Raw genomic sequence first — 72,089 nt, 5'->3', positions numbered from 1 at the left:
ATGTTATTGATCTTCTTCACACTGGAAACCTAAAATGCTTCCATTTTAAATAGGCGAACCCTTGACCAGCCTTATCCTTGTCAATAGCCTCCTTCCCTTCAACTGTTTATCAATAATTCTAGAACCAAAGTTGTTTTAAAATAGGCACGGTTATTTAGACCTCGTGTTCACTGCAGACTTCATTATCACATGCTGAATAGAAATTCTGAATCATGATAACCCCTATCTTTGATTATGAAATATAGAATTATTATGAAATTACTTAATAGCTCATTTTCAGATTTGTAATGTGAAAATAATACGGCCTCAGAATTACAGAGTCTTGGGCCTACTTAGTAGTTATGAAATGATTTTCTTTTCCATAAATGATGATAAGTCTACCTACTTCACTGGATAGCCATGGAAATGAAAGCAGCTGTGAATGTGTACTGTGTCTAGTGTGGCAAATGTTAAATATGATTTCCCCAACCCTCAACTTCTGAAACTTCTTCTTAGTAAATTCTGGTAGACAAGTTCACTCAAATCTGAAGGAAAGAAACAGCATGGATTCTTGACGCTGTCAATGTTGAGAACCAAAATCAACTTGCTCTAGTTTTACAGACAATACAAGGAAGAGTCAGGATTGTTTGCGCTCAACCAAAGTTGTATCGCCCTGTTTACCATATAGTCAGACCACATGTAAATTCCCTACATGGAATGGAGTTTTAAAATGCAGGTCGTGGAAATTAGAGACATGAGGTATCTTAACCGCCAGTGTTCTGATATTGGCCTCACCAGTGTTTTTGATGGAATGGAGAGAGACTGTGTTTGATTTCCATCAGTGTGAAAATAAAAACTTTGACATTCTTGGCAAAGGAACCTGTGTGGGTCTCCTAGATGACCAAGAGTGATGAAAAGTTAGAGCAAGCTGGATCCCCACTAATGATAAGGATAATTGGATTGGGGGCGCAGGGCTGTGCTCTGTCTGGGGCACACACTCACCACTGACATGAGAGCTCCCAGCTGAGAGCAGGCTTTGTATAATGTACACAGCGATTGCCTGGACTTTCTGTGTCATGAACTCAGGTTTTAGAATCCAGAATAGTTCCTAAACCACAGGGACTGACAGCTAGAGGTGTCTGTAAACAAATCCTGTTATAACTCAGAAGGGACGCTTCTATTAAATGCATCAAGGACCTCTACAAGAAAGTTTTTGCTAAAATAATAGTCTTGCTAAAAATTAGCATGATTATTGCTAAAACATTTGGTCTACTTGAACCAAATGAAGTAACTGGCAAGGAAAGATGTATTTATGAATCAAAGTGGGCAAAATTTATAGTTTCGGCCTCTATCTACTTTTACATAATCTACAAATTATACTCAGGAACATGTACATTGGTCAGTAATTCCTAGAGGTAATTTTTGCTTTTCTAAAGACTAAACTAAGCTTCCAAGGTGGCGCTGTTGATAACGAATCCACCTGCCAATGCAGGCAATGAAGGAGACGTGGATTCGATCCCTGGATCAGGAAGGTCCCCCGGAGGAGGAAATGGCAACCCACTCCAGTATTCTTGCCTGGGAAATCACATGGACAGAGGAACCCGGTGGACTACAGTCCATGAGGTCACAAAGAGTGAGCGTCTGAGTAAAGATTCAAATGGAATAGGGAATAAAGTTTGCAATGTTTGCTATTAACTGTCTTGACCTATCTATTTGAAATTTTTAATTTTTTTGTTCATTTTTTTTTTCCATTTGGGTCAAGTATTAAGAGATCATTAAGATTCTTCTAAAACTAAAAATTAAAAAAAAAAAGAAAACTAATATTTAACCCCTTCAGTAATACAGAGGCAATTTTCATAAGCTTGAGGTAAGCGAGTAAATGATCTTCTAGAAAGCCTACATGAAAATATCATTCATTAATTTAATCAGCTAATGAATTGGTTAAGAATTGCAGAAAGCACTGCTCTTAAGATCTTTATCACTGACACTTTAAACACCGATGGATCTTTTCTTCCTTTGTATTTTGCTAAGGCCCTTCCTGAGAGCTCTACTCTGATGCCTTTTTCTATCAGCCTATGAGATGTCAACACTGGTTATTTACATAAAATTTGAAACATTTTTTTTCAACAAACTTTCTCTAAATTATTTCTGAACTATTTCTTACTTGAATTTGAAATTATGAGATTTGCTTTTTCATTTAGAAGAACATGCCAAAGAATGTGTGCTCAGTTATGGCGAATCTTTGTGACCCCATGGGTTGTAGTCTGCCAGGCTCCTCTGTTCATGGGATTATCCTGGCAAGAATAGTGGGTGAGTTGCCATTTTGTCCTCCAGGGGATCTTCCTAGCCCAGGGATTGCAACTGCGGCTCCTGCAGCTCTTGCTTTGGCAGGCAGATTCTTTACCACTGAGATACCTGGAGAGCCCTTGTCAAAGAATATAAATAGTCAAAATTAATTTACTCTAAAAATCTATGACAAAGTTTGAGGATGTTTCCCTGCTTTAAATCTATTTCTCCATCTTATAGAAAGCGAAAAGTGAAAGTGTTGCTCAATTGTGTCCAACTTCTTTTAATCTCATGGACTGTAGTCTGCCAGGCTCCTCTGTCCATGGAATTCTCTAGGCAAGAATACTGGAGTGGGTTTCCATTTCCTTCTCCAGGGAATCTTCCTGACCTGGGGGCTGAACCTGGGTCTCCTGCATTGTAGGAAGATTCTTTACAATCTGAGCCATCAGGGAACCCCCTTTATAGAAAGATTTTAATATGAATTTATGTCACTAAAATTTGACTAGATTTTAATTTTTCATTGATCCTTAACTGCTTTATACACTATGAAAATCAATTTTGATATTTTATACCTCCAAATCATAATTCACATGTGGCACAGAAAGAAAGAGAGAAAAATTTGATCTCTCTTCTAAACTAGAATATAGTTTAGAATTGTTCATAGGAAGCAGCTACCTATCCAGGGGCTGTGTTTATCAGTAATGACTGAATTAAAATGTTTTATGATTAGTTCTTGACAGTGGATTTTGGATGGGAATAATGTATACCATCTCTACACCTCCCCCTACTTTCTACCTAAATGCATAGCAGTTGAATACCCTAAAGGATTCTGGGGTAACAGGATGGAAAGAATCTAGTACCCTCTATCACCACACCAAAGACTGATTGCCGAATACCCTTATGGAACTCTTTTGTAAGTGAAAAAACTTCTTCTGCTATACAGCAAGGAATCACCAAACATCACAGAACCTTAAAATCTAGAAAGTTAGTGTTAAAAGAAATGTAGAAGGCATTTAATCTACCCCTACACAAGCACCATTCAATATATTACTCCATTAGAGAGCTTATTAGGGTTTGGGGAAAAGAGAATGCAACCAAGAAATGTATCTTTGCAAAGCTGACACACCAACTCTGGTAAATTCATTGACCTTTTCTCCACTCAGCTAGCTGATTTCACAGACCCTCAAAATTTATACTTGGATCTGAACTGGAGAAAGAAATATGGAGTAAAGAGAGGGATAGATTGCGGAGCCTACTTTTCTCCTGATTGAATAGGGGCATAGGCTAATGAATGAAGAAGAATTGTATTTGTAGTCTCCTCAGTCATTCATGTGGCCTGAAGTGATTTAAGGTAACACGCTTAATTGAGGGAAAATAAATCAAGAGTGTAAGATCAAAGGAGAACAACCGATACTAATTGTACCAAAACATCTTAAAATGGAAAAATAAAAGTTGAGGGATGGCTGAGGAGAAAGTAAAGGAAATGGGCCAAATCATGTAAATAAATGGGAGCAGGGATCAAATTCTAGACCCAAATGTCTCAGTTCTATTTAATTTGTATTGGTTTTCTGTCCAATCAAGCTAATGCAGTTGAATATTCATTGTTTTAAATGCTTTCTTGGATTGTATACAACATCCATTGTGAAAATCTGAAAGTATATTTAACTGGTAAAAACTTTTCTTTTGTTTTTTTTTTGTTTGGCTTTGCCCTTTACTTATCCTTAATTGTTAAAAATCTACCAGAAACTCCAAACTGATCTGCTCTCAACTTTCACATCAATGAGACATTTGGCATATATGAAAAAATAAGCTGCACAGATGAGATTCCACATGAACAAAGACAGATGCCTTTGTCTTGTGTCAAGGCAACAATGCTTTCTCATTGAGAAAGTAACTTTGTTCTGGCTATTGAGAAAGGTGATAAGGATATTTTCTTCTTTCTAAAGACCATGTCCAGTTTTGGACAGCTCAAGGAAATGATAACTGAACACCTAAATAGAGAAAAAATTTTAGATTTTTATCAAGCCTGCCATAGTTAACATGGAGATAGCAGCATTGAGTAGGGTATTTATTCCACAGCATTACAGTGAAAATTAAAGAAGTCATGAAATGTATTTAGTGCAGCATCTGGCATAGAGCAAGAAACAGAGCAATAGCTGATTTTTTTTAATTATACTTACAACCTGAGTATATCTTAGTTTTCCCATTCTCCATAGCCCAGTCCCCTAATTTCTGTGGATCAAGAGTTTGGAGCCCTCCAGTAAATACATTTGAGGATCCTTAGCCAATGCATATATTGCTGTGATTTCTGCTCCACACCCTTATCTGTACATAGACTTCTCTTTGCATCACTGAGATGACCCCTGTCTCACTTGTCACTGCTTTTCATGTAACTGCTGCTCTCACTAATCTAATTTGCTCCAAAGCATGGGGACCACCAGCTCTCTTTTCATTTACTGGTAAACAGACCACTAGTAGTCAACAAATATTACACTTTGCTATAGGGAATCACATGAAAAACAATAGTTGTCTACAACTGTATCTACTAAAAAGGTCCTTGATATCTGAGCCTGGCTCCCTGTTGCTTGCAACCACTCCTATTAAAGAGTATCAGACTAAGAGAACTTAATTGGAGGAGAAAGTGAAAAAGTCACTCAGTCATGCCCGACTCTTTGAGACCCCATGGACTATACAGTTCATGGAATTCTCCAGGCCAGAATACTGGAGTGGTTAGCCTTTCCCAGAGAAATGTGTAAGAACTCATGATAATAGAATATGTAATAAAATCATTGGATCATATAAAAAGCAAGGGAATTCCAGAAAAACATTTACTTCTGCTTCATTAACAATACTAAAGCCTTTGACTGTGTGGATCATAACAAACTGTGGAAAATTCTTCAAGAGATGGGAATACCAGACCACCTCACCTGCCTCCTGAGAAATCTGTATGCAGATCAAGAGGCAATAGTTAAAAACAGACATGAAACAACAGACTGGTTCTAAATTGGGAAAAGAGTACATCAAGGCTGTATATTGTCACCATCTTATTTAACTTACATGCAGAGTATATCACAAGAAACGCTGGGCTGGATGAAGCACAAGCTGGAAATAAGGTTGCCAGGAGAAATATCAATAACTTCAGATATGCAGATGACACCAACCTAATGGCAGAAAGCAAAGAGGAACTAAAAGACCCTCTTGGTGAAGGTGAAAGAGGAGAGTGGAAAAACTGGCTTAAAACTCAACATTCAAAAAACTAAGATCATGGCATCCAGTCCCATCACTTCATGGCAAATAGATGGGGAAACAGTGGAAACAGTGACAGCCTTTCATTTCTTGGGCTCCATTGCTCTGTACTGTTAGCTAACACACGAGTTCAGAATGGAGATGCATACAACCATCCAACTCCACCTTGGTGGAAAGTCCTCAGGAAACTTTGCTAAGATTTAACAAGGGAAACAATGATATTACAAAGGAAATAAACTTGAGTGAATATAAAGACTTCAAGTTCAAGAGCTTCTTGCTACCAGAGAACCACTGAAACTTCAAATGACCTTAGTGACAGTAAGGGTAAGCGATGAACCAAATATTTCTAGGATGAATAGTTCCTTACCTGTCTTAGAAGCCAGCACTACAAGGTAGGAAACCCTTCTTGCTGCCACCAGTCCCAAAGATAGCCGAAACCAAGTTGATGCTCTTCCAGGAAGGCACTCAGTCAGTTACATTCAAATCACTTTCAGAGACCCTGCCCTTCCTCAACCAACAACAAACAAATAAAAACAAGCCGACAAACAAACAAACAAAAATGAACAGAAAACAGTGGACCCTATTTTTCTTGAAATCAGTTTACCCATTTTTGGTCAACTTTTCCCAGCCTGAAACTTGCTTTTCACTCAGCTCTTCATTAAATGAATATTTAAACATCAACACTTTTCTGGTGTCTGGATATATAGCAATACATAAACCAGATGAAAATCCAGCCCCAAAGGGCTTGATATAGGAAGGGAAAAGATAAAACACACGTAACAAGTGTACAACAACAGGTGTTAGTAAGCACTATTGAGAATAATCATGTAGGGAACACAGGATTAGGGGAGCAGCATTAGCTATTATTTTGTATAAATGATCAAGAAAGGACTCTGCAGGGAGATGTCACTGGAGCAGTGATCAGAAAGAAAAACCTATGTCTGGGAGATTCATGTGCTAAGCAAATAAGAAAACGGTTGCTAAGGGACAAGGCCTGGAGCATGATTGGAGTACTGACCCTTTCACATTCAAAATGTTCTTTAAGTAAGTTTTTCCCTAAATGAAAGGACTTTCTCTGCAAAATTCAGAATCTGCAGCTACTTCTGGGATGCAGGTACTTTTGCAGTCCTGTATCACACTGTTCCATCTGCTATATTATAATAATGACCAAGACCATCATCATGATCTTTATTAACCACAGGCCAAGACTAACTTCAAATTGGATCTTGTAGGAAAGTATACAAAAGGGAAGCATAAAGGGAAGGAAGCTTCATAACTTGAAATACCCATCAACCAACATTATCCTGAACCATGTCTCCTTAATTTGCCTACAGTGTACATCAGAAGGATGGTCTGTCATACTGTGCTTCTGTGACTTCAAGATATGTGATAACTTTCCAGAGGTAGACAAGTTTACATCAAACTGGCACAGCCTATATGTGCCCAGCCTGGATGGTCAAAAATATTCTATGTATAATTAGAGATATTTATAGTCTGATTGAGGAAACAAATGTGTGCTCAATAATAACATTGAGCTTATAATAACAACTTGGCCTCGCACTGTGAATAATGATCTCCTGTTGGATGGAGGGATGCAGCAGATGTATAAGGTCACATGTTCAGATATTTATTCAAATGTCAGAAGCACCAACAGGGAAAGTAAAATAGACATGACTTTGCTGGTAAGAACAGGAATTCTCTGCTTCTAGAAGATATTTATTTTAGTGTTATGAAAGTATTTAAGATTCTATGTATTTTAATACTTGTCTCATCAAAAATGAGTGCTATATATTTCTTTATATGCAGTAATATACATTTTCTTTCTTTTTTTTTTTAAGTTACTTGCTCTTCACCCTCAAATTTTTAATGTTTTAACTTTCTGGCTACTTTTGGTTGAGGATTTTTGAATGCAAAAAATAACAGTGATAAAAATATAAAGTGTTTTAACACAAAAACTAAAAGAACCTCAGACATGAAAAAACATGCAATAAAACCTCTATAACTGAAAAGAAGCCGATATGGTTCTAAGATGTTAACAAATACATAGTTGTAACCTTTGCTGCCAAAAGCAGGACGGGGCAGCAATTTTACTGAGACCAAAGAAATTAAGTGATTTGCCTAATTTCATAGAGCTTATACTTGTCAGAGTCACACCCTTAACGCAATTTTAACTTTAAACACTGGCCAAACAAATATTGCTCAGGCCTTTAATTCTAAATATCAAAATGCTGCATAGTTTGATGTTTTCTTGAGGGTACTTCCCTGGTGGCTCAGACGCTAAAGCGTCTGCCTACAATGAGGAAAACCCGTGTTCGATTCCTGGGTCAGGAGGATCCCCTGGAGAAGCAAATGGCATACCACTCCAGTACTCTTGCATGGAAAATCCCATGGATGGAGGAGCCTGGTAGGCTACAGTCCATGAGGTCACAAATGTTCGGACACGACTGAGCAAATTCACTTTCATTTTCACTTTGGGAGTGCTTACACTCTGATTAAGGTTATAAAATACATGTTCAAGAAATTAGGTACAGAGAAGAAGCTAGATGTTTCACACTGACTAAACGCTTCCAATTACATGTCTGTATTTGGTTTTTCACTACAGCCCTGTAAAGGTAATAGAGCATGCCTTACCATCTTTTTTAGGCAGGATGTAGAGCTATGCTATAGTAACAAAGAATCCTTAAACCCAGTGACTTTCCACAACCAACATTGATTTCTTGTTTGTTCTGCATGTCCTGCAAATCAATTGTGACTCTGTAGTCTCTATTTGGGGTGCTACAGTTCTCAGGAAAAGAGAAATAAGAGATGTGGTAAACCACTGCACCCTAGAAATGACACAGCTCAATTCTGCCATATTCAACTGGTCAAATTCTTGACTTCTGAGTGAGATGTATTCACCTTCCCAAGTTTGGGCACAGTGAGTCCCAAGGCCAAGCCTAATGTCAGTGTCAGCGGGAAGTAAAATTCTCCCTTAAGAATTGTATTTGAGATAGAATACAGTTGACTACACAACCCCACATTATGTGGATGAGGAAAATGGAATTCAGAGAGAGTAGGTGGTAAGTAACTGGCCAGAGTGTAGAATTCAGAGTCAGGACTCAAGGCCCAGTGTTCACTAATCTACACTGAACTGCATTGCGTAAGAAGTCAGCAGCAGAGCTGAGGATGCCCCAAGGAGGAGTCGTTCTTGCCAGTGAAGAGCCAGAGGAAACCCCTCCTATGCTCTGCATGCCACATACACTCTGCACGTCTCCACGCTTGGTGCTATGAAGTAGAGCATCTCTGAGGAGCTTGATCTCCGAGGAAATCAGGGACTCCATAAAGCAAAATAAGAAAATAAACATCTAAACTGAGTTCTAGTTTTCTGAACAGTCAAAAGCAACTGAACTGGACTCTCCCTAAATTCTTTCACATTTGCAACAATCAGTGGAAACAAGATTGATCTGACCTCATACAACATGATACATCATTTCTTGTCCTTAATGTTCTTTTGTTATAAGACACAAACGTAAAGGAAAATGTTTTTCAAAAGAGAAGAATAATACATAAACCTAGTCTGAGGTAAACATTTTCCTAATTTTTGTTGTTTGAAATGGTGGATCTTATGAAAGGAAATAATTTTTACCTTAAAGTGTTTTTTTAAATAAAAACAATATATTGAAAATAGCATTCAACTCACTCTTGACAGAATCCAGAATGTGGGGAATTCTACATTACAAGTGATTCCATTTCTTCTACAAATAAAGTACAAAGAAGCAATTTATAGATTAAAAAGTGTCTTAAATGAACGTGTAATAAGTTTCACTGTTTAAGATTTGAACAAACTAACTGTAAAAATTTTATGGGATAATAAGGGATATTTGAAAGCCTGATTGTATATTTAAAACTATAGAAATACTAACACTACTTCCAGCCTTAGAACTATACCTTTTAGTGATACAAATTGCAATATTTACAGGTGAAATATTCTGGGTAACAAATTTCAACAGAAGGCTATGGGGCTGAAAGAAGTGGATAGAAATAAAGATACAATAAGCATGTTCCTGAGTTGATAATGGGCAAAGCTGGTTGTTGGTGAAAATGTTAGGTTTGTTATATTCTTTTCTCTTCTTTTGTAGGTTTGCAACTTTCCATATTAAAATATTTATGGCAATTCGGTTCAATACTTGGATCGGGAAGATCTCCTGGAGAAGGAAATGGCAACCCTCGTCAGTATTTTTGCCTAGAGAATATCATGAACAGAGGAGCCTGGTGGGCTACAGTCCATGGGGTTACAAAGAGTCAGACACTGTCGAGCAACTGACACACACACACGGTAGGAAGACTGAAAAACACAGTACCAACTTCTTTGTTTTTTAATTCATAAAGTTTCATTCATCTGCTGATTTCTTAATTGTTTATTTGTGAGTTGAACCTGGAAGACTGAAAAGTGGGATCAGGTCCCAAGCCTCCACGCTGTGACGTTTAGATTACTGGAGACACAGACACCAGCAGAGTTGCCTTATCTTCTTAGGCTGCAGCCAGAATGGACAGAAATGAACATTTTTCTGCTTAAGAGGGTATATACTTAAGGACAGAGGGTTAACTACATTTCCATGTGTTCCCACTGACACTGAGCATAATTTGTCTGGTATCTGAAACACGTAAAAGAAACAACTTCTATTCCTTAAAAATGTAGGATTCAAACTACCATGCCAGCCATGCATGCCAAATCACTTCAGTCATGTCTGACTCTTTGCAACCCCATGGACTGTAGCCCACCAGGTTCCTAAGTCCTAGGATTCTCCAGACAAGAATACTGGAGTGGGTTACCAAGTCTCTTACTTCTCTTGCATTGGCAGGAGGATTCTTTACCACTACTGCCACCTGGGAAGCCCCTAAAACTACCAAACAACCCAGCAATCCCACGACTGGGCATATACCCTGAGAAAACCATAATTCAAAAAGACACATGTACCCCAATGTTTATTGCAGCACTATTTACAATAGCCAGGACATGGAAGCAACCTAGATGTCCATCAGCAGATGAATGGATAAAAAGCTGTGGTATATACAATGGAATATTACTCAGTCATAAAAAGCAACACATTTGAGTCAGTTCTAGTGAAATAGATGAACCTAGAGAGTATTATACACAGTGAAGTAAGTCAGAAAGAGTAAAACAAATACTGTATATTAATGAACATGCATGGACTCTAGAAAAAATGGTGGTAATGAACCTATTTGCAGGGCAGGAATGGAGATGCAGACATAGAGAACATTTTGAACACAGTGAGGGAAGGAGAGTGTGGAATGAATTGAGAAAGTAGTATTGAAACATATAATTACCATATGCAAAATAGACAGCGAGTGGGAAGCTGCTGTGTCACACAGGGAATTCAACACAGTGCTCTGTGACAGCCTGGAAGGGCACCCTGGAACGGGGGGAAGGCTTTGGAGGGAGGGGGCATATGTGTACTTGTGGTTGTTCACGTTGTCATATGGCGGAAACCAACACAATATTGTAAAGCAATTTCCAAAAAACATTAAAAATAAATTCTAAAGGAGAAAACTTCTCTAGCTTAAGTATTCCACTTTCTGTTTGCAATGATATGCACAAGGATTCAGAAGTGGAGAGGAACATCCCTATGCTTAAAAACGTCATCAATCGTAGTGCAATAAGACTCAAAAATACTATAACTCAGCCTTTTTCTTACTCTAAGAAACTCATTCATGAAACCTGTATTTGCAGCTTAGCCTTGATTTGATTTTTGACGTCAAAATGAGGTTCCTTCCATTCAGGAGTTCTTCCTGCAAATTCCATACAATGATATGTGAATTTTATGTTTAACATGGCACCTACATATCTGGGATGTCAGCTTGCCAGCAAAAACCCAATATGAAATCCTTGAGTATATTTAACTTGAATCACTCATGGCTGTCACAGTGAAGATCTCGGGTTGGTGTGTTTAATCAATGGTTATGAGTAAGATGCTGTATCATACTTCGTGGCAACTCAGTTGAATGCCAAAGAAATCCAACACAGTGCAACGAATTGTGAGTTGCTCAACAAGCTCCAGTAATATGAGAGGGCGATCTGTTTTGTGTAACACGCGGTCCTGGTGTGTGTGATATTTTATGCATGCCTGCTGTTTGTGTTGCTTATGTGCAAACCTAACCACAGGAGAGGTGCACACTGCACATGAGAAACCTTGGGACGAGAGATGTTTATTTCAGAATTTCAAGTCCCAAAATGCAACTGTCTGTAGGTTGGCATGGTGAACAACACCTAACTCAGAGGTTCTTGATTTAGATGTCCTTGGTAACTAGATCAGAACAAAGATAGATACAAATTGCTTTTACAGAATCTCCTCAAATTTCACCCATTTTTTTCCTCTCTGTATTATTTTTCCTTTTCCTTTTTGGGACCAACCCACAGCATTATCCCCTTATGATTTGGTAGAGAGAATAAATCATTCTAAGCAAAATTAAGTAGTGTAATTTTACATACTATAACAAAGCACAGTTGTTAAGACTAATTCTGGACCCAGATTGACTCGGTTTCTCATCACTTTTTTGTTGTGTGACTTAATGGAGAACAACCCTGACTGCATATTGAATCTGTCCCTTTAGTTCTAACCTTTGTGTTCTGTTTCCTGGGCTTAGTCCTGCTGGCTCTGCACCTTTTGTAAAAGAATGTTGCCTATAACCTGAAATATATATGACAGCCCACTTTCAAGGCTCTAACCTTTAAAGGTATGGAACAGGAAATGGCAACCCCTCCAGTATTCTTGCCTAGAGAATTCCGTGGACAGAGGAGCCTGGCAGTCTACAGTCCACAGGGTCGCAAAGAGTTGGACACAGCTGAGCGAGTATCCACAACTTTTAAAGATATAACACTTTTCCATTCAGATAAGAGATAAAACATTATAGAGAATGATATTTGTCCTACTGGAGATTTACAGGAAAATTGTGATAAGAAAGACCTACATGGACAGCTGCAAGAACAAAGGATTCCTGCACCAAGAAGTTTGCAACAACCAGTTCCACCCCTTCCCCTTTTAGTGTAAAAGCAGCCTGAATTCTAACTTGGGTAAGATGGTTCTTTGGGACACTAGTCCACCATCTTCTCTGATGCTGGCTTTCCAAATAAAGACACTATACCTTGCCCCAAAACCTCATCTCTCGATGTATTGGCTCATCTTGCAGCCAGCAGTGCTGTACATGACCTTGCACAAATTACTTAATTTCTCTAGGCTTCACTTTCCTCACCTGTAAAATGAAACAAAGGACAAAACTTGCTTCATCGAGCTGCTATGACGTTTAAGAGGCAGTCAATGAAAAAGTCTGACTCTGCTTCTGATGCATAGTTGAAATTTTGAAAATGTTAGCTTACTGGAAAAGGATAGGGAAGAGGGAAAGTTTTTGAGTTTGCTCAGCAAATAAATATCATGAGAGATGGGGGTTTGGAGAGTGAAAATAGGAAGGGGCAAAAATAGAGAAAAAAGGAAAAAGTACTGAGAGAAAAACCTATACCCAATGTGGAAACAATGATGCAAGAAAAGTAACAAAGAGAAACCTGTTCATAGGGGGAAACAGATGTGAATATTCTCAATTTATTCTCATCTACAAATGACTATAGTGCAATAAATGCTGAATAAGACACTACATTTGCATGAATGTTGTAATAATCACAATAATGAGATGAGATGCTACTCACCTGCAGGAGATTAGAGTCTAGTAAGGGGGAAGGTAAGAAAACCAATCTATGAGCTCCCTGTTAAGGGCAAGCATGGGGCATTTTGGAGCTCAGCAGATGGGAGACTTGGGCCAGAGAGAATCAGAGGAGGTTTTACAGAAGAGGTGGCTCTTAACTGGGGTCATAAAGAAAAACTAAGTTTTTGTCTATTAAAGTAAAATTGAAAGGTTGGTCTCAGAATACGCAAAACCAAGTAGACTTGAAGAAAGGTATTATTAAAAGTTCCAAGGACCTCATGTGGGAAGGAGCCTAACACTGAGATCAAGGAAGTGGTGAGTCAGGAGATGAGAACTAAGACAGCTTTCATTTTGGACTTTATTAAAGAAAAGTAGCTATTTGAAGATATAAAGTAAAGTGCGTGTGTGCTCAGTCACATCCGAGTCCAACTCTTTGAGGACCCTATGGACTGCAGCCCGCCAGGCCTCTCTGTCCACGGGACTCTCCAGGCAAGAATGCTGGACTGGGTTGCTGTGCCCTCCTCTAGAGGATCTTCCTGACCCACGGGTTGAACCTGCATCCCTTAAGTCTCCTACATTGGCAGGCAGATTCTTTACCAGTATGCCATCTGGGAAGTCCATAAAATAAAGGATGTAATCAAACTGACTGGTAGCAGAGGTGGCAAGGGCCAACAGGAGAAAGATAGGTAGACAGTAAAGGAGTCCCCCGAGACTTCCAGGCTTCTGGCTTGGTGATATGGAGATTTGTAGGGATATTTGTTGAAAGAAAAATTACAAAAGAAGGGTCAGAGGAGAGCAGAGGAATGATGAGTCTGGTTTTATTCGGAGTTTGAAATCCAGGTCCAGCCTCCAGATAAATGCATCCAATGTGATGAAGATCACTGGATGATGCTTGTTTGAAATAAATATATATAAGTTTTCAGTAAATAAGGATTGATTGACTATTCGTATATGCGGCCATTTTCCCCAGCATGTCTGATTCCTCCAACTAGACTTAAATTGCCCCATGTCTAAGTCAAAATCATCTTTCCTTCTTATCTCACAGTACCCTGAGCATAGTGTTGGCTATGTAGGTACATATAATAAATAGGTGCGTCAATTGAATTGTTTACACTAGGAAATAGTTCTTGAGTAGGAAAGCCCTTATTAGGCTATTAGTCAACTGAAATACTAAAAAGTAAAATAATTTATAATATAAAGATCAGTCACTAATAAACGCTGTCTTGAATTTAGGGATCTTTACTCTGAATTCTAATAGGGCCAGCTAGCTTCATTGAAAACACAGAGTAAGACCTATACTCTTTCAAAATAAACATTATTTATAATATTGTAATACTGAATTAACTACATTTTCTGTTTTTTTATTCTTGTGGATTCAAGTGTATTACACATGACAGAGGCTTCAAACCCCTCATGTTTATTGTTTGCTAACTCTTTGGACGTCCTCACAAGTTCTCAGACTCCCCAAGTCCTGATCTGAAGCCTCCTTTTAACAGATCTTCCCACCGATTTCAGCTAATGATAGCCCCTGCTATTATCCAGATTCAAAATCCCTGATGCCTTCCACTTCCCTCTTTTCTCTCCCATCATTTGCCAAGTTCTCAGAGTTTTTTCTTACCTATCAGCCCTTTACTCAACATTTTTGTTCTGGTTTTCCTTTCTTCTGCTCTTCCCAAGACACTTGACTTTTCATTGTTTCCTATTTCACCAGCCAATGTTTTACCTGTTACAAATTTACTTGTAGGAGTGGCCATATGTTTATATTAATCCTTAAAATGCATGAGCTAATTTTATCTCACAAGGAGAAATAATTGAGAGGAAGGACAATTCACAAAGGGTTGGAGATAAAGTTATTCATCACAGCTTCTTCTCACTCCAACCCCAAGCACCATAGGATAACACATCAAGAGGTCACAAAAGGCCATCCCAATTCCAGACCCTGGCTGCCATGCTGTATTTAAACTTCATCTCTTCTAAGAATTGAAAATTGTGTGGATAGAGGGTAGTCCACTGGCAATGTAACAGCTCAGTGAGCGACTAACAATCTACACTTGTTTTACACCAGCAGGTATTTTTAGAGGATTAAAATGGAAAACTGGCTGTTATACACAGCACTCGACATGAAGCCTTCTTATAGATCACAGGGGATTCCTTTTTGCTTTATAATGGGGGAAATAAAAGGAAGGACACGCCGACTCATGAACAAAGCATAACAAACAAACACTTTCTGAAATTTTTGTTGGAGAGAAGGTGTGTAGGAAAGGAGTTCTAGCCTAGAATCACAGGTTTCAGAGAGGGATGAGACCAGAGAGATCATTCTTTCCAGACTCCTCAAATTACAAATCAGGAAACAGACTAGGGAGTGTGCCCTTTCCCAAGGTCACAGTTAGTTAGCTTTTCATCAGGGACTGGAACTTGAATCTATTAAGTTCCAGTCCACTCTTCTTAAATCCTAAGAAAAGGTGGGAAACAAGTGGTATTTCCCAAAAAATCACTTATCTACTTGCCAAAGGCTTTACCTACCTGAAAAAGAAAGTCTCTGTTACCATCTATTTTAAAATATGCAGCAGTCATCCTGACAATTCTTTTTGGAGAGGTTTTTTTGGTTTTTGGTTTTTTTCAGGCAAGTTTAGTATCTTCCTGCTGGGTTTCCCAACTATCCTGAGAAACTTAGCCCAGGGCCCAGGGTTACTTTTACAGACTTTTCATACAAGAGACGAAACCAGTGGCTTCTGAATTATGATCCCTGAGCTATTTGGGGTTTGGCATGCCTAGCAGTTTAGCAGAGAAGTAAAATTTCAATTTCCAGAAGAATGAATTTGGGAAGGGGAAGGAAAAGAAGTGTTTTTAACTGAAGAGAGAAAGACAAACTGTGAATTTTACCAGGAAAGGTAGATAGTAATTTCATTGTGTGTACATATATATATATATATAGAGAGAGTGCTAAAAAGACCATAAAAGACCATAATAACAAAAACATATCGTTATGTCTGTGTTTACTAGCTGGCAAGCTGGACAGACCACTTGCTGAAATTCTCAGAGCTTTGAAAGAAGGCTGCAGGGATGAAAGAGAAACTCATCTGTATACAGAAAAAGTACAGTCTCTTTTCTGATATGACTAAGAAGTAATCATTCTCAAAGATCCTGTGGTCTTTGCCTCCAATTGTGCAGTAGAGTAAGAAATAAATAACATAATAGCACTCACCAGGGAGAAACCTTATATGTCCCTGGCAGTATATTGGAGCATACCATAGAAAATTAACACCTTCAAGTCAGATAGGTTTCTGGGTCATAGAAACTCCTGTTGAGCATTCATCATTTATGCTCAGTTTTTCAAATGGTCATATTTATAATCAGATACACACACACTACTAACAATCACACATGCATATGCAATCTATGTGTGCATACAAGCACACACTTGCTCACATGTTCACACACACACACACACATAGCTAAATTCAACACATGGCTACAATTTTCTTATTGTCCCAAATTGAATTTGAATATACAGTAAGCCAGCTGGATGATGATAGTTTTACAAGGTCTGGAGATAATTTATCAATTGAACTTCAAAGTTCTCTCAGTCTTTCTGCACTGGTCATTATTAAGTAGGAAAATACGTAATCATTTGAGAAGAAAAATATTAGATTTAAACAAAGGTCAACTAATCTTGAATCAATGTAAATTTCCAACATATCATCTATCCCCAACTCCTTGTTTTCCTAATCTGCCATTCCTTCAAACATAGTCAGCACTTCCCCAATGTCTTCAGATCTGGGATGAGAAATGCGTCTATGAGAGAATAAGAATTAATAAACTTTAACAGGATGTCCCTTTTCTTGCATCCCTGGAATAAATCCTGCTTGATCTTGATACATGATTCTTGTAATGTATTGGATTAGGTTTGCTGATATTTTCTTGAGGCATTTTGTATCTATGCTCATCAGTGATATTGGACTATAATTTCTTTCTTTTCTTTTTTTTTGCCGTACCTTTGGTTTTGCTGTCAGATGATACTGGTCTCATTGAATGAGTTTGGAAGCCACACTTCTTCTGCACTATTTTGGAATAGTTTGAGATGGATAAGTGTTAACTTTTCTCTAAATTTTTGGTAGCATTCACCTGTGAAGCTATGCGGTCCTAGACTTTTGTTTGTTGGAAGTTGTTGTTTTCCTTACTGATTCAATTTCATCACTGATAATTGGTGCGTTTAATCTTCTGTTTCTTACTGGTTAGTCTTAGGAGATTATACAGCTATATGTAAATGAAATTAGAACATTTTCTCACATTCTATACAAAAATAAACTCAAAATGGATTAAAGACCTAAATTTAAAAATGGAAGCCATAAAACTCTTAGAAGAAAAAACAGGCAGAACACTTTTTGACATAAATCTTAGGAATGTATTTTTCAGATCTGCCCCTAAGGCAAAGGAAACAAAGCAAACATAAACAAATGAAGCCTAATTAAACCTAAAAGCTTTTTTTACAGAAGAGGGAACCCCGTATTTGTGCTCAGTCATTTCCAACTCTTTGTAGCCCCACGGACTGTAGCCCACCATCCTCTTCTGTCCACGAGATTTCCCAGGCAAGAATACAGGAGTGGGTTGCCATTTCCTTCTCCAGGGGATCTTTCTGACTCAGGGATGGAACTTGCATCTCTTATGTCTTCTGCATTGGCAGGTCGGTTCTTTACCACTAATACTATGAAGGGAACCATGGACAAAACGAAAAAAAAAGTTCTGAATGGCAGAAAATATCTGCAAATTAATTGACTGATAACAGTTAACATGCAAAATATATAAGCACTTCATGAAACTCAATATCAAAAAATCAAACAACCCAACTGAAAAATGGGTAGAAGATCTGAAGAGGCATTTTTCAAAAAAGACATACAGATGGCCAACAGACATATGAAAAGATACTCATTTGCTAGTTATCCAAAAAACACAAAAACTACAGCAAGGTATTACCTTAACCTGTCAGAATAGTTATCATCAGAAAGACCACAACCCTAATGAATGTTGGTGAGGATGTGGAGCAAAGGTGATCTTTGTACACTACTGAATTAAAAACAACTGAAAAAAAAATTACAGGCAAAAATTTGAAATAAATAAAAGATGTCCCTGTTCTTAGATACACATTGTAGAAAAGGCTTGATAGCTTGGAAATCTGTTATCTGCTCAGATTCCAAGGCAAAATATACCTAAAATTAAGAAATGGGAAGGGTTGAAAAAAATAGATAAGGCAGAGACGAATTAAAGTATTTACCTAACCCTCAACAGCCTTGGAAATCTTTCCATTCCCAGTCTACTCATGAGAAAAATTGATCTTAGGGTGATTAATTAACTTCAGTTAGCACCCAGGGAAGCAGGCATGGAGGAACAGGTTGGTTTGACCCCTAAATTTCACTAGCATACCATGAGTGAGAAACAATGGGAGGGAGCTGATCTTTTCAAAGCAACAGCTATATTTGGCAGGTACTTCATTTTTAGGTTGTTAGACTAAAGTACAAACAGAAAAGAACACAGGTGTGTGCCAGGGTAGGCAACACTCCAGAACTGGTCATATTTTTGTTAACAATCTAGAGTTAAGTTGATCTCTGGTTGGGAGATACTTAATTAACACCTGTATTTCCAAGGACTATTTCTTCAGTTATGAGAAATGCAAGAAATTAGAAAAAATAAATAAGACAAAATATTTGCCCTCATCATCATTATTAATAATTTTATAGCAAACATAAGACAGGTAACAAAATAATTTCAAAATAAGCTAGGTAAACTCTAATGGTAGCATTAAAAAAAATCATCCTAGGAAAGATGAGACTTTAGTTGAGAATTTAAAAATGGACATAAGTTGAGAGGCTAATATGGGAATGAGATTTCCTTGGTAGGACAAATGTTAACAGCAAATACCAGGGCTTGAAAGCTTGGGCTCAATTCAGAGGTCATCTGGTACATCACCCCAACTAGATGGCAGAGTTGAATAGTACGAAGGAGTAGTAGAGAAGAATAGGACTGGGTCCTTGTTGTAGCAAAATTTACATTTGCCAGAATTTCCGTTTGTTTGTTTTCTTTGTTTGTTTGTTTTCTAAGTTGGTTGTTTATAATAGCATTGTGTTGGAGTGTTACAAATCACCATGCTAACAATTGCTAGTGCTGGAAATCTTCAAGAAAATATTCTGTTTATGAATTTAATTTTGATACCTATAGTGACTCCTAATTATTCAAATACCCCCAAAGAACATCTATGTTAAAAATTTATTTTGGCATTGTATGCAAATAAGGGTGGAGTACTTGAGATTATTTCTTCTATAAACACTTGTGTGTACTGTGCTGTGTTGTGCTAAATTGCTTCAGTTGTGTCCGACTGTTTGCAATCCTATGTTCTGCAGCCTTCCAGGCTTCTCTGTCCATAGCATTCTCCAGACAAGAATAATACAGTAGGTTGCTGTGCCTTCCTCCAGTCGTAAACACTTATTATTACATAATTACCTGATGTTTTTCCCACGGTTGATTGAGAAGATTTCAGGCAATAACCAGTTGGGATAATCACTGCAAAAATCTCTCCAAAACAACTCAAAAGAGTTTGCTTTCTGTTTCCATTTGGCTGTACAAATGCAACCAGATAACACTAAAAACAATTTTTAAAAAATATCAAAAAAGCAAAGACATCACTTTGCCTACAAATATCCATAGAGTCAAAGCTATGCTTTTTCCAGTAGTCGTGTACGGATATGAGAGTTGACCCATAGAGAAGACTGAGCACCAAAAAATTGATGCCTTTGAATTGTAGTTCTGGAGAAGACTCTTGAGAGTCCCTTGAACTGCGAGGAGATGAAACTAGTCAATCCTAAAGGAAATCAGTCCTGAATATTCACTGGAAGGGCTGATGCTGAACTTGAAACTCCAATACTTTCGACACATTATGTGAAGAACTGACTCATTGGAAAAGACTCTGATGCTGGGAAAGATTGAAGGCAAAAGGAGAAGAGGGCAGCAGAGGATGAAGTGATTGGGTGGCATCATTGACTCAATGGACATGAGTTTGAGCAAACTCAGGGAGATAGTGAAGGGCCTGGAAGCCTGGCATGCTGCAGTCCATGAGGTCACAAAGAGTCGGACACAACTCAGAGACTGAACAACAACAACACTAAATTATCTGCAGTATCTTAAGGAGCACAGACATACTGAAGTTTCAAAATCTTGCAAATCTCATTCAAGCTTTGTTGTGTTGTTGTTTTAATGCAGTGTGCTTAGAATTAGAAAAATGAAAAGAGGGATATGTAATTTGTCCTTGGTGTCACCATGAAATTGATTTTCATCTTTACTCTCACAAGTATTACATTTATAAAGTTCTTTACAATTCCTGGCTATATCTCTGTTCCCCTGTGGCATATAGTTTAAATTTAATCACCAGGAAAATCAAGATATTGAAATAACAAGCTGTCTCCAATGTTGAAAGCAGGGGATTCTAGTACCCAAAAAATGTTGGAAATAAATAAGACTGGAAAAGCTAAAATAAAAATTACAGTTTTTAAGAGAGGTAGATTGAAAGCCTCCAGAAAGTGTAGTAGTTCGTGGCCCAAAGAGTAAAATACAGCAGATCCCACAAATTAGTGGTTTGAGCCTAAAACAAAATTTTTGAAGCAAATACCTGATTTAAATCTCAGTTCTTGGCTTGTTTTAGCATGTGACTAAACTCGATATGAGTAAAATCAACACAGACAGCTTCACACAGACAAACTTGAAAAAAGTAGCTTCACCTCCTTTTCCTCCAGTATTTCAGACAAACTCATGGGAAGACTCTTTTCTTTTAAATAGCATCTCTAATATTTTTATTAAACTTAATCATAAATATAATTTTCCATAGGAATCTCCTTCATTGCAAGCTTTTTTTAAAATGTTTTTGTGATTGGCGATGGTACTTAGTTAAACTGCTGAAGAGTGGAGGTTTCAATCTGTATTCAGTTGAAATCTGACTGCCATGTGACCTAAATCCCCAATACTTCACATAATAATCTCTAAATTTCCTTCTATATTTAAACCCTCTATTTTTCCTTCTGATACATGCATTTTACCTTGTATCAGTTTAACAAATATCATTGCCCATTATGATTGATCAAATGTTTTTCTCATACCCAGAAAGATAAATGTTTTTATATCACTCATTATTAATTAGTTCTAAATTTCTAATTCGGTGAGTGAATTTGAAAATCTCCCATAAGCTATGCCCTTCTTACCAAGCGAGTTTGCTATATACCAACAAAGCATTTCCATCTCTCTCTCCTCATCCCACACCTCTTCCTTGAATATGCATTCCCACTTCTACTACTTTATCTTTGTATATTTTGTCTTTACTTCTATAAAATCCACAGTTATGATCCTGTAAATCTGATAGGTCCCTCAAGGTCCAGCTTAAATTCCCTTTGTTCCAGCCGATGATGCACAGTAACTCTGGTGAATGGACATTGCATCTGATGATGGTGTGATAAAATTGAACTTGCTTAAAGCTAGCACAGTTTATGCTTCTCTTGTTTCGTTAAAAGAAGCTATCACAGTTTTGTGAACCCAGTAAGTCCTTTATAAATATTGTTTGATTGATGCTTCCATCGCTAATTTCTCCTTGGCACCTCTGTAGGGATAGAGAGAATATTTTTAAGAAATCATGATGTATTATATCCGTGTACAACTGTGAATAAGTCCCCTGGTGTTTGTGTTCTGTTGGTTCACAGTCTCCTTATGTTATGTTATACTATTAGCTATCATGATGTTTTGAAAAAGGTCATAGTTTCACATTAAAAGTGACTCACCATTGCAAAATACAGCATAATTAGAGGCATCATGGGTGATAGTGTCCGTGTGGATCAAGATCCCTCTAATGTGGTCTCTTAAAAACTGAAACACAAGCCAAATAGAGTCAATTATTATAAATAAAACAGAATTCCAGTGACACATAAGCTCTTTGGAAGCATTGTTGGTGCACATTCAGTGTTCTGTGTAGCTGAAGGGTGAACGGCAAAATAACAGCATTCACAGGGGATGCACTTTATTGGATGCCTGGTGAATGACTGCCTCCATATTTTATGGGTTTTTTTCTCTTTTTTTAAAGGAATAAAAACCTGATCACCTCATAGAGATAAAGAGGGCAGTTTTTGTTGTTGTTCTTTTGTCTGCTTTTATTTTTTTTATTTGGCTGCATTGGTCTCAGTTGTGGCACTCAGTATCTTTTTTCATTGCCACGCATGGACTCTCCAGTTGCAGCGTGGGCTTAGTTGCTCTGGGATATGTGGGATTTTAGTTCCCCGACCTGGGATCGAACCCTTGTCTGCTGCACTGCAAGGTGGATTCTTAACCACTGGACTACCAGGAAAGTCCCTGCCTCCATATTTTAGAGCAAACATATCACAGACAGGATGTTCCCTTTATGTGATAGACTTACTCCTGGAAAGGTGTGGGGATTTGTATGTTTGTATCTTTTTGTGTGGATTAAATCCTGCTTTTCCCTCATTGACTTACACTAGGTTTGTATTTCAGATTTTTTTTATTCTTTTTTATTTTTCTCTCAGTAAACTCTAAGTCCAAATTTAAAATTTTTCTGCTCTGCCTTCAACATTATTTTTTAACTCATGATCAAATGATTAAATGCATTCCAGAAACTTTATTTTTAAAAGTCTGGTAGTAAATATTTCCGGAGAAGGCAATGGCACCCCACTCCAGTACTCTTGCCTGGAAAATCCCATGGACAGAGGAGCCTGGTAGGCTACAGTCCATGGGGTCACTAAGAGTCGGACACAACTGAGCGACTTCACTTTCACTTTTCCCTTTCATGCAATGGAGAAGGAAATGGCAACCCACTCCCAGTGTTCTTGCCTGGAAAATCCCAGGGAGGGCGGAGCCTGGTAAGCTGCCGTCTACGGGGTCGCACAGAGTCGGACAGGACTGAAGTGACTTAGCAGCAGCAGCAGCAGTAAATATTTCACAACAGTTGCTTTACTGATTTACCTGCTTGCTGCTGATTTATCTGCATTTTCTTAAAGCACAGATGTACTGACAAAACCTTTAGTCAAGCTTTTATTTTTTTTTTCTGGATTCAGTTTTCACCACCTCTTTCCCTCTCTCAATGATTTCTTGTTTGTCAGAAAAGTTAGGAAAGTCAAGAAGAACAGTAAATTAGCTCAAATCCTTCAAGAATTTATAAAGTTTAGATCCCCTTTTATGACCAGCAGGAAGAGAAAAAAAAAAAAAACAGCAGTTGTACAATTTACCATATTTTTTACAATGCCCACTTAATTTTCAATGAACATTATTATTTTAATAGCACTATCTCCAGAGACAAACAGAGAAGGAATTTTTGCAAAGTAACAGGTAAGACATTCCTGAGAGCATGTGACTATCAGTAAGAACTTGTCATATCAGGTGAAACTCTGATAAAATGGCAGTTATCAACATGTAGCCATTTATTTTCACTATGATTGAAGTAAAGCCCTGAATATTTGCCAAAAATCATTTTCAGCCGTGTCTCCGCAGCACATGGGTTTTCTGAGTATGAAAGTAAACTGAGGCCTTTCCCACACCTGCATGGCATCATTGTGTGGACAAAAGCTTTAAGCAAGATTGAGATCAAACAAGAAAAGTCAATATTAAGTCCTCTTGGAGGAGAATCATGTGGACACTGAAGCAGAGAGAATTTCTCTTTGTTCTCTGGAATTGCAGATACAGGGATGCTACAAGCTTCAGATGCCGTTTCTGCAACCAACCAAAAGGAACTAGATCAAAGAAAAGGGAGGAGAGAAACCAATAGACCAAACCTGATGAGCTTATTTGAACATTTAGATTGAGACAAGCCTAAAATCAGCCACACCTCCTTGGACTTCCTAACTTCGAGAGGCAATCAATTTACTTCTATTGTTTAAATTTAGGTGAACCAGCTTTGTATCACAAGACATTCTCATTTTCTTCTCAAAGCAGAGTGATTATATACTCATGGGTTGGGCTTGGCTCATCCAGGTCTGCCGGCCTACTGGCTCTCTTCCAGATGCTGATAGACATGCCATACAGACATGGTGTTGAAATTACAAAATCTTTGAACAGAATGGCTTCAAAGAATCCATGCTGCCATTTTTTTTTTCCCCTCAAAGCTGGGTGCGTGCTCTCTACCTAGGAAATGAAAGAAGAGCAACTTTTGTCTCTCCATGTCAGTTACAGATTCCATTGAGAATCCACATCGGAATGACTCGCCATTATAATCAAGATGAGTCAGATTGTCAGGAAGCCCAAAACATTCTTGGTGTTTTTTTTTCCAGTCTCAGTTGTTTCCTTGGTGAGCCCCTTGGATAACTTCCCTGCCCCAGTCAAGTCATATTCTAGAAGGGACTTGCTCTTAGCTGACTAGCAAACCAACCCATATTAAATGTTGAAGAATCTCTTTCATAATGACACTATGGCAGGCTGTGCAAGCAAGAATCTGGGTGGGGTGGGGTGGGTGGGGCATGGGGCAGTGTTGTGGAATATTCTTTGTATTACATCCTCTGGAGAGTCACCTATTCTGGCCTTCTCTCTTCTGCTCATGTTAGAGAAAGGAGAATTCTCCCTAGAAACAAGACCCAGCAAAGGAGTGAAAGCCTGGGTTTTCCCAGTTTATGTTATAAGCACCTTCTTAACATCTAAGAGTAATATTTTGTTCTGACCATCAGTTTCAAAAATCTGCTGAAGTGTTTACTTCCTGGGGAAAAAGGAAAAAAAAAAAGAAAAGATATCTGATGTTTGGCCTTGTATGGCTTTTTATTTGGTGATATTGACTTGCAAAACATCACTTAACTAGAAGTAAAATTGAAAGTCCAAATTCATTTGGTTGACAACAGGAAACACTTCTCTCCTACACGTTTTCCTTTGATTTCAGTAACTGGTATTATTTTAACTTTAAGAAAAGATCTAAATCCGAGGAATGAAAGGCCAGATCATTGAATGTTTTATGCTTTCTAAATAAGCCAAAAACCTCTTCAAACTCATTTACACAAATACACACACACACACAACCATATTTCTCTAAACCCTAAACAAATAACTAGGGATAAAAACCTATGGAGGAAATGGAAAAGGACCTCTCATGGCTTAAGCTGTTTTGAGAATATGCCTGTTAAATATATTTTACATGTGATCTGATGTGCAAGCCAAGGAACGTACATATGGTGAAACTTTAGCAAATACTTACTAGGGGAGTAACCCACAAAGGAATTAGGGATCCTAGCCACATATTTAATTTTTTCAACCGAACTGTTAAAAGTTATGTCATTTTTCACTGGAGAATGTAGGTTGGCTAATGGATTTAACACTACCATTTGGTCTAATTTCCTGATGTCTGCTCCAATTATTGTATAAGCCTCTTTATAGAGGGAAAAAAAAATCTCAGAGCTTTATCTCCTTGTTTTCTACATTCTCACGCAGACATTCTGTTACTTTTTACTCACTGAAAGCTGGGGTTGATTGAAAAAGAAACCATTCAAGAGAGAGATGAGTTTTAATATTATACCTATCCCTGAAACCAAAATAAGTCAGATGAAAACATTTTCCAACATAAACCATACTTTGTAGGTCAGGATGGAAAACCTGGAAGCAAGAAAAAGTGCTTTATTCTATTTAAATGAAATGTTTTCCGAGTTTAATAATTTTCATCCTTTCCTATCTAAATCTAGTTATACCTTCTAAATTTTATGCTGTTCTTTCTAACAAAATTTCTATGTTGATGATCATTCTAGCAATAGCAATTATTCTCTGCTTGGTTTGGATTGTCCCTTTGTACATTGATTTTCCCAGATAAAAGAACCTCATATTTGAAGTAGATTTATTTGTTGAGAAAAGAATTTAAAATGAGGCTTTGAGATTCATTTTAGTACACCCATGGCTGATTCATGTCAATGTATGGCAAAACCACTACAATATTGTAAAGTAAGTAGCCTCCAATTAAAATAAATAAATTTTAAAAAAAAAAGAAGATTTGAATCCTGATTTTACAAACTTACCAATTTTATGAGAATGTTTCATAGCATTCATTAATAATTCAAATAGTTATTGAAGATAAATGAAAGTTTAAAGAAGGTAAATCAAAGCCTAGAGAAGGACCTGGGTTTCAATCACAGCCCCATTATTTATGAGCATTGTGACCATAGATTATTTCCATAACTATTCCAAGTTGACTTCTTTATCTAAAATAGAGACAGAAAATGTTTATGCATCACAAGAGAGTAAGAGAAATCAGTAACACGATGCACATTTTCAGTAGAATGTTCAATAAACAAGTGCTCAAAATAGACTCATGATGCCGTTATTGCTATTGTGACTGCACTATTCAAAGTGTCATTCGATGGTCATCATCACCTCACAACACTGAGACTTTAAATGCAGAAAAATGCATGGTTTCAGAGGCTACAGCAAGAAGTTCACTCTTCTCCATAAACTCTAAATGCTTCTTCAGACAGCTTCCCAGGGGCTTTCCTGGTAGCTCAGCTGGTCAGGAATCTGCCTGCAATTCAGGAGACGTTGGTTTGATTCCTCGGTCAAGAAGATCCCCAGGAGAGGAGATAGGCTACCTACTCTAGTATTCTTGGGCTTCCCTGTGGTCTTAGAGGGTAAAGAATCGATCTGCAATGCAAGAGACCTGGGTTTGACCCCTGTGCCTAGAGGAGGGCATGGCCACCCGCTCCAGTATTCTTGCCTGGAGAAACCCCAATGACAGAAGAGCCTGCTGGGCTGCAGTCCATGGGGTCACAAAGAGTCAGACATTACAGAGACAGTAAGCACAGCACAGCATACATTCACAAGAAAAGGCAAGGATCTATTTAGGAGTTCCGATCCTTAATTCAGTGTTGACCATCTGGTGATGGCCATGTGTAGAGTCTTCTCTTGTGTTGTTGGAAGAGGGTGTTTACTATGACCGGTGCATTCTCTTGGCAAAACTCTATTAGTCTTTGCCCTGCTTTATTCTGTACTCCGAGGACAAATTTGCCTGTAACTCCAGGCATTTCTTGATTTCCTGCTTTTGCATTCCAGTCCCCTATAATGAAAAGGACATCATTTCTGGGTGTTAGTTCTAGAAGGTCATGTAGGTCTTCATAGAACCATTCAACTTCAGCATCTTCAGTATTACTGGTCGAGGCATAGACTTGGATTACTGTGATATTGAATGGTTTGCTTTGGAAACAAACTGAGATCATTTTGTCATTTTTGAGATTGCATCCAAGTACTGCATTTTGGACTCTTCTGTTGACTATGATGGCTACTCCATTTCTTCGAAGGGGTTCCTGCCCACGGTAGTAGATATAATGGTCATCTGAGTAAAATTCACACATTCCAGTCCATTTTAGTTCACGGATTCCTAAAATATCAATGGTTCACTCTTGCCATCTCCTGTTTGACCACTTTCAATTTGCCTTGATTCATGGACTTAATGTTCCATGTTGCTATGCAATACTGCTTTTTACAGCATCATATTTTGCTTCTATCACCAGTCACATCCACAAATGGGTGTTGTTTTTGCTTTGGCAAATAGATTCAAGGGATGAAATCTGACAGACAGAGTGCCTGATAAACTATGGATGGAGGTTCATAACATTGTACAGGAAACAAGGATAGAGACCATTCCAAAGAAAAAGAAATGCAACAAAGCAAAATGGCTATCTGAGGAGGCCTTACGAATAGGTGTAAAAAGAAGAGAAGTGAAAAGCAAAGGAGAAAAGGAAAGATATACCCATCTGAATGCAGAGTTCCAAAGAATAGCAAGGAGAGATCGGAAAGCCTTCCTCAGTGATCAACGCAATGAAATAGAGGAAAACAATAGAATGGGAAAGACTAGAGGTCTCTTCAAGAAAATTAGAGACACCAAGGGAACATTTCATGTGAAGATGGGCTCAATAAAGGACAGAAATGGTATGGACCTTACAGAAGCAGAAGATATTAAGAAGAGGTGGCAAGAATACACAGAAGAACTGTACAAAAAAGATATTCATGACCCAGATAATCACGATGGTGTGATCACTCACCTAGAGCCAAACATCTGGAATGGAAAGTCAAGTGGGCCTTAGGAAGCATCACTATGAATAAAGCCAGTGGAGGTGATGGAATTCCAATTGAGCGATTTCAAATCCTAAGAGATGATGCTGTGAAAGTGCTGCACTCGATATGCCAGCAAATTTGGAAAACTCAGCAGTGGCCACAGGACTAGGAAAGGTCAGTTTTCATTCCAATCCCAAAGAAAGGCAATGCCAAAGAATGCTCAGACTACCGCACAATTGCACTCATCTCACATGCTAGTAAAGTAATGCTTAAAATTCTCCAAGCCAGGCTTCAGCAATACATGAACTGTGAACTTCCAGATGTTCAAGTTGGTTTTAGAAAAGGCAGAGGAACCAGAGATCAAATTGCCAACATTTCACTGGATTATTGCAAAAGCAAGAGAGTTCCAGAAAAACCTCTATTTCTGCTTTATTGACTACGCCAAAGCCTTTGACTGTGAGGATCACAAAAAGTGGAAAATTCTGAAAGAGATGGGAATACCAGACTACCTGACCTGCCTCCTGAGAAATCTGTATGCAGGTCAGGAAGCAACAGTTAGAACTCGACATGGAACAACAGACTGGTTCCAAATAGCAAAAGGAGTATGTCAAGGCTGTATATTGTCACCCTGCTTCTTTAACTTATGTGCAGAGCACATCATGAGAAACGCTGGACTGGATTAAGCACAAGCTGTAATCAAGATTGCCAGGAGAAATATCAATAACCTCAGATATGCAGATGACACTACCCTTATGGCAGAAAGTGAAGAAAAACTAAAGAGCCTCTTGAAAGTGAAAGAGGAGAGTGACAAAGTTGACCTAAAGCTCAACATTCAGAAAACTAAGATCATAGCATCTGGTCCTATCACTTCATGGCCAATAGATGGGGAAACAGGGGAAACAGTGACAGACTTTATTTTCTTGGGCTCCAAAATCACTGCAGATGGTGACTGCAGCCATGATATTAAAAGACGCTTGCTCCTTGGAACAAAAGTTATGACCAACCTAGACAGCATATTAAAAAGCAGAGACATAACTTTGCCGACAAAGGTCCATTTAGCCAAAGCTATGGTTTTTCCAGTAGTCATGTATGGATGTGAGAGTTGGACCATAAAGAAAGCTGAGCGCTGAAGAATTGATGCTTTTGAACTGTGGTGTTAGAGCAAACTCTCGAGAGTCCCTTAGACTGCAAGGAGATCCAGTCCGTCTATCTTAAAGGAGATAATCCTGGGTGTTCATTGGAAGGACTGATGTTGAAGCTGAAACTCCAGTACTTTGGCCACCTGATGAAAAGAACTGACTCATTGGAAAAGACCCGGATGCTGCTAAAGATTGAAGGCAGGAGGAGAAGGGGACGACAGAGGATAAGCTGTTTGGATGGCATCACTGACTCAATGGACATGAGTTTGAGCAAGCTCTGGGAGTTGGTGATGGAGAGGGAGGCTTGGCGTGCTGTGGTTCATGGGGTTGCAAAAAGTCGGACAGGACTGAGCGACTGAACTGAACTGAACTGATCCTTAATTTTTTGGTGTTATCTTAGTCCACATAACTTCTACCCTCCTAAATGCACACTGCCTAGCACAAGTTCTCTTCTTATTTGCAATATGTAACTACTTAGAGAAGAAATGCTAGAGTTTATACATCTTCCAAGAAAGCCAGTTTTACCAAAGCCTAAAGAAGTAAATATGACTTTATTAGTAGTGTATTTATTTGCTTGTTTTTTAATTTATAATTTATTCTCCAATATGCAGGAGACCAGGGTTTGACACCTGGGTCAAGAAGATACCCTGGATAAGGGAGTAGCTACTCACTCTTATATACTTTCCTATAGAATACCATGGACAGAGGAGCCTGAAGGGCTACCGTCCTTAGGGTCACAAAGTGTTGGACATGACTGAGCATCTAACGCTCACTCACTGATGCTCCAAAAGAACACATTTGATAAATAGTAAAAAATAATGCATAATAAACAAAGAACAAGGCCATTATCATATTGCAATCTAAGGGCAGTGTCGTTTATTTCACTTGGAGTCTCTTATAAATGGAAGGAAAGAACAATCAAGAGGAGTCTTGAAGCTACAATTGTTATTCAGTCACTAAGTCATATTGGACTCCTTGTGACCCCATGGACTGCGAGAGGCTAGACCTCCCTGTCCTTCACCATCTACCGGAATTTGCTCAAACTCAAGTCCATTGTGGAGAAGGCACTGGCACCCCATTCCAGTACTGTTTCCTGGAAAATCCCATGGATGGAGGAGCCTGGTGGGCTGCAGTCTGTGGGGTCACAAAGAGTTGGACATGACTGAGAGACTTCACTTTCACTTTTTACTTTCATGCATTGGAGAAGGAAATGGCAACCCACTCCAGTGTTCTTGCCTGGAGAATCCTAGGGACGACAGAGCCTGGTGGGCTGCCATCTATGGGGTTGCACAGAATTGGACACAACTGAAGCGACTTAGTAGCAGCAGTAGCAGCAAGTCCATTGAATTGGTGATGTCATCCCACCATCTCATCCTCTGTTGCCCCCTTCTCCTCCTGCCTTCCATCTTTCCCCAGCATCAGCATCTTTTCCAATGAGTCAGCTCTTCACATCAGGTGGTCAAAGTAAATGGGTGTGAAATAAGCTTAAGTAAAAGAAACGACATTTATGAAAATATACCAGGTGCTCCAAACTGTGCTAGATATCATAGTCACACAATCAATATGTCAATTCTCACAGCAGCTTTGTAAGGTGGATATTATTGTGCCCATTTTAGAAATATTTAATTGGTAGTAATAGCCACACACATTCAGAAAACTAAGATCATGGCATCTGGTCCCATCACTTCATAGCAAATAGATGGGGAAACAGGAGAAACAGTGACAGACTTTATTTTCTTGGGCTCCAAAATCACTGCAGATGGTAACTGTAGCCATGAAATTAAAAGACGCTTGATCCTTGGAAGAAAAGTTATGATCAACCTAGACAGCATATTAAAAAGCAGAGACATTACTTTGCCAACAAAGGTCCATTTAGTCAAAGCTATGGTTTTTCCAGTGGTCATGTATGGATGTGAGAGTTAGACTATAAAGAAAGCTGAGCACTGAAGAATTGATGCCTTTGAACTGTGGTGTTGGAGAAGACTCTTGAGAGTCCCTTGGACTGCAAGAAGATCCAACCAGTCAATCCTAAAGGAAATCAGTCCTGAATATTCACTGGAAGGGCTGATACTGAAGCTGAAACTCAAATTCTTTGGCCACTTGATGCAAAGACCTGACTCATTTGAAAAGACCCTGATGCTGGGAAAGATTGAAGGTGGGAGGAGAAGGGGATGACAGGGGATGAGATGGTTGGATGGCATCTCTGACTCAATGGACATGAGTTTGAGTAAACTCCGGGAGTTGGTGATGGACAGGGAGGCCTGGCGTGCTTCAGTCCATGGGGTTGCAAATAGTCGGTCACAACTGAGCGACTGAACTGAATGAGTATACTCAGAATCCAACCACTTCTCACTGTCTGCAGCTGCTACCCTAGTTCATTGACTATTTTTTTTTTATTAAATAAATTTATTTATTTTAGTTGGGGGCTAATTACTTTACAATATTGTAGTAGTTTTTGCCATACATTGACATGAATCAGCCATGGGTTTACATGTGTTCCCCTTCCTGGACCCCCTTCCCACATCCCTCCCCATCCCATCCCTCTGGGTCATCCCATTGCCCCGGCCCTGAGCATTTGTCTCATGCATCGAACATGGAATGATGTTCTGTTTCACATTTGATAATATACATGTTTCAATGCTATTCTCCCAGAACGTCCCACCCTCCCCTTCTCCCTCAGAGTCCATAAGACTGTTCTATGCATTGACTATTTTAAAACACCACTCTCTAGACTCCTAGTGGAAATCTTCATCAAAATCCTTATCGTTACCTACAGAGGCATGGATATCCTAATCTCCACTCTTTATCTCCAACGCTATCTTCTATCACTTTCCTTCTAACTCTACCATCCTCATCTCTAGCTGTTTCTTGAATATCTCAAATGTTGCTGCTTCCTCTTTTCCCAGATATCAATACAGTAAGTCCCCTACATAAGAACCTTCAAGTTCCAAACTTACAAAGAGAATGTGCCCCTGTATGCCAACTGTTGTACTATACGACTGCATCTTTCAAGGTACTGTACTGTAAGATTTAAAATGTTGTCTTTATTTTTGTGTTTGTTTTTATGTATTGCTTGTGAAAAAAGTATTATAAACCTATTACAGTACAGTACTGTATGGCTGATTGTGTTAGTTGGGTATGTAGGGTAACATTTCTGGACTTAAAAAACAAATTGGACTTAACAAATGCCCTCTTGAAATGGAACTTGTTTGGATGTAGGGAACTTACTGCAAAATTCACATTATTAATTCAGATCTCAGCCCACATATTAGAGATATTAGGTGTCCTTAGAGACACCTCACATAATAAACTTGTCTAAAACCATCCTATAAATTTCTAACATGTGCCATCTTTACTTCTTTATTATCAGGCAGTCCCTACTGAAGTGTGAAGTTCATTTAAAATGTGTTTTTCTCTTTGCTGTGTCACCAGAGTTTTAAAAAGTGCCTGGCATATAGATGTTCAACAAATATTAATGAATCATAAGTTTGCATGACCAAAGTACTTTGATTGAATTAAATTGAATCCAAAACAAAGGAACACTGAGAACCACTATCTCTAGCTTATATTTTATTTCCAGTTTATATAACTCAAATTAAGCAGTATAGTATTCATGAATCCTTTTATTTTTACTTTATTTTTTACTAGGTGGGGGTGGGGAAGTCTTTATTTCTCATGTATTTTTGATTAAAGACCATCTTAAAAATTCAGGAAAAATATCCTAACCCCATTTCCAAGACAGTTTATATTTCCTATCTTTGTGCTTAAATTTCTGTATTATTCAAATCTACATGCAAACAAATTTGTGACAACTAGTAAAAAAACAAAAAGCAAATCTACATGCAAAGTATACATGATGGTTAATTTTATTTGTCAACTTGGTTAGTCAATGATGCCCAGTTGTTTGCTCTAACACTTGTTTAAACATTACTGTAAAGATGTGTTTTGCACATGACCTATCAGTAGAATTTAAATAAAGAAAATAACCTTCCAGAATGGTCAAGAGGGGTTCATTGAATTGGTTGAAGGCCTTAAGACAAAGACAGGTTTCCCAAGTAAAAAGCAATTCTGCCTTAAGACCACAGCATAGGAATCCTACTTGAGTTTTCAGCCTGTAGATTTCAAACTCAGGACTGCAATGTCAACTCATATATAAATTTCCAGACTGCCAACCTTCTCTATATATTTTGAACTTGCCAGATCCCACAATTGTAGAAGCTATTTCTATAAAATGGATCTTTCTAAATATACATATATCCTCTTGGTTATGTTTCTCAGGAGACTCCTAACAAATGCAGCATATGAGTACCAAATAGCTCAGTGATACTAACCATGGGTGGGGCTTCCTAGGTGGCTCAGAGGTTAAGAATCAGCCTGCTAATACAGGAGACACAGGAGGATGTGGTTCCATCCATGGGTCGGAAAGATCCTCTGGAAGAGGAAATGGCAACCCACTCCAATATTCTTGCCTGAAGAATCCCTTGGACAGAGGAGCCTGGCAGGCACAGTCCATAGGGGGACAAAGAGACGAATGCAAATCAGCATGCATGCATTAACCATGCATGCATGGTTAGATTTCATAACAGCCATCTCAGAGCTTAAGCTCTGCAGACAGCAACTAGTATCTCCTTACAGCAACATCACAGGAGGGAGCCACGTGTAATCCATAGCATCTTGAATCGTGAATGTATGACACTAGCAGGGAGCAATAAAGCTTTCTAAACTCCTTCATTGAATTAATATGGAAATGAAATCTTAACTATTATAGAAAGGTGGCTTTCCTCCTCAGTTTTCAAAATTTGCAGAGAGACACTTGAGCTGATTTAGTATCCACTGTCACTGAGGTCTTAGTAGGAAACTTGGAATTGGGCAATCCGCAGGGCTGTTTTCAGAGTAGATCTGGGTCCTTACTGTTTGGTGGCCACTCAGTCTCTTAGGCTTCCTGTCATCATTCTCTCCAGGGCACTATGAAGTCTAAGAACAGGATAAAAATTTTAGTTGTAACCTCACCTTTATCACAGCGCAGTCATCGCAAGCTCTGCATATATAACTCCACAGAAGAGTTCTGTGTAGATTTCCTGGGGACAATTTCCCTGTAGAATATGTGAGAAAGAGCATGTGTGACTCTTTTTAAGCTGAAAGTACTGAGATAGTAACAGCAGAAAAGAACTCTTACATTCTTCACCAAGACATGATCTCACATTTAAAAAGAAAAAAGCCCTCAAATCTATTAAAAAAAAAAAGAAACCACTTTTAGCAGATTTGGAGAAGACCCTTGAGAGTCCCTTGGACTGCAAGGAGATCCAACCAGTCCATCCTAAAAGAGATCAATCCTGGGTGTTCATTGGAAGGACTGATACTGAAGTTGAAACTCTAATACTTTGGCCACCTGATGCGAAGAGCTGACTCATTTGAAAAGACACTGATGCTGGGAAAGATTGAAGGCAGGAGGAGAAGGGGACGACAGAGGATGAGACGGTTGGATGGCATCACCAACTCCATGGACATGGGTTTGAGCAAGCTCCAAGAGTTGGTGATGGACAGGGAAGCCTGGCGTGCTGCAGTCCATGGAGTCGCAAAGAGTTGGACACAACTGAGCGACTGAACTGAACTGACTGAGGCACACAGTAAGTGATCAGTTCATATAACTATGTCTGGTAAATTTCTGGTGATATAAACATATATGCTGAATTGTAGCAAAGAATATAATAAAGTAATGAGAAAAAATGAATAAGTGTTTTACTCACTAGGAAGAATCTGGTTTAAAATAAATGAGAGATTGATGTGTGTTTGAATAGTGAGAAATGTACTCACTGTAGAGCCTTTTCTCTGAAAATGGTAGGCTTTGGAGTGGTAGATAAGGAATATGAAGAATTATTAGGTGAGATGAGTCACATAGTCAAAGACAGAATGGGATGACCAGAGCATACGTCAGCATTATCCACCCTAAAAAATGTCAACACACCTTGGAAATATGGATAAACCAACAGGAAGTTTAAGTAGAGGCCAATTATCACCAATTACTTTTCCAACATAAAATTACAAACTTTCTCCTTAGTAATATTTAAAATTCAAAAGTATACTTATTAATTTTATGTCTCGATACTTTTTTAAATATTCAAAATGATAATTTGAAAATTTCAAACTGAAATCAACCTATTTTTCTCACTCACTTATTGATTTATTGTTTGCAGTTCTAATAAGGAAAAAGAAATTCTGCATGCCACATCCCATTTTAAAGACAGAAAATCCAATAATACTATGTGAAGTAATCATGAGATTTATTAAAGTCTAGAGATTACTTTGACCAAATGTTGACAGTCTAAAGTATTGGATTTGAATTATTTAATAGCTTTGCCAAATGTATCTTAGACTTTAATTAATGTAAATGTTGAAAAAAATTTTGAGAGCAAATTATGTCTTAATTTTCAACCTTATTTTAGTATTTACCAAACCTGGAATAATGAATTCTCTGGGATTTATTCATTCATAAGTAAATAACAGACAAAATATTTCTGGCTCATCAAGCTGAAGCAACATTTCCTCATTAAAAAAATGTGGGATGGGCAGCAGGTGTCAAAGGAGAATTTCATCAGACACTAGCATGACCTACAGGCCTCCTCTGATCCTTTCTACACCCACAAAATATATTGGAAAAATTAATCTTATACAAGACTGCAAGACCCAACAAAGACCTTAGCTGAGCTTCATGACTTTTCAAAACACAAACAGTGCCATCATCATGTAAAGAGTGTGCTGGGTCAAAATACCATTTCATTCTCTCAACGACTGAGAAGGAGGAATTGCCATTTTGTTAGATACGTTCCCTATATAAACACACTCTATATCAAAATATGCTTTATTTTATTATTTTCTTAAAATGTTAGCTAGTTCATTGTGTCTAATCAGAAAGACAATATTCACCCTGGAAGAAGGTTTGGTAAAGAAATACAGGAATCTACTCTCTCTAATTAGCTGCTCAAGTGTTGAAAACAATTTTAATAGTGTTATCAAAATGTATCTGACATTAATGACTACTTTGCAAGGATGGGTTCAAAGGTTCAGATTCTGGTACCAATTTTTGAGGCAACAGATAATAGGACTAATGTTTCAGTCGTTAGTTGATCAAAAGCTGGGGTTAGCAGAATTGAAAGTAGGTAAGCTGAGTGTAAGGAAAACACAAAAAAGCATTCCGTGACACCACATCATGAATATTTTTAATCTGGGGGTAAAGAGATACTAAGGCAGATTTGAATTAAGTTGATTGCTAAAGTATTTCAACACTGATAGAAATCTGACAGTAAACAGGTTACTCGAACTGAGTTTGCCTTCCGTGTCAGAGCAGAATCCCAGTTGTATCAACGTGGAATTGATCCGAATACACCAAGTGCAGTCATGGCAGAACATTTTACAGCTGAACCTCAGAAAGTGACCTTCCTCCCCTCCCCTGCATCACTAAGGCAATGCCCGCCCGGGTGGCTCAATGGTAAAGCATCTGCCTGACAATGCAGGAGAGGCAGGAGACGTGGGTTCTATCCCTGGGTGGGGAAGATCCCCTGGAGAAGGAAATGACAACCCACTCCAGTATTCTTACTGGGAGAATCCCAAGGCCAGAGGAGTTTGGCAGGCTATAGTCCATGGGGTCGGAGAAGGCAATGGCACCCCACTCCAGTACTCTTGCCTGGAAAATCCCATGGACAGAGGAGCCTGGTAGGCTACAGTCCATGGGGTCGCTAAGAGTCGGACATGACGGAGCAACTTCACTTTCACTTTTCCCTTTCATGCACTGGAGAAGGAAATGGCAACCCACTCCAGTGTTCTTACTGGGAGAATCCCAAGGCCAGAGGAGTTTGGCAGGCTATAGTCCATGGGGTCACAAAGAGTTGGACGTGACTGAGCATGGATGCACAACTAGCTTCAGTATTTGGGAAGTTCCTTCATTTAGATTAGACTTGAAATCATTTTTAAACAGGGGCAAACCTGATTTTTCCCACCCCATTCTCCTCCCAGTTGGATAGTGTTGAAGATACTGCAAATGCAACTTTCTGAACACTTTATATATTCTTAGTCATTGGATTGACAATGGCAAAAACTGGAACATGAGGAGGGCAATCATTCTCCTTTCCTCCTTTGGACTTCTGGAAATGAGAATAAGAGGAAGTCATCCTGTTAACCAACCTGGAAACGAAGAAAGTATCCCCAAAGTTAGAGCACTGCCATGAAGAAAACTTCTCACGAAGCATCACAACAACCAGTCACAAAGGGAAACAGCATTTGCAGGATGCCTTGAAACTTAACTCCAATTTCCTTGACCCATTGACACCTAGATGAGATGACACCTATTTTTAAGGATCAAACCATTTCTCTGTTTCTTTAGGGAAAGGCTTAGATTCCTTAGGCTAGGTTCATTCTTCTTTTATTTTTTTTTCTAGGTTTATTCTTGATTTGGTTATTTTTGCTTATGCAAAATAGTTTTGTTTTGTTTTTTAGTAACCTGTATTAGCAGAAAGACTCTCTGTGTTAGTTAGAGTTGCCAGATAAAATACAGTGTGCCTTGCTAAATTTGAACTTCTGGTCAAAAAGGAATTATTTTTATTTAAGCATTTTATTTGCTAAATCTCATAACTCTAACTATAGTATGCCAACTATTTACAAAATAAAAACGTAAAATATCTTCATGAAGAATCATGCTGTATCTCTGCTAACTATTATTATTGACGGAAAAATGAGCTGCCAATTAGGAACCAGAGATGAATGGACACGTTTCATTTTCCTTACCCTTGTTCTGTTTCAAAGAAGACTGAGAAGGATGGGCAGATGTGGGGTAGGAAAGGCAGACTCAGAGGCACCTCCACTGATGGAAGATAGGGTGGTCCTACAACATCTTGGCTGGAAGGCCAGGACATAAGAAGACAGATGGCTAGTTAGGGTCACTTCAGGGATGTCATGTCCTTTAGGCATGGAAACTGGGACAAATGACAACCAGGCTGGATTTATGAATCGTATAAATATTATTCTGCATCACCCAAAAATCCATGAGGAGGAGACAAAAACCTGCGAAAAAACTGACAAAGGACTAAAAATCTTGTGGTCGAGCAAGGTGGAGTTTAGATTAGTACCTAAAGGGTCATTTTAGAAAGAGGTGGCAGCCCTGATGATTAGAACACTAACGTATGGGTTTAGTTCAACACCCTATGGATTTAGATGCACTACCCCACCTCAGACTGTGTGTGAGAGGAGTACTCACAAGTGTGCTGCATTGACACAGACTCTGGCTTACATGTAGACATAAACTGAAACACATTTCTTATTTTCAAAAGCTGAAACATATTTAAAACATCCCGCTGTTTGTCTAGGTAGGGTTCAGAAAGGTTATTTCCTTAAATACCATTGGGTCTAACTTGGGTCCTGATGTATAATGTCTATAAGTGGAACACAATCTCCCAAAACCTAACATTACAAAGACAATAGGAACATTGCTTCTAACCTAAAGCAATATTTATAGATATACTTACATACCTCACTATAAATACACTTATATCAAAAACAAATGAAAATGACCAAAATTAATTCCCCCAAACCCTAGAAATATTTATTTAAATAAAGTAATGAATTTCCAAATTATTTTTCCAGTATTAGCTTAATTTATTTTATTAATAAGTGATTTCAAAATACAACAATAAGACATCCACACTATGAGCTATCTTTTAATGTTTTCAGGTGATTTTTAATAGTTCTCCTTAAAAGATGCTTGTGCGGATTTGTCTTACGTATCAATTTATAATTATGCAATGTTACCAAGGAAAAAGTGCTTATATAAGTATCTACTCAGAATATTTTGTGAAATATTTAATTAAGCATAGAGGAGTGCTATTACTATCTTTTAACATCTTAGGATTTTCTTTTTTCTTTAGCTGTGCTTAAAAGAGTGAATGAATGAATGGATTACATAGATAGATAAATGATAAATAAGTAGACAGATAGATAGATAAATAGATAAATTTTAAAGGCCCATTTTAAGCCAGTGTAAGTAAGCTAAGGAGAGTTCTAGAAGATCAATAACATCTTTAAAGAATTGTTTTCCAGATGACTATCAATAAGTTTTTTAAAAAAGAAATTATCTTAAGAATGAGTAGATAAACAATAGTTACACAGGCATTCTTTGTGGAAAAGCCCCGAACCTCCTATAAAGGCTGTTCTACTACATTTTCTTAAATGTACAAAGATCAAATTATTTGCTTTGATTACTTCTTCCCATATTTTCCTAAAAGCATTTCATGCCAGAGAATGCTTTTAGTTCAGAGAAAATGATAGAAGTCACTCCATATCTTTATGTGCCTCCATAAGTTCAAGAGGTAAAGAGAAAGCGGCGGTAAGAAATATGAGACCTGTAATGAAATTTTTCCACACACATGAAATTTCCAACCCGTATTCCATAAAGCTGGGTCATCTGCATGGGTCAAAATGTTGTGATCTTCAGTTAATGTAGCCTCTCCCAGCTGGTCTTTTTTAAGCTAACAGCCAGGAGAATAAATCCATAAAGTGCAATAACCACAAAGCATAAAGTTCGATGGTAAAGCTATTGCTTAGCTTAAGGTTTAACAATACTATTTAAAGCTATTTTACCTCAATATTGACAAAACAAATCTACTTTCATAAGGTTAGAGAACAAGAGTTATTGATGTGATATCAAATGCTTCTGAACTGCTTTTGAACTGTTTGGAATAGGTGTCAAGATTTGTTTGACTAGATTCTAATACAGTCTTTCTAGAATATTTTGGAACATGCCCTACATGGTCAAAATAAGAAACATAAGAACCACAGTTTATACCCTAAACCAGCACACATAGAACATACACGTAAACACAAAAGATATATAAAACACTTACCACTTATAAAGATCTTGACATTTTAAATTCATTTCTTAAAAATTTAATTGATGAATCATGATCCACAATTTAAAAAAAAAAAGTGGTCTAAGAGGCAGGACTTTGTCCTCCTTAAGAGCAGGAAAACTGTCTTAAATCTCTATATTCCAAGGAACTAGTCCAGTGTCTAAGGATGTATGAAATGTTGGTAAACTTTTAGTGAATAAAAACAAGTGACTGATTTGAAAATACATAAATGTATGTTGTGCATATGCATCATATTAAATATAAGAGACCAATACTTTTGAGAGTGGTTATTATACTTCCCCTTACATTGCATCCCTAGCAAAAGAGGTAGGTTTTATAGAAGGTAAATGAATGGGCAGACAGATAGATCAGATTAGTGCAGGTTTTCCCAATCACTCAAACAGGATTTACAATCCTTTCCATCTCTCTCTGTATTAACAGTTCTCAACTAATAGGGTGCTATTGTATTATTGTATCATGGTTAAGACCATGAATTTGGAAGCCAGACTGGCTGGATTCAAATCCTAGCTCTGTCAGTATCTTCTGAACATTTACCTTGTACTAGCTGTTTAACCACTAAGTGTCTCAGTTGAGTTCAGTCGCTCAGTTGTGTCTGATTCTTTGCGACCCCATGGACTGCAGCATGCCAAGCTTTCCTGCCCATCACCAACTCATGGAGCTTGTTCAAACTCATGACCATTGAGTCAGTGATGCCATCCAACCATCTCATCCTCTGTTGTCCAATTCTCTCACCTTCAATCTTTCCCAGCATCAGGGTCTTTTCCAATGAGTCTGTTATTCGCATCAGGTGGCCAAAGTATTGGCGTTTCAGCATCAGCATCAGTCCTTCCAATGAACACTCAGGACTGATTTCCTTTAGGACGGACTGGTTGGATCTCCTTGCAGTCCAAGGGACTCTCGAGAGTCTTCTCCAACACCACAGTTCAAAAGGATCAATTCTTCGATGCTCAGATTTCTTTATGGTCCAGCTCTCACATCCATACATGACTACTGGATTAAGTGTCTCAGTTACCTGTAAAATGCAAATGGTACTAGACCATGCATCATAAACTTGTGAGGATTACATTATTATAAATATTATTATTTATATGAATTTATACTATTTATATATTAATAATATAAATGTTTATAAATATTTTATTATTTTATATAAATATTTATATAAATTTTATTGTTATTATATATAAAGACAATTAAATAAGTGAACTACTTTGGTCAATTCAGGGATAAAGGCATCTTTTTCCTCCAGTACATACTCAAAACCTAAGACACAGAGATAAAAATTTGTCAACACTGGAAACATGTGACTTGGACAGATTGTGGTAAATTTCCCATGACCAAGAATATTCAAACCCACTCTGGATATTCACAAGCATTATGTGGATGTTGTACATGTTTATAGAAGACATTGTGTCTTTCCTCATTAAATAGCAACTGTGTTAATGGAGCAGGATTAACTTCAGCCCCAACTCAAACTCAAACGTTGGACCTGAGAAACACAAGTAAATATGCATATTTCCATGTGCTACCCATTGTATCAATACCATTGGTTAATTCAATCATGAACTTTTATTCTCACCTTGAGTCTATGCAGATGACACCACCCTTATGGCAGAAAGCAAGGAAGAACTAAAGAGCCTATTGATGAAAGTGAAAGATGGTAACAATAACCCTATACGTGAGACAGAATAAGAGACACAGATGCATAGAACAGTCTTATGAACTCTGAGGGAGAAGGTGAGGGTGGGACATTCTGGGAGAATAGCATTGAAACATGTATATTATCATATGTGAAACAGAACACCATTCCATGTTCGATGCATGAGACAAATGCTCAGGGCTGGGGCAATGGGATGGCCCAGAGGGATGGGATGGGGAGGGATGTGGGAGGGGGGTCCAGGATGGGGAACACATGTAAACCCATGGCTGATTCATGTCAATGTATGGCAAAAACCACCACAATATTGTAAAATAATTAGCCCCCAACTAAAATAAATAAATTTATTTAAAAAAAAGAGAAAGTAAAAGAGGAGAGTGAAAAAGTTAGCTTAAAACTCAACATTCAGAAAATTAAGATCATGGAAGCTCGTACAATAACTTCATGGCAAATAGATGGGGAAACAATGGAAACCATGAAAGGCTGTATTTTCTGGGCTCCAAAGTCACTGCAGATAGTGACTGCAGCCATGACCTTAAAAGATGCTTACTCCTTGGAAGGAAAGTTATGACCAACCTAAACAGCATATTTAAAAGCAGAGACATTACTTTGCCAACAAAGGTCTGTCCAGTCAAAGCTTTGGTTTTTTTCCAGTAGTCATGTATGGATGTGAGAGTTGGACTATAAAGAAAGCTGAGTGCCAAAGAATTGATGCTTTTGAACAGTGGTGTTGGAGAAGACTCTTGAGAGTCCCTTGGACTGCAAGGAAATCCAACCAGTCCATCCTAAAGGAAATCAGTCCTGAGTAGTCACTGGAAGGACTGATGCTGAAGCTGAAACTCCAATACTTTGGCCACCTCATGCAAAGAATGGACTCATTGGAAAAGACCCTGATGCTGAGAAAGATTGAAGGTGGGCGGAGAAGAGGACAACAGAGGATGAGATGGTTGGATGGCATCACCGACTGGATGGACATGGGTTTGAGCAAGCTCCGAAAGTGAGTGATGGACATGGAGGCCTGGCGTGCTGCAGTCCATGGGGTCACAGAGTTGGACACGACTGAGTGACTGAACTGAACTGCACTGAGTCTATCAGGATATGCCATTACTTTGTCCACAAGGGATGGACATGTGATCTCTGGTGGTACCATCTGAGGAAAGGAGAAACTATTTGTTTCATATTTGAGTGGCAGAAGGTCTCTATTTTAGTTAATTGAAAGGTTAGGACTGGCTGCACCCATTTAGTTACCTTGAATGAGGTAAGGCTAAGATGAAACCAACATGAGTTGGGTGGGTTTTAGAGAATCCTTAGAAATGGAGTTGATCACGCACTTGGGACCTGCTTACCTCTGGATGTGTAAGTTATGTGAATCGATAAGTTATCTGTACTGCATAACTCAGTTTGAGCACAATTATCTGCTGAATTCCTTTTCAGCATCTGACAAGGGGTTCATCTCAATGACTTAACAATGTCTCATCTAAACTCCAAACAATTTGGGACCCTTCTCTCTGCCTTCAAAAGTAGAGAAAAGAGTTTTAACATGTTAGTTTTATTTAAACATTTATCAAATTAAATATATACATGTATATATCAGGAATTACAAAAAATAAATCAAGTGCTTACAGTGTGTCAACAACAGTGTTAAAAAATTTGCTGATATTATTTTATTTAATCTCATAGAAACCCCTTAAGTTAAAATTGTAACTATCCCCTATTTTGGATGAAGAAAATCAGACTACTAGAAATGAATATACTTATATTTAAGCTATATAATTAGTAAAAGAGGAAGTGGAATTCCAGCATTTTTCTAGGTCTTAAGAAGTTATCTGTGCTGCTTTAAACCAATTATGTTATCAAGTTCTGTGTTAAAAAGATACTGGAGCCACAATTCCACATAGTCCAAATAGTCCAACAAAATTTTTTCAGAGTACGTTATGTACCAAGTGATATATACAATTAGAGAATTTGTCAGATGGACTTGAAAAGGCACAATCAGGAGATATTCATTTCCTCACTAATGTGTTCAACTGCAGTCTGAAATATATTTCCACTCTGTTACTGGGTTACAGTAAGGAAGACTACGGTAAATGTCAGGTATAAGAACAGTATAGCTTCAGGTATTAAAAAGTCTAGACCATCTAAACCCACAGAACATACAACACCAAGAAAAAACTGTAAAATACCTTTGAATATGGGCAGATTTTGGTATGTCAAGATTTGTTCTTGACATAAACATATATATATATATATATATATATATATATATATATATATATATATAACATAAATAAATATACCACTCTTGTAGGGGAAGTTGATGATGGAGAAGGCCATGTATTTTTTGGAGCATGACTAGGGCATTTCTGTACATCTCTCTCAATTTTGCTGCAAACCTAAAACTGCCCTAAAAATAAAATTCTTAAATTAAAAAAAGAAAAAGATTTAGCTATGGCTTGCAGCTTGAAGGATCTTAGCGCCCCAACCAGGGATTGAACCTGGTCCATGACAGTGAAAGTGCTGAGACCTAATCACTGAACTGCCAGGGAATCCCCACAATTTTTTTTTTTAATTTGAAAGTCTAGACCAAGGATTTCTGTTCTCAGTCATGTTGGAGTAATCATTTATAAATTTGTCTCCCAACCTTAAATTACTAGAGGTGTTTTTCAGACACTGAAGAAAAACCTATGCAGGACATGATGCTTCATAAAAGGGGGAAAATGAGGTGAACCTATAATAGTCCTGGTGTTTTGACTGGAATCAATTATTAGCAGAAAGAAGGAGTGCAAACAGATTCCTGTAGCTCTGCTGAGTTCAGGAGACCAAGGTCAAAGTTTAAGGATGCTAAAGCAGGTAAAATTCTTGCATCAGAGTTCCATAAAAAGAGGAAGCTACACAGGAAATGAGCTCAAGAAATTTGCAAAGAGATCCCATTTAGTATGAATACATACTATACCATTGATCTTATTTAGATCAGGATGAATCTAGAGAAGCAGAATCAGTAGAAAGAGATTATAAATGTATTTATTATGTATAAATATATGCATAATTATTATAAAGAATTGGCTTATAAAAATTTCAGAGAGCTGATAAAGTTAACCCTGAAGTAAGACAACCAGCTAGGAAGGGAAGATCATGGATAGACTGGAATCCTATGAGCTGAAGTTGAAGCTTGGCTCCACAGGCAGGTAGTTAGAGAGGGAGACCCAGAGGAAAGGGGCAGCCATGTCTGTCTTGCTGCTGCTTAGTCTGGTCCTCAGGGAGCACCTAAGCTCCCTTTTAAGGAGAGAGCCTGATTAAAATCAAGCCCACTCAGGATTACTACTTTGATTAGTTCAAAGTTAAATGACTATGACTTTAACTCCATTAGAAAATGTCCCTCACAGCAAAACCCAGATGAATACTTGATTGATAAACTGGGAGATGTGTGCACTACAAAATGGCTGCTGTCTCCCTTGTAGCTCATTCTAACTTGAAACATTCTGAGGAATCTTGTTTAGTCTAGAAAACTTGGCATATCACAAAATGATCACAGATGTGAAAAGTAATACTTCAAAAGGCAAGCAAAGAAGGAGCAGAAAGTCATTAGCTGAGAAATTCCCTGAACTCACATCAGAAGAGAAAATATTTTAGTTCCTTCAAGCCAGAGTAGAAAAACGAAAAAGGTCTCTCTCTGGATAAAAAGCTCTTCTAGTCGGACCCTAGCAGAGTTTCAAAACAGGATTGAAGAGATCAAACTCATCTGCTAGTAACACAGCTGTGCACCAAAACAAAATTTAGCGATCTTTAAAGAAAGAAAACAAAATCCAGTCTCTCAGCAACATAATGTCAAAATGTCTAACAAGTACCCCAAAATTAGTAGACATTCAAAAAGAAAGGAAAATGCTACCTATGCCCAGGAAAAATATGTCAGGACTCTTTTTAAGTGTTTCTTTTTATTTGGGAATGACTCTAGCTAACTTTTATTAATGTGGAACTTGACTGATTAATGTTAAAAATCAAAGTGTAGAATAAACCTGATAGCCATAATCAACATTGTACTCTGTCAGTTTCCAAGGCAAACCATTCAATATCACGGTAATCCAAGCCTATGCGCCAACCAGTAACGCTGAAGAAGCTGAAGTTGAATGGTTCTATGAAGACCTACAAGACCTTTTAGGACTAACACCCAAAAAAGATGTCCTTTTCATTATAGGGACTAGAATGCAAAAGTAGGAAGTCAAGAAACACCTGGAGTAACAGGCAAATTTGTGCTTGGAGTACAGAATGAAGCAGGGCAAAAAAAAAAGCAAGAGAGTTCCAGAAAAAACATTTATTTCTGCTTTACTGTCTATGCCAAAGTCATTGACTGTGTGGATCACAGTAAACTGGAAAATTCTGAAAGAGATGGCAATACCAGACCATCTGACCTGCCTCTTGGGAAACCTGTATGCAGGTCAGGAAGCAACAGTTAGAACTTGACATGGAACAATAGACTGGTTCCAAACAGGAAAAGGAGTACATCAAGGCTGTATATTGTCACCCTGCTTATTTAACTTATATGCAGAGTGCATCATCAGAAACGCTGGGCTGGAGGAAGCACAAGCTGGAATCAAGAATCTCTTAATGAAAGTGAAAGAGGAGAGTGAAAAAGTTGGCTTAAAGTTCAACATTCAGAAAACTAAGAACATGGCATCTGGTCCCATCACTTCATGAGAAATAGATGGGGAAACAGTGGAAAGAGTGTCAGACTTTATTTTTTGGGGCTCCAAAATCACTGCAGATAGTGATTGCAGTCATGAAATTAAAAGATGTTTACTCCTTGGAAGGAAAGTTATGACCAACCTAGACAGCATATTAAAAAGCAGAGACATTACTTTGCCAACAAAGTCCATGTAGTCAAGGCTATGGTTTTTCCAGTAGTCATGTATGGATGTGAGAGTTGGATGGTGAAGAAAGCTGAGCGCCAAAGAACTGATGCTTTTGAACTGTGGTGTTGGAGAAGACTCTTGAGAGTCTCTTGGACTGCAAGGAGATCCAACCAGTCCATCCTAAAGGAGATCAGTCCTGGGTGTTCATTGGAAGGACTGATGTTGAAGCTGAAACTCCAATACTTTGGCCATCTCGTGCGAAGAGTTGACTCATTGGAAAAGACCCTGATGCTGGGAAGGATTGGGGGCAGGAGGAGAAGGGGACGACAGAGGATCAGATGGTTGGATGGCATCACCAATTCGACGGACATGAGTTTGGGTAGACTCCGGGAGTTGGTGATGGACAGGGAGGCCTGGCGTGCTGCGATTCATGGGGTCGCAGAGAGTTGGACACGACTGAGCGACTGAACTGAACTGAACTGAATTTGATGTTAGTTACTTTTTTTTTTTTAGAATTTCTTTCCCTGAAACACCCACAGCAAAGGTAGTCATTTTGTTTGCCTATTACATGTCTAGATTTATCGTTGTTATTTAGTCGCTAAGTTGTGTCCAACTCTTTAGTGATCTCATGGACTGTAGCCCGCCAGGCTCCTCTGTCCATGAAATTTCCCAGGCAAGAATACTAGAGTGGGTTGCCATTTCCTTTCCCAGGGGACCTTTCAAACCCACAGCTTCTGCATTTGCAGGCAGATTCTTACAGCTGATCATCACCATGAAAATTTGTGGTAACATAGAGATGAGACAGATGAGACAATTAGCCAACAAGAATGTGAAAACAGCTATTTTAACTGTATTTGAGTATTAAAAGCAAAATATGAACATATAAAGATAGAAGTAGAAAATACAAAAAAATAATCAGGCAGAACTTCTAGCCATGGGAAGCAAACAATTTGAGATGAAAATTTCACTGAATGAGATTACCTGCAGATTAGATACTGCAGAAAATTTCACTGATATTAAAGATATAGCAATAGAATTGATTAATAATGAGGCACAGTAAGGAAAATAAGCAAAGAAAATTTATGGAGCCTAAAAGACCAGTGGAAAAATATAGTCTAAAATATGTATATTTGAGTTTCAAAGAACAAAAGAAAAGATAAAGGGCAAAATCAACCACAATAGTGGCAATAACAAACAAATAACAGCAAAATATCCCAATAAAGCTAAAGAAATAAAAAGCATTTTTCAACACAGACACACACACACACACACACATACACACACATGTCAAAGCTCAAAGAACCCAAAGCAGGATATGTACAGACACAAATAAACACATTCCAAAGTACATCAAAATCAAATTACAGAAAATATATAATGAACTAAAAAAGCATTAGGCAATAAGGAGAAATGATAACTCATATAGAAAGAGATAAGAATAATAAAATTTCTCATCAGAAACAATGTAAACTAGAATAAATATGATGAAAAATTTAAAGTGATGAAGCATGGAATACTATGAAACTGAAATTACTAAGTGAAAATATTCACAAAGACAAACATGATAATTTTTCAGAGAAGCAAAGACAGAGAGAATTTATCACCAACAGACTGACAGTATGAAAAATGTGAAAGAAATTTTGTGGGTGACTGATAAACGTCACAAGGTGGAATTTGTACACATAATGGGATGAAGAAGAGTAGAATGGCAAGCATGTGGTAAAACTGAAAAGTTTTCTCTTATTTTAAAGTTATTCTCAAAGACAATTTATGGTGTAAAGCAAAAATAATAACAATAATGTATTTAGAGATTACCACATATGCATAAAAGTATAGTTATGACAATGAAAGAAGAGAGAATGAGAGGGAATATTACAGTATTCTGCTTGACATTTTTGTTATATGAAATTGTGATATAAGATAAAATGGACTGCAATAAAGTAAATTATAATATTATAAACTTGAGACCAACAATGAGAAAATACAGAGATATTGCTGAGAAGTAAAATGTGGAAATAACTGAATGGCAAATATACATTTATGAATGGCAAAATATACTTAACTGAATGACAAAATATACTGATTGACAAAATATACTTAACTATTCCAAAGCAAGACAGGAAAATGGAAAAAGAAATTTAAAGATGGATAGAGCAAAAGGAAAACAACTAGCAACATGATACATTTAAATAAAAACTTATCAATAAATATATTAAATATAAATGTCCTACATTCTCAAAATACAAAGATTGGCATAGTATATAATGCACAACCCAACTGTATGTTGCCTATGAGAAATCCACTTTAAATATAAGGACACACAAAGATTAAAATAAAAGGACAGAAAAAATAATTCATACAAACTTTAATCATATGAGAACTGTAATCTTATAACAATATTGGACTAAATTTCAGAACAAAGTACAAGAATACCCTGGAGATATTGTGGATTTGGTTCCAGATTACTGTAATAAAGCAAATATCAAAATAAAGAAAGTCACATGAATTTTTTTGGTTTCCCAGTACATGTAAAAACATTATGTTTACACTATAATTCAATCTATTAAGTGTACACCAGTATTATATCTAAAAAAAAAAAAAACCCTCACTTGGAGAGAGAGGGCCAATATAATCATCAGTTTGTCCATTTATTACTGTTGGAAACTCCACTGGACGGCTCCAGACTCCTTTGGTAGTTGCCTTCGGCATTGCTTAGAATTTATGAGACATTGTTACTGCATTAAACAAATCAGTATATTTCAAGGGCAATCTGGCACCCTTGGCAATATGGCAGTCCACTTGGGTGCTAGAGTGGCCACCCTTTTTATGTTCTCAGTCTGCCTTATCTTCTAAGAGTCAGTTGCTGGGGCTCATACCTGGGTTTAGGGGTCAGCTTCCTGATTGCCAGGGAGTACAGCATGGTACCCTCCTAGGACCGTGACCAAGGTGACTAAGATGGTGGCAATGCTGGGTCAGCCACACGGAAGGGAGGCACTACCTTGCTTTATTCTTGGTATTCCACACTCATTCACCATGAGCAAATCTACAGCATTAAAGGGACCTTTCCGACCACAATCTTTTGCCCTTTGTAACCACTGATGTCAGAGGGGCCAAAATACTTCTAAGAGAGACAATGTACTCGAGTACATTTGACTCCAGTATTAACAAAAGCTGTCACCTTTTGCTTATGTTTGAGAGAGCAGTGAATAATGAGCTCAATAGAAGGCCTCAGATTGCCTCCAAACTGGTCCCCATCTGGGCGCAGTCTTGACCTGCATCCTATCCCCAGGGTATGGGAGATATCCACCTACAACAGCACTACCCTGAGGCCTCTGCTGGAACAGAGACACCAGGGATGGTAGGGGCAGGTGGTTACTAGTCTGAACTGTGGTTTAGGCTTAAGGCTTTTAGTAAGTGACCAACACACCACTGGCTGTCAATCTATCTTTTCAGGTGGGGCTGTCAGCAACAAAGAGGTTAAGCCAGTTTTGTCTCTGTATTACATTTATTGGACCCTTTACAGCCAGTAAGGATAGTCTTCTGGCCTTGGGGGGTTCCTCTCTCTCTCAGGTCTCTGGCATGGCCTATACCAGTCCAGGGATGAGTCAGTTTCCCACAGATCAAGACTGGATTACACAACATCACAACATCATAAATGTCTTGTCCCATGGCTGGATTCAGCATAGATGTCAGTGTCCCTTACCTGGTGGTGAATGTGGACTGGAGTACCGTGGTCTTCATTCCTACAGTGAATGTAGCTAAATTAGGGCCTTCAAACGCAGAGGTGTTGATGGCTGTCTCATTCCCAACTCCCTAAGAATTTGTAACATCTCCTTTACAGATTTCCAGGGCCGCATGTCCCCTGGGAGATTCCCCACCCTCATTGAGCCAAGCCTCTCTACAGGTTACATAATCCCACCCATCAAAAGTGAGTACTCTGATTTTCCCAAGTGTCATACAGGCACTTCCTACGGGGGTGATATGTGTTGGTGTTGCTGATTTTCTCTGCCTCCTGCCTCATCACAGAAATGAAATCACCCTCTGTATCCCTGGCCACACTAATAATGCCTGGATACTCTCCTTGACCTTCCGCAGCAACTTGACAGCTATATCAATAAACTCCAGTACTGGATAACTCTCTTGTCCATTCTCTGAAATTGTCAATTCTCTAAAACATTTAACAAAGAGAAAATTTCCATTCTTACACCAATTCTTTTATGAAATCTCCTAATTGCCAGTAGTGAAATGCCTGGCTTTATAAAGTACAAGCTGGAATCAAGACTGCCAGGAGAAATATCAATAACCTCACATATGCAGATGACACCACCCTTAAGGCAGAAAGCGAAGAACTAAAGAGCCTCTTGATGAAAGTGAAAGAGGAGAGTGAAAATGTTGGCTTCAGTTTAGTTCAGTCACTCAGTCGTGTCCAGCTCTTTGTGACCCCTAGACTGTGTAGCCCACTAGGCTCCTCTGTGCTGGAATTCTCTAGGTGAGAATCCTGGAGTGGGTTGCCGTGCCTTTCTCCAGAGAATCTTTCTAACCTGGGGATCGAACCTGGGTCTCCCAAATTACAGGTGGATTCTTTACCATCTGATATACCAGGGAAGTTGTGCCCAACTGAATAACAAGATAACTCAAGGCAAAATTTGAACATTTCCCCAAAGAAAATTCATTAATGGCAACAAAAACATTAAAAATGCTCAAAATCACATCAAAACCATCACGCCTACATGAAAAATAAGCCTACATGAAATGTCGCTATTCGTTTACTAAATTAGCTAATTTTACAAACACAACACCAAGTAAGCAGAACCCTCAGACATTTGCTGATGGTTTTGCAAAATGGTGCAGCTTGGCAACAGAGGATGAGATGGATGGAGGACATCGCCGACTCAATGGACATGAGTTTGAACTAACTCTGGGAGATGGTGAAGGACAGGGAAGCCTGGAGCACTGCAGCCCATGGGCCACCAAGAGTCGGACACAACTTAGAAACTAAACATCAACAACAACAACTTGGAAAATAGTTCCACAAACTTCTTAAAAGTTAAATACATATATGTAGCATATAATTGCTCTCCTAGTTATTAACTCAGGAAAAGGAAACTGAAGTTTACACACAGGTTTTACTGTTCATAACAGCTGTACTCACAGTAGCCCAAAACTGGAAAAAAAATAAAAAACAACCCTCAAATGTTCAGCAGTAGATGAATGGACAAATCATGGCATACCCATGTCATAGAATACCACTCAGAATTAAATGGGAAAAAAGTATCAATTCATCAACAAGTGTGTATAGATTTCAAAAAATGCTAAATGAATTAATGAAGAAAGATACAAAATCACATACTCTATCATCCTTATTTATTTGAAATTTGCGGAAAAAATAAAAGACTATAGTGAGAGCGTATTATATATGAGTGGATGCCTAGGGCCAGGAATGAAACTAGGAATCAATAACCTGTGAAAAGGTGAGAGGGATTTTCTCCTCGAGGTGACCATAAGGCTCTGTGTTTTGCTTGCACACTTGTAACACCCATGTATATGAGTGCTCAATTGCTCAGTCGTGTCTGACTCTTTGTGCCCCTATGGACTGCAGCTCACCAGGCTTCTCTGTCCATGGGATTCTCCAGGCAAGAATAATAGAGTGGATTGCCATTTCCTCCTCCTGGGGGCCTTCCCAACCCAGGGAATGAACCCACATCTTCCGCACTGTTATACTTTTGTCAAAAGTCATCAGAATGTTCATTTACAGCTAGGTGCTCTTTAGTAAAATGTTCAGCACTGTCTAGTTTTTCCATTGCTTTTCCCCCACTCATGGGTTTTGTCTTCCAATGCCAGGGATCTCCTACGTTAGGAGTCCTTAAAAGCAAAGGAGTGAACTCCTGGATGCAATGTCAGGTACTGGTACCTCTGCTATGTTAGTATCAGAATAATGACCCTCGAGCATGGGTCCATGTGGGTGATTTTTTCAAGGCACTTCTGACTCCACCTCCCCTCCAATGACAGAATTGTACTTTTTCCTGACAAAGGGATGAACCCTGGTTGATGTTGCATCACCCGCTCAGTTCCTGACCCAGACAGTACACCTAGAGTATCTATCTGCTATGGTCAATTTGACCCACTGGGGCCTCGGAGACCAATTTCCTTCCTGAAGCAAATTGGTCTCCAGTAACTAGCTCTTCTTGCCCTGATAAATAATACAAATAATTACTCTCCCTAGTGCAGGTCTATCCTCTTGTCCAGCTCTAAATTTTACCACCAGAAATTCTCCATCTTTCTGACTTTTCCAGGTAAAATGGAAGCACAAGTCTTTTCACAGATACATATCAGATACTCATGAGAACACTCTCATACTCTGCCAGCTGCAGTGACAGCAAAGGATCAGACTGTCGTTTAGTCACTCAGCTGTGTCTGACTCTTTGCAACTCCATGGACTGCAGCATGCCAAGCTTCCCTGTCCCTCACTATCTCCCGGAGTTTGTTCACACTTATGTCCATTGAGTAGGTGATGCCACCCAATCACCTTATCTTCTGTCTCCCTCTTCTCCTCCTGCCCTCAATCTTTCCCAACATCTGTGTCTTTTTCAATGAGTCAGCTCTTCGCATCAGGTGAGCAAACTATTGGAGCTTCATATCCAGCATCAGTCTTTCCAATGAATATTCAGGATTCATTTCCTTTAGGATTGACTGGTTTGATCTCCCTGCAGTCCAAAGGACTCTCAAGAGTCTTCTCCAGCACCACAATTTGAAAGCATCAATTCTTTGATGTTCAGCCTTCCTTATGTTCCAACTCTCATATCCGTACATGACCACTGGAAAAACCATAGCATTGACTATTCGGGCCTTTGTCGATGAAGTGATGTCTCTGCTTTTTGGTGGCTCAAATGGTAAAGGGATCAGCCTTTACATCTCAGCAAAAGTCTACATGGGAAAGAAAAGTCCAGTCACCATTTTGGAAAAAAAATACCAAGTGTTTACAAGCGATTCTTCTGGTTTCCCCTTTATTGAGCATGGGGGTGAGGAAAAGGGGAAAGGGAAATATTTGCTCACCTTTAGATGACAGAAAGCAGCAATAGCACTTTCTTCTCTGTATTTTCATTTTTTGATTTTTTTTTTTTAATTTTCAGTTTCTAGCCTTTTCTTCTACATATGGGAGCCAGTTTCCCCAACTCGTATTAAATCTCATGGGGTCATGTAAAGCAGCCTTCATTATAACACAGGATTTCTTCTCACCAATTATTTTTTATCTTTAGGTCATTAGACAAATTAAGTCATGAAGAAAATTTCCACTTGAAATTCTGTGACAGGTTAGATTTGAGATAATAAACTGGGTTAAAGAAAGACATATTCTACATCCTCCAGGAGATCATAGGCAAGTGCAGAATGCAGCTAGGTAAACAAATTATTTCAACACAATGTAGTTAAAATGAAGTCACATAGAGATTCATCTCCTAAGGAATCCAGTCTGATGGAAAATAAATTAAGAATCTGAATGGTTAGAGCACAGGAGGTAAGGTGCTATATGAGAAAAAAATGACAGGTCACAATGACTCCTGAGAGGACTGCCCCTGACTTCTCACTTATTATAATCATCTGTACTACCTTTAATATTTGTTTTGTACAATGTTCAGTAGTTGCTTTATTAAATTCAATGCCTTTGTAACTGTTTAGTCTCATTTTTCTGATTTTTAGGCAAGCACCATTTGATGTCTACTAGAAATTAGATATATATATAGTTTTTGAAAAGCCCTTATGTTTCTCAACGGGCTGTCAAATTTTACCTGGGGCATGACTGGCTTAAGTAAAACCTGGAATGCCAGTTATATATGCAGAAGAATAAATCTATACATTTATGCTTATATTCATATTTATGTAGCTATACATAAAGAATATAATTTGCCAGTATGATTGCCAACTCTAAGCATATCTAATTGCCCATAAGTAATTGTAAAAGTTAGAAGTTCATACTTCTATTTTTATCCAAATTAAAGAGTATAATTAACAGGTTAAATGTACTTAAACTTCTGTGACTTTAGTATAAAGCTCTGTATGGAACAGGAATGAGCTCTATCCAATGACACTGAATTTCTAGGAAATTTATAACGTCTCTGTGTTCCTACCTCCCTTTTTTTTTGTTTTCTTGCCTCCGCATCTCTTCCCAGCAGTGATGTGATGCAAACATTAAGTAACTGAAATAATTTTCAAGGAAAAAAGTACAAAGTAGATGCATTGGTGAGGATTTAACCGAGTATCACTCACTGCCATTCAGTAACATTGGATTTTTCAAAATCAACACTAAATGAGGTTCTTAAAGAAAAGAAGATGGAAAATCAAAACACTAGGCTCAGGCTCATCTAGGGTAGTTCTCACATGAGCCAATCATGGATTAACAGGTATGTGCTTTGATCAACGAACAGCTAGATTTATCCACATACCTTTGGCATGTAGTATTAAATCAAATTACTTTCCAACTCACACACGCTTAATATTTTTAAAAGATAAACAATGTATAAATTTGCTACTTTTTTAAAGTGCTAATAGACCAAACAAAAGGGCAAAGTAAGAACATGGCATGAGAAAAAATACTTGTCATCATATCTGTTATATACCATGTACTATTCTAAATGTCACATTTTAAAATAACATTATTTCATAAACACTTTTCTAGTGCTTACTATGCACAAGATGTAGTTTTAAGCCACTTTATACACTTCAGTTCAGTCACTCAGTCGTGTCCAACTCTTTGCGACCCCATGGACTGCAGCATGCCAGGCTTCCCTGTCCTTCACCAACTCCCAGAGCTTACTCAACTCATGTCCATCAAGTTTGTGATGCCATCCAACCATCTCATCCTCTGTTGTCCCCTTCTCTTCCTGCCTTCAATCTTTCCCAGCATCGGTATTTTCAAATGAGTCCATTCTTTGCATTAGGTGGCCAAAGTATTGGAATTTCAACTTCAGCATCAGTCCTTCCAATGAATTTTCAGGACTGATTTCCTTTAGGATGGACTTGTTGGATCTCCTTGCAGTCCAAGGGACTCTCAAGAGTCTTCTCCTACACCACAGTTCAAAAGCATCTATTCTTCAGTGCTCAGCTTTCTTCACAGTCCAACTCTCACATCTGTACATGACCACTGGAAAAACCATAGCTTCAGCTAGACAGACCTTTGTCAGCAAAGTAATGTCTCTGCTTTTTAATATGCTGTCTAGGTTGGTCATAGCTTTTCTTCCAAGGAGCAAGTGTCTTATAATTTCATGGCTGCAGTCACCATCTGCAGTGATTTTGGAGCCCCCCAAAAATAATCTTTCAATGTTTCCACTGTTTCCACATCTATTTGCCATTAAGTGATTGGACTGGATGCCATGATCTTAGTTTTATGAATGTTGAGTTTTAAGTCAATTTTTATAAACATTAGTTTAGTTAATTCTCATAACCACCCTAAAAGTTGTATAATATTAGTCCCACTTTACCAACAGGGACAACTGAGGAACTGCTGAAACGTGGTGAGGTTGGGATTTTAATCCCCAGGTCTTCTGGCTTCATCGAGTTACTTTCATCATGAAAGAAAAACAAGTTTCATTTCATTCATACATATATTTATCCAATGCAAGATTTGCACTTAGTTCTCTTTGCTATTAAAGTTCATTATCCTATTGTACAAAAGTAAATGCAAAAGTTCAGATCAAATCAATTAAGTTGGACAAAAAGAGCATGCCCTCAGTTTGAATTTAGGAAAAAAAAATAGCATATATCAAGCTCCAACTCCCTGTGTTCTACGTTTGAGGAGTACAGAAAAGGAAATGACAGATTTCCCATTTTTTTTCAGCAGCAAACATGATTGTTTACATTTGATAGATATATTAATTTATGTTTCCTACATAATCAAGTAAATAATTGAAAAATTACCTCTCTAAGGGCACTGAATTTGAGGGATGAGGGCTTAATGAAGACAGTGAGGATCTAATATGTCCTGGGCAAGGGTGGGGACAGAGGGTGCTGTAAGGGGGAGTAAGAATCAATCTGAGATTCAATGAAACAAAAATATGGCAAAAAAAGCAAGAACTAGATGACCATTCTAGAGTATAGAGTAGTGTGCTTCCATTGCTGAATCATGCTTTGTTCAGCAAACTGTTCAGTTTAGTTCAGTTCAGTCTCTCAGTTGTGTCCAACTCTTTGCAATCCTATGAACCACAGCACACCAGGCCTCCCTGTCCATCACCAACTCCCTGAGTCTACCCAAACCCATGTCCATCGAGTTGGTGATGCCATCCAACCATCTCATCCTCTATCGTCCCCTTCTCCTCCTGCCCCCAATCCTTCCCCAGCATTAGGGTCTTTTCCAATGAGTCAGCTCTTCTCATGAGGTGGCCACAAGTAATGGAGTTTCAGCTTCAACATCAGTCTTTCCAATGAACACCCAGGACTGATCTCCTTTAGGATAGACTGGTTGGATCTCCTTGCTGTCCTAGGGACTCTCAAGAGTCTTCTCCAACACCATGGTTCAAGAGCATCAATTCTTTGGCACTCAGTTTTCTTCACAGCCAACTCTCACATCCATACATGACCACTGGAAAAACCATAGCCTTGACTAGACAGACCTTTGTTGACAAAGTAATGTCTCCTCTTTTTAATATTCTGTCTAGGTCAGTAATCTATTACTGCTAACAAACAGTCCTCAAATGAATGGCTTAAAACAACAATTTATTACTAGCTCTCATAGTTCTGGGGATGGACAAGTGAGCTGGGAAATTTTTCTTTTGTTATAAGTGTTGTCACCTTGGTATTCAGCAGGTGTCAGGCTGGTCCAAACCATCTCTGGCACCTTGGCAGGGATGAGCCAAATTTTGGACTCAGCTCAGATATTGATCAAGAGCCTACAGGATGATGGGCTTGGTTTGGGTGGGAGGTTGTCAAATTTCTTACATGGCAGTTCAGGGCTAACAGAGTAAACATTCCATGAGACCTGGCAGGAAACTACTAGGCTTCTTACAACTTAAACTTAGATTGTCCAGCTGCCACTTCCTTCATATCTTATTATTTGAGTAAGTAACTTAGACCTACCTAAGGGGAGTAGAAATAGACTGCATCCCTTAAAGAACTTGCAGCTGTCTTTAATCTACTCGTAGCCCATTGAGCTTTAAATCACAATAGGTTTCAAATCACAAACCAGCAAAAGCTCTCGGTGCTAAAGTTCTTAATACAGTTGAAGAAAATACCATTCTGACAAACACCCATGCAAATCCAAGCACAACCTCAAGCATGCATGCAACATTTCAACTCTTCACTGTGACGGATAAAGGCAATCGCTATGTTGTCATTAGCATAGCGGCAAAGACAGTTAAAATAAAGAGATATGTGATAAACACTGTTTCCCAGCTATTGAGGATAAAGCACTCTCTGGATTCAGCCCTTACCGCGCTAAAGCCCAGAGCAGAGATGGGAATTTGATATGTGTCAGAAAGATTGCTAGATTGGTGTTTTTCTCCTGTTGGTAGAAGCATGCTATTCCGTTTACATGAGAAAAAGTGTTCTGAAACTTCCCCTCCTTTTTTATCCCTCCATCTCTTCCCACCACCTCAAAATCAACCCCACTAAATTAAAGCCATATTTGTGGGTCCTAAAAGGAAATTTCTCTTAGTAGCCAATAAATAGTAGTAGGTTTTGCTTCTTATACATGTGCTGTGTGCCCTGCTGAGCGGTTCACTTCATTTGGCGTTGCTGGGAGACTGGTAATGAATTTCCCTGACAGATACATCCCTGCTCAGATCAGATCAGGGAAACAAGCTCTTTGGGGCACAGGTTTGTATGAAATTATAACAGTATGTGTTCACTGACCCCAAGTTGAAAGAATGCTTCATTCCAATACTCTGAAATGGAAACTGATAGTCTCTATTGTTTTCATTGCTTAACCTTCACATTATTATGAGAGACTTTATTTTAAATTACCTTGAGTGGTTGCATAGATTTCCATGAAAAAAATTAAATCAAATGCCCCATATTTTGTTAGCTGCTCATTGGTTACCTGAAAACAATTTCTTCTCTACAAACAAGGAAATAAAATCTTGACTTTAAGATTTACTAAGAGTAATATCCTTCTCTCTCTATCTCTCTGAGGCACACACACACACACACACATACACACTTTCACTCTACTGTTCCTCTATGTACTTAAATAAAAGTAATAAATTCTATCACATGTCTCTCTGGTCTAACACCTTTAGAATAAGACTGTGAAATCTTAGTTTGGAATAAACTTGAGTTAACTGTCAAAGATTTCTGTCTGAAGTTCGGTTTTCTTTGAATTTTAATTTCTCTTGGACACAGTACTTGCAATCAAAATAGTCTCCAAAATCAAAGCCAAAGAATTGGCCAGCCTATGTCTGACCTTTCCGGCAGATGTCTGTACGTGGAACGAATTGCTTTTCCCAACCCAAACTGCGTAATCTTTGGTTAGGGTTGTTTTCCATACAAATACTTAGACAGGCTGCGGTTTGTGCCACTGGGTGTTAGTAATAAGATACCCACAGAGCCTAGGTCACTGACTAAACATAGCTGGATCAAGAATGATCATTTTTAATCTTGGGGTGAAAGCTTGATACATCAGGGAAATTAGTTGATCTGGTCAGCAAGATTTTTCTTTTCTTGCTAAAGCCCGAATTATGATCTGGGCAAGCATTTGGCATGCTCAGCAAAAGAAACACAGAGAAATAATTCAACTCTTTGATTTGCCCAAAATGCCAAATGGCCAGCACAACTCCAAATATGTTTCGTTGAGTAATGTCAGTGATGTGCGCCCACGTCTGTTTATTCACAAGGGATGGCCTGCCATCAGGTAGGAAGCGAGCACGGGAATATTCACCCCGGAAAGCGCTATTTGCCCCAGCAATTTCGTGTAAGTGAGAAACTTGAGGAAACAGGATCTTATAGCGCTGTGGGAACCACCGTTCAGGGACTAAGAGCCGTCGGCTTATTTTAAGAAAAATGTATCATGTTTCAGGGCTCATGAAGAGTGCATTGGCTGGTCCTCCACAAGGGGAAAATGAGAACTAATTTTATGAGTGAACATACAGAACTGATGACTTATAGATAATCCCTTGATAGAACTTCTTGGAGCTGTGAAGTCCCACATCACACTGGTGTTCCTCTTGAGAGGTGAAGGGACCCAATAACTAAGGAGTCTTACAGACAACTGAGGTTTCTTAACGGAGCAGAAAGCTTAGCAGATCAGCTGACTTGAGTTCGACTTCGATTTCTACAACTTCCGGCTGTGTGGCCTTGAACAAGTCAGCTAATCTCCCGTGCCTACCATGCATACTTTCAGTTTTATAGGAAGGCTAAGTGAAAATGTGGGTAAAGCACCTGACATTGGACTTGGTGCTTGGGAGTGCTTTATAAACAGTAATCACCAAATCACTCAGGTTTTATGTTAGCGAATGCAACTACCAGGTCTGAACGCCAGTTGCACCCACTCGTAGATGTATGATGAAAAGTGACAGTCACTCAATTGCTTCTGACTCTTTGCATCCCACGAACTATAGTCTGCCAGACTCCTGTGTCCATGGAATTCTCCAGGCAAGAATACTGGAGTGGGCAGCCAATCCCTTCTCCAGGGTATCTTCTGACTCAGGAATTAAGTCCGAGTCTTCTGCATTGCAGGCAGATTCTTTACCCTCTGAGCCATCCAGATGTATAAATTAAAATAAATGTCTTTCCTTCACTGAACTTTAATTTCTTTATCTTTATAATGAGGGGGGCAACAATTACATTGTAGAGATCATTTGGTCATTAAACTCATGTTATAATAAAGTGCCTATGAGTGTCTCCAGCATCTAACAGGGTCCATTTATTATGTCATTACTGTCCCACATTTTCCCCAGATTAGGACAAAGATGAGCAAGGAGATTTGTCAAGAATCTTGGTTAACTCTCCAAGGAAGACAGACCCAGACTTGAGTTCCACATGAAGATAGAACCACAGCAGAAGAACATGTGACAAAAACCCAAAACTCAAGGGAGATTTGTTACAATTTGGAATGATAGAGCTCATCCATGGGCAAGAAGCACACAGGGAAATCAAGATTAGATGTCCGTATTCACCAAAAGCAAGGTATCTGACTCAAACAGTGGGATTTCTTATAACTGGCAAAAGATACAAGGGGTTGGGAGGAGCATAGAGATCTGGACATGTGGCTGATGGCAAAAGTTCAGGGGCTTCCACTATGATGATAAGCAACTACAGACACAAAACTCTTTACATGCTTCTCAGCTAAGTTTTAAATGATTTACTCTCAAAATTTTGTTTGAAGTATTTTGTCCTATTTTCTCTCTCTGGAGCACTCCAAGACTTTTTGCCAATTACTCTTAAAAAGTATAAAGCATGTCAGGAGGGACAGGGAATAAAAGGACTGATATTTATGTTGTGGTACTTAAACTTATTCCCCCTAAACTCATGCCCAAGAACTTGTCTACAGGCCAATTTGCATTTTGGCCACATTTTAAGGGCTTGGCTACAAGAGCCACTGTGCAAACTTGCACCACATGTGGTACTAATTGGCGCTGTTGGCAGTTTAAGAAGAAAGGCTGGGGGTTGAGTGGGCATGGAAGCCTAACAATGCCTTCACACAATGGCTCTCCACAGGAGTTAGACACCAGAACTGTGCCGAGAAGGATGGGCTTGTGCACCAACGAGCTGAATCTCTCAACACTTTGCAAAAGCAACCAAAAAAAAAAAAAAAAAAGGCAGGAAAAAGATTTGAACTAGATACTCTCTGTTGTTGTTGTATGTGTGGTGTGTTCAGTTATGTTCAACTTTTTGTGACCCCATAGACTGTAGCCTGCCAGGCTCCTCTGTCCATGGAGTTTCTCATGCAAGAAAACTGGAGTGGGTTGCCATTTTCTACTCCAGGGGATCTTCCCAACCCAGAGATTGAACCCACGTCTCTTGCATCTCCTGTATTGGCAAGCTTTCATGCGAAGTCACTTCAGTTGTGTCTGACTCTTTGTGACCCTATGAACTGTAGCCCACCAGACTCCTCCGTCCATGGGATTCTCCAGGCAAGAATACTGGAATGGGTTTCCATGCCCTCCTCCAGGGGATCTTCCCCACCCAGGGATCAAACCCACCTTTCTTATGTCTTGTACATTGGCAGGCGGGTTCTTTACCGCTGTGCCACCTGGGAAACCTATAAACTAGATACTGTATTTGGTATCGAATATTTGAAATAGGCTAAGGAAAGCTTATGCTTTCCTGTTGGCTATGCGGGAAAGAATCCACCTGCAATGTAGGAGCCCCAGGAAATGCAAGCTCAATCCCTGGGTTGGGAAGATCCCCTAGAGGAGGGCATGGAAACCCACTCCAGTATTCTTGCCTGAAGCATTCCATGCACAGAGGAGCCCGGAAAGCTATAGTCTATGGTGTTGCAAAGAGTGGGATGCAACTGAAGCAACTTCCCATGCATGGATACAAGGAAAGCTTGTTCCGTTAAAATGTACGGTCAAGGAAAATGAACATGCAGATGGAGAAAGGAAGCAGGGTCAGACAGGTGCCTTGGACTATATGGAGTCTCCGCCACTGCTTGGGGCCAGTAAAACTGCTTCTGGGTCGATTTCTCCATCTGCAAATAGTCATGGGCTGGGCTTTCATAGTATTCGCCTCCAATCAGCCCGAGGGAACAGGGAGCCAATTTATAGGTTGTTAAAATGCTTTGATTTTGCAAACTTCAAACCCAAACACAGGGATCTCTCATAACATGCTAGTGATGGGTCTCTGGAGGCGTGTGGAGAGCAGCACTGAGGCTGGGGATAATTATTGCCCTAGACAGCTGTGTTAGTCCAGCTCTTCTAGACTATAAGAAACAGAATTTGCAAGAAACTGAATGGAGCCCCAGGGAGTCGGGGTTAATTGTAACGGATACACTGGGGAGGACTGGAAACAGAGCCACCTCAGTGGCCACGTCCAAAGGCTCACGGAACTGGACAGTGTTGTTTCTGTAAATCAAGATACAGCAGCAGCCTTGGTTTCCCAGTAGCAATTATAAGCACCTTCACAGTCAGCCACTGTCTCTCTTCTTTCACTGTTCCTATGCATGCTTCCTTCCAATCAGAGCACAATAAAGCCAAAGAAACTCCCTGATCTGGCCCTACCATGCTCTTTACAGAAACTTCAGCTACCTTCTCCCTGAGAAATAGGAATGCAGTTACAAAGACCTGAAATGACAAGTGAGCCTTTGCATTTTTCTCCCTCCCACATATGCCCTCTTCCCGCCCCTCCCCTCCATAAGGCTCACCCTTAAATTTGCCAGGCCTGAGACAAGGGTACCACTAGACAACTCTCAACTTCACCTTTTCCCTCCCCACCTCCAAGTCTGTTCTTCAGCCTGAAGGATGTCCTATATGTGTGAGAACACTCATCCTCCAAAACCCATGTTCCGTCTACCTGCTCCTCCCAGAGGTTACAAAGGAATACCTCTGGGCCTTCAAGAGGTCTGTGCAGGATTAGAACTGGGTTTAGGGACATTGGGTCAGGCAACCTCAGGGTTTCAAATAATTAGATATGAGCTAGAAGAGGCCCTTGCACCCACGCACTTCTTACCCTGGGGGACAGAGCTAAAGGGTGTCAGAGTCCACGGACATCTAAAGCATGGGACTTTGGAGGGTCTTACAATGTCTGGGTCTAAGGCCACCTATTTTGCATCCTTTTCCCTTCTATGCTTCTGCTGCTGCTAAGTCACTTCAGTTGTGTCCGACTCTGTGCAACCCCATAGATCCCAGCCCACCAGGCTCCCCCGTCCCTGGGATTCTCCAGGCAAGAACACTGGAGTGGGTTTCCATTTCCTTCTCCAATGCATGAAAGCAAAAAGTGAAAGCGAAGTTGCTCAGTCGCGTCCAACTCTTCAAGACCCCATGGACTGCAGCCTACCAGGCTCCTCCGTCCATGGGATTTTCCAGGCAAGAGGACTGGAGTGGGTTGCCATTGCCTTCTCCATTTCCCTTCTATAACTGTCTTAAAATAACTGCAACTGCAAATACAACTGCTATACCACTATATGTGAATAGGAAATGATATTTAATACAAGGAATCTCCTTGGGAAAAAATAAATAGAAAAAGATAGTCTCTTCATGTAGCACTGGAGGCTGGGAAGTCCAAGATCAAGATAGCAGCAGGTTTGAGTCTGGTGAGAGCATGTTTCCTGGTTTGCAGACGGATTCTTTCTTGCTGTATCCTCACTTGATGGAGAGAGAGAAAGAGAAAGCAAACTCTTTCAAGGCTCTTCTTACAAGGGCATTAATTCCATTTAATTTATGGTCAGATTACTGCCTGAACACCCCACCTCCAAATACCATCCCACTGGAGATTAGGTTTCAACATATGAGTTGTAAAGAAATGTTTTTTGTTTTCGTTTTTTGTTTTAATTTTTCTTACCTTTTGGCCGTGCCTCACAGCATGTGGGGTCTCAGTTGCCTGACCAAGGGTTGAACCCAGGCCCCCTGTAGTAGAGGTGTGGAGTCTTAACCACTGGACTGCCAGGGGAGTCCCCAGGAAACAAATTTTTAATCCTAGCATGGGCCAAACTATTCTGATCATTAGAAACAGGAAGTGCAAAAGGCAGTGGTCATCAGTACTTACAGGAGCAGGTGTGAATGTGAACAACATGAAGAAGAGATGCAAATGCAAGTACCAAACGCATTCCCACAAAAATCAATGAAAGAGCCATCTCCAAGATTGGCTGTAGATTATTCAAACCAGAGTTAGATACCGTGAGTCCGTTTCATAACTTGGTTTCCTGACGTCTAAGCCTTTGCACTCAGTTAAACATTCATTTTGAAGTTGGTCCTGGGCTGTGATGCACAGGAAACACAGCAGCTGAAAACTGCAGGGATGTAATAAACTAGAACGGTCACTATGCCTTGCCATTCACCCTTGTAATCAGTTTTCCCACATCACCCAGAAAGGAGGGTTTACCTTGTTTTTCAGAGTTAGAAATCAGTTTTAAGGAAGTTTGGTAAGTTAATTGGGTCATGGAGTTGAGAATGGTAAAGTTGTGATCTAAATCCATGTTTTAGACTCTCAAAGCCACAAAGATTTACTCAGAAAAATATCACAATTGTCTCTAAATTAACAAGCAAATAAGAGCATAAACTCAGGAAAAGACAGAGGTAGATTTGGATCAAGTTTTCTTGCCCCCTTACACAGTTTCTTCTCATTTTTAAATATTTTTTGGAACAAATAGAATCCTTTGTATTAGGTAAAATGCACATGCCAAGGATAGAAAGCATCACTTTCAAACCAAAACTTTAAAATATCTTATTAGCTCCTCATACTCTCTTTTTTCTTGTCCTTAAAGCCATCAAGATTTATAGGAAGTGACTGGGCTACTGCAACATAATGTATCCCACAAATTAATTATTATACTAAAAGTTGACCAGCCCCCAGGTAGTGTAGGGTGACTGTGTGAGCTCGTTCAGGCCAGTGAGACCTAGGCAAGAGTCTACTTGGTTGGAGTTGGGGTAGTGGTAATTCTGGGAGCCCTATGGATTCCCTAAAGAAGGCATATAAGATGTGGCTGGCATAGATCTTTAAGCTTTCTTCCTTAAGTTTCTTCCATTTTTTTACTTTGAACTGAAATATAACCATAAAATGACATGCATATGGAAAAAATTCATTCCATTACAAATGCAGAAGAGAATAAAAATAAAATAGGGAAGCCCTGTAGCAACATTAAACTATCCCTAGCAACCTAGTAATCGCTTATCCCTAAACTTATTCTTATGCATGAAAGAATGGATTAGTTTGACTCACTTGGAGTCTCTTAGTATATGCTTTTCATTGCATCCCCAACTATATCCATCTCAGGTTCAACCCAACCATGTGGATCAAGCTGAGTCTCTCAATGTCCCCCAGTAATAGCTTGTTCATCCCTTTGCCTTTGCTCCAGCTAGTTCTCCAGTGTGAGATGTCTGCCCCTTTTTTTTATGACTTATCAGAATCCATATTGTGTAAACACAGTCCATGCCCAGCCTCCCCAAAGGAGATAAGCAGTAGTTAAATACTCTGGTTTCACTGTCAGAAGTCATAGGCTCAAATCCAGAAAATGCATATGCCAAGCTGTATAACTATGATCAATGCAATTTAGGTATATAGACTCATCTTTAGAACGGGGATAATTATTTAAATCTCTTGAGATTCCTGTGCACAGTAAATGCAATTACTTAAACAACCTATCAAAAGCCATGTTTCAAGTGTACAAAATGATTTTATAAGGTTAAGTAAGTAACATCGCTCAGCCATGTCTGACTCTTTGCGACCCCCTGGACTGCAGCCCACCAGGCTCCTCTGTCCAAGGGATTTTCCAGGCAAGAATACTGGAGTGGGTTGCCATTTCCTTCTCCAGGGGATCTTCCCAACCCAGGTATCGAACCCAGGTCTCCTACATTGCAGGCAGACACTTTACGGTCTGAGACATCTTTTTGCCAGAGTCCGTTCATCTTTCTTGTCATTACTATCCTGCTAGATTACTCGTTGGTTAGGGTAATGTCACTAAATTCTGGATGCTTTATCTAATTTTGATTTCAAATGGGTTATCCTTCTTTTATCAAAATATTTTGTCTTATGATCCAACATTTTTTAAAAAATTTTCTATTGGAATATTTACATGGAATTTGCAGTTCTAAACCCATGGCATATGGTCATCATCAATATTTCAGAAAGTATTCTAAATGATTTACGTGTATCACCTCTTTAATACCCACAATCCAATGAGGGAGATATGATTATTATCTTGCCCTTGCGATGGAGTCGTGCATTCTGGGGGATCTCATCATTTGTCCAAGATCACAGATATAGGGAGATAGGGAATGAGGGCAAAGTTGCAATTCACACTCAGTCTACGTAACTCTGGAGCCCATCACTTTCAATGTTCTGCTCTCTCGTCTATATAATAATAACTCACGCATGGTCATCCAAATACTGAAGGGCCACCAACCAACACCTGTCTACTGAACGTTATGATCCGCTGGTAAGTGAGTCATTCTTTCTCATTTCTACATTGAGGCAAAAAGTAGATTAAAGCAGTGGGTCTTATAAAGTCATTATTCTCCCTTCATTCTGCTCCGATTGGAATGCACTACTTTCCTTATTAGTCTGTGAGTATCAGGTATATCACATTTATCTGTGGATACCCTGGACATAACACCATTCCTGAAACATAAAATATCTCAAGCAACTGTCGAGTAAAATAATATTGGAGATAGAAGTTTTGTTTTAAAAAGAGCACAAAGACTAGATTATATCAATTTACTTCCTGAAACAAAATTGGTATTAATATTTCAAATATGTAGCCTAGATAGAAAAGTATTAAATTTCCATTTCTCATAGTAATTTGACATAAATTCAACTTTTTATTTTCTAAGTTATATATTTGATTAGAAATTTTTTACTCATTTAAAAAAAAATTAAGTTGCAATAACTACCCTCTCATTTCCATAGTCTATAAGGTATCAAGCTACTCATTAATTCAGACAAAAGTCGTTGTATTGTACTTTGCCTTGGAACAAAAACTAGGAAATACAATTTTTTGTAGAAATGTCATCTTTTGTCACAACAAGATCAATGATAAAAATTAACACAAAAATGTAAGGTTAGCTTCAAATAAGGGAAAATTATATTAAGACACAGGCACAATCATTAATTAAAAGGAGGAGTTTTCCAAACTAAACTCCCTAAAGTTGGTGCCAAATCTCAGAAATTTCAGTTAAGAAACCACAAGCTGAAAGACGATGGGCAACTCCTTTCTCCAAGTGACAAGTTTTGCCGCCACCACTGCACAGGCCACCCGCAGGCAGTTGGACCTGTTAAGAACAGGAAACAGTGGGAAACTGGTGCTTTTTTCCTCTACTACAAAATTCAAGCCAAAAAATAAATGAATCTGGATGCATAGGAATGCTTTTCTTTTCAATCGCCCAAGGTGACCTTCAGCAGAAACAAAAACAAAAATGTTTCTCTCCTCCTAAAGGACGTCATGTCTTCTTGAAATAACATATATGGAAGCACTTTAAAATTCAAGTATTCTTTGTATTAAGACGTGCCACTCTTGATAGTGACACAGTGGTTTTTATTTGCAGTGAGAAATGTCTGAAAGGGCCATACATTTAGAGAATAATATAAATCCAGGAAATTTTTAAAGTAAAATATTCTCTCACTCACCCCCTGCCTCCTGCCACCAACAGACTCTAAGAAGCAAGTGTCCTGCCGTCCCAGAACATGACTAAGCTGATTGTCTAAAAGACGGTCTCCCAAAATGCAATTCACCAACAATGGAACTGATCACTTATTCATCTACCGGATAAAAGTATAAACCTGCAAACTAAAAATTTATTTGAATAGTAATAATCCAGTTTTAGGACTTTCCAGGTGGTGCTAGTGGTAAAGAACCTGACTGCCAGTGCAGGAGACATAAGAGACGTGGGTTTGATCCCTGGATCAGGAAGATGTCCTGGAGGAGGGCATGGCAACCGACTTCAGTATTCTTGCCTGGAGAATCCCATGGACAGAGGAGCTTGGTGGGATACAGTCTATAAGGTTGCAAAGAGATGGACATGACTGAAGCAACTTAGCCCACACGCATGGATGCGATCTTTAGTTTTAAAAATTATAAAGAACTTCCAGTGCTCAATACAGTTTTAAAAAATTTCTATATGCCAGAGAAATCCTGACATCAAATATTTATAACAAATTAAATTTAAAATTGGTCAATAACACATTCTCTATCCCCTCAAATAGAACCCCTTCTTTCCTATCTTTCTTTATCTGAATTACCACAGTCCCTACACATGTAAAAGGGAGATTTTTGTTACACTCCTTTAAATTAGCATTGTCTCATCCACTTTTTCGAAAAAACTTGATAGCATGAATTTTCTGTTACTCTCTGTGAATTATTCTCAGTGACCAATAATGGAGCATTAACAAAAAATCCTGTTACATATCAAAACACTTAATTATATTTCTGAATGTCAGAGACTACTATCTATCCTGCAGGGTCAGCATTTTCTATGCTAAACCAACAAGAATTTCTCTATTCTACCGAAATGAATCCCTAGCACTTTTTTATCGTGTGATATTCTTCTATTACAATAAATCATTGCCAACAAGACTGGACATTTAAGAAGGAACTGAGGTGCAATGAACAAGAGAGGAAGAAATAAGAAGCTCTATTTATGGGAAGCAAAATACAAATGTAAATTTGATTATCTGAATGGCTGTATTATTATAATTCGCTTCAAGTATATATTAAACTTTAGTATAATGGAAAAAATAGAAGCATTTTATCTAACACACACAGGCAAAGGCTTAGAAAGAGTCTAATTCGTGTTAGCAAATTATATATTGTCATCACTAACAAACACATCTGGCTTTTTATCATTATCCACAACTATAGGTGGTATATCCGCCTGGTCCCCAAACATCCAAATAAAAGGAAATTCAAATCAGTCAACCATCCAGACTGTTAGTTCATTCAACACTAAACATCTGTATATTTGAAATTCTCCAAATCATTCATTTTTTTTTTTTTTTTAGTTCTTATCCAGATGGTAGTGCATTTTATACTTGACAAACAAAGGAATTGCTCAGTCTAGTGAGTTTACAAAGGAAAATAACAGAGGTTTAGAGAATGAGGATGTGAGATTTATATAAATGATATATTGAGTAGACAAATTTAAAACACCATCTAGAGTTTCGGATTATCAGAAATTCTAAATCTAGAATTTCATCAGGATTCTTCATTCCTTTTTGCCCAGATAGCATATCTAATGGGCTTCCCAGGTGGTGCAGTGGTAAAGAACCCATCTGCCAATGCGGAAGATGTAAGAGATACAGGTCTCTTGGGTTAGGAAGTTCCCCTGAAGTAGGAAATGGCCACCCATTCCAGTATTCTTGCCTGAACAATCCCATTGACAGGAGAGCCTGGTGGGCTACAGACCAAGGAGTGGCAAAGAAAATGGCAACCCTCTCCATTATCATTTCCTGAAAAATCCCATGAACAGAAGAGTTTGGCAGGCTACATCCCACGGGGTTGCAAAGAGTCTGAAATGACTAAGCAACTGAACACACACTCACAGCAGATCTAACGCCTGGAATCCCTGTCTGTGATCAAGAAACATTTTTAACCTCCTGTACCATCGTGTATCAGTTTCCTATGCTGTGTAACTATTACTGCAAATTTAACAGCTTAAAAATGCATATCTATTATTTCATAGGTTCTGTAACTCAGGATCTATATGCATCTTACGTGGGTACCATGCTCAGGATCTCAAGAACTTAAACCAAGATGTTAGCTGAGCTGTGTTCTTATACGGAGGTTTGATAAGGACAAGATCTGCTTCCCAGTTCCCCCAGTTTGTTAGCAGAATTCATTTCTTTTCTGCTTTTGAATTCAAGGTGTCTTGTTTTTTCAAAGTCAGCAAGACAGAGAGGGTCTAAGTTCAGAGGAAGACTTGACTGATTAGGTCTGGGCCATCCAGGATAATCTCCCTTTTGACTAATTCAGAGTCAAATGATTAGGGACAGTAATCACATCTTAAAAAAAAAAATCTTTTCACCATTATCATATTCTACTAGTTAGGAACAGATTGCAGGTTTTGCCATCCTCAAGGGGAAGGCATTATCCAAGATTATGCACACCGGAGGAACAAGACTCTTGAAGGGCATCTCAAAATACTGCCTACCACATCTGGTCAAATCAGGGATTGCTACTGTCATGACCACCATCAGCCACCTCCACATAGACCAGAGAAGTTGCTCAGCTGTGTCCGACTTTGCGACCCCATGGACTGTAACCTACCAGGCTCCTCCATTCATGGAATTTTCCAGGCAAAAGTACTGGAGTGGGTTCCCATTTCCTTCTCCAGAGGATCTTCCCAACCCAGGGATTGAACCCAGGTCACCCACACGATGAAGCAAAACTTGGGTTGTTTAAAAACGAGTTTTGTCTTTGAAGTTTTTGCCGCAATTCATACAACTGAAGGACCACACATTTAGGAGGATTCTTTGTGAGGGTGCACAACGGGATTAAAGGATGAGGTAGAGAACTTCTCAGATTTATTTTAGAGGAAAGGTTACTCATGGAGGTATATATAATGCCAAATGCAGGAGGTGGTCTGTGTGAAATACCCTGCCAAGGACTTGACGAATCTGAGGTTGCTGCTTCCATCAATGCAAAGAAAGTAAGTTTTATTTTACACTTGCAACTAGAAGAACAGGAGAATGTGGTATCATGCATCCATTTTCACGTTGGATTTTTACTCAGTCTACATTACCATGCTTTTCTAGCACTTCATAAGCTTCTCAGCTCTCCTGAGAGTAAATTTTGGAGCTTGAGGAATTACGTTTGTTTCCCACAACTAGTTGACCAAATATTCTTGAGGAATAGCAAGAATGAAGGCAAGACTGGAGATATTGAAATTATTTCTAGAAATTGTAAAAGAGCCCATCAACTGAATGTGAACTTTCTTTGACTTCTTCCTCAATGAACCACGGACAAACACAAGATTGTTCAGGCACATTGACCCTTTCCTTCAAATCAAGAAAAAATAATTTTACAGTTTTAATATCTACTTTTTGCACTATCAACTTCTCCCCAGGGACAAGCAGTGGAGTGATCTCATACCTCTCTACTCTCTTTCCAGTTTTACTGTAATGGTGTAAACTGCACCAAACTTCCCTTGGGACCATGTGCATGCCGTACACACTTTCTAAAAACCTGTGAATACTTGAATCATCCACATAAAAAACAAGAAAACAATAATTTCTTGAAATTGCACCAATATGTGAAGCATCAAATAATGATTTTTTGGCTTAATCATACACTGATCTAGTAATTCAGAAAATATTCATTGAACCACTATGACCACTTGCTAAGTAGTGTTTTGAAAGCCTGTCATAGCAAGGATAAGCTAAAAAATTTCTTGACCTCTTGCCCTCAGAGAGCTTATATTTTAGTGTATAATAGTATGTAAGGTTGTGATAAGTACAGAGCCAAGAACTGGAAAGTAAAGGGAGGGCTATTATTTAAGTGAGGCAGTCAGAAAGGGCCTCTCCTACAGAGGGGATCTGCTATGCATTCAGTTGTTTATTCATTACTTTTGCTGTCAGTAGAATGTCAGTTTTATGCGTGACATGCATGGTGCATACCTAGAAGAAGCCTGAAAGATGCCTAAATAAATACATAGGTCAGATAGTGCCATCATGAAAGGCAAATATGAATATTTCAAGAAAG

This window comes from Giraffa tippelskirchi, chromosome 7 (assembly GCF_054371585.1).
Source record: "Giraffa tippelskirchi isolate mGirTip1 chromosome 7, T2T-mGirTip1v1.2.pri, whole genome shotgun sequence".
NCBI classification, from domain to species: domain Eukaryota; kingdom Metazoa; phylum Chordata; class Mammalia; order Artiodactyla; family Giraffidae; genus Giraffa; species Giraffa tippelskirchi.
Note: the sequence above shows the minus strand (reverse complement) of the source record.